Below are 72,089 nucleotides of genomic sequence, written 5' to 3'. Positions count from 1 at the left end.
CGGAGCCTGGAGCCTGCTTCGGATTCTGTGTCTCCCTCTCTCTCTGCCCCTCCCCCCGTTCATGCTCTTTTTCTTTCTCAGGAAAAAAAAAAAAAAAGAAAGAAAGAAAAGAAATGAAACAGCCATACACATCATCAGAGGGAGGGGCACCAAGGTGACATATGGAGGAGGAGGGACAGAAGAAAGAAAGGGCCTATGACCTTAATGAACGGGAGTAAGTCTGGCCATCCAGACTGGCTACACAATTCTCAGAGCTCAGCACAAAAAGAACGCAGGGCCCCGTCTTTCAAAAAGCATCAAGAGTTTCGAGACAGCCACAGCAGAGCAAAAACCAAATGTAGGGCCCCTTACCAAGAGCAGGGCGCTGTGTGACTGCACAGGTCACAGACCCGCGAAGCTTGTCCTTCAGGCTATCGGTGGTAAAGCCCCTGGCTTCTCTACCAAGTAAGTGCCAGATGGACTTCAGAGAACAGAGTAGTGAAATAAATAAATAATCTCACACACAAACCCCTGACAGGTAAAAAGTTCTAAGTCCCAGGTCAGCCTCTTATTTGTAGATAGCTCAAGGAGCTGTTAGGAATGTGTTTTTTGTGTGTTTTGTTTTGTTTTGTTTTGTTTTGTTTTGTTTTGTTTTGTTTTGTTTTGTTTTGGAAAATGGGAAATCAGTAGTGACCAACGTCACAGAAATAGGACTCAAATTTGGCATCTCTGTCCTGTAGGTGGTGAGTATGTTAAATGTACCTTCAACCCGATTAAGGAGAGCAGGGGTTTTCTGTTTTATTTTTTAAAGTTTATTTTTTATATTAAGAGAGAGCGCAAGCAGTGGAGGGGCAGAGAATGAGGGAGAGAGGGAGACAATCCCAAGCAGACTCTGCGCTGTCAGCACAGAGTCCGATGTGGGGCTCAAACTCATGAACTGTGAGATCACGATCTGAGCTGAAATCAAGAGTTGGACACTCAACTGACTGAGCCACCCAGGTGCCCCAAAATTTACCTTACCGGGGCAGCCAAAGACAGCACTAAGAGCCTTCACTTCCTAGAAACCCTTGAACCAGCGGGTTCCCAAGCCCCGACTCCCCACACCCCCCACCAGCCTTCCTGGTATTCTCTGACTTCCCATATTACCACAGCCCTCCCAGGTCTCAGCAGGGAGCGATAAATCGATTTCTATACATATTTTTAAACCAATTCTTTGCTTTTTTTTTTTTTTTAATTTTTTTAACGTTTTTATTTATTTTTGAGAAGAGAGAGACAGAGCATGAATGGGGGAGGGGCAGAGAGAGAGGGAGACACAGAATCGGAAGCAGGCTCCAGGCTCTGAGCCATCAGCCCAGAGCCCGACGCGGGGCTCGAACTCACGGACCGCGAGATCGTGACCTGAGCTGAAGTCGGACGCTTAACCGACTGAGCCACCCAGGCGCCCCCCAATTCTTTGCTTTTTATGCTCAAAAAGTAGTTGGGGCTGAACCTTTTAACAGAATTCACAGGATTCAGGATCTCTCCAAGCGGGATCCTACATCCTTAATAAACTGTTAAAGAAAAAAAAAAAAAATGTCCAGGCCCCAACTCTGCAGCGTGTCAAGGCCAGAAACTGCTTTGCAATGTAAATCACTTTTTTAGGAGAAAAGAGAAAACATCAAAAATTCTAAAACTGGCATTAAAAAAGTCCTGCCGAAGTAGATGAATGGTTTGTGGACCTGTAAAAACATACTCAGGCCTTGTATGAACGTATCTTTGGCTTTCAAACATAGAAGCCACATGGTTATTAATGGTCTGGGCTATGCATTGCATGGTCCTACCTGCTCACACAGCTAACCCACATACACCCACAGTTCCTCCTCGGGGGCACTAAGCAAACATGTGAAATTCCTAGGGCCTACAGCTGAAAGAGGCACTCGTTTACTCTGAGTAGCTATATTTCCTATGGAAAAGGCAGGGAAAGAGAACGCAGTCAACAGCCTACTGCATGCTAAGTTCTATGTCCAGCGCGTCCTTTCACAAAAGTGGGCTCCTCTTTTTGTCTCCGTTAAAAGATGAGTGCCTTCCAGGGTGCCTGCCTGGGTGGCTTGGTTCATCGGCTAAGCGTCCGACTCTTGATTTCAGCTCAGGTCATGATCTCACGGTTTGCGAGTTCGAGTCCCTCGAACTCTGCCCCTCCCCCCTTGCTGTCTCTCAAAATAAATACGCGGTTTTTTTTAAAAATAAAAAGTAAAGATGAATGACTTTCTGGATGTCACACAAGTGATCTTCAGCAGGTACCAACACCTCCTCCTTCCCACTCCATCGGGGTGCAGCCGATCGCCCTGTGAGCCAGAGGCAGGTGCAGTAGCTCGGTGGTAAACACACAGCCAGCAGTAGGGAAAATGCTGACGATGGAGTGCAGGAGTTCAGAATGTGTCCTCCCTTCCCACGGGGAGCAGCCTAACTCTGGAAACAGAATACAGGACCAGGGGCTGTAGCAATCAGAACATTCCAATAAAGCAGCTGGACCGAGCAACAGGGTGTCCGCACTGGTCAGCAGAGGCCAGCCTGGAAGAGGCCAGGAGCAGGCACCATGCAGAAATCCATATCCAGTCAGCCCAGCTGCAAATGGGAAATCTCTACCAAGAAGAAGAGGGTCTCTGTCATCAGCCTAGTGACTGAGTGCCCACGATGAGTGCCCATCCCACAGGTGAAGAGCCTGTTGTGTGCTTCAAAGGCTAGTTCTACTCTTGACGAGCTAAGTGACCTTGAGCAAGTAGCTTAAACCCTCTGATTCAATCGACCAGTATTCAATACCAAACTGAGAGGTTTTGAAGACTTAAATGATTTGATTGGGGTGGCTCAGTCTGTTAGGCGTCAGTTTGAGTTTGAGCCCCGCGTCGGGCTCTGTGCTGACAGCTCAGAGCCTGGAGCCTGATTCCGATTCTGTGTCTCCCTCTCTCTCTGCCCCTCCCCCGTTCATGCTCTGTCTCTCTCTGTCTCAAAAATAACATTAAAAAAAAATTAAAAAAAAAACAAAAAAAAAACCTTCACCATCCCAACCAGAAGCACCCCAAACCAACCAGGAGTCTCTGTCCATAGTACCCAATAGATATATCTAATCTCTCCAACTCATCCTCACAAAGACAGACATGTATAAATGAAACCTATTTCCTGGTATGTTTTCATTCCCCAAATATCCATTGATAACTATTTGTGGAGAAGCAAGTTGCAGGATTTCCCTCTGACCTGACGGCATGCTAAAAAGCATTAGGCCTAAGCCCCGATGATGGGCACATCAGTCACTCAATCGGCCTTTCCATAAACATTGGGATTCTATTCATTTATTCCTCTGGTTGCCATAGAAGTGAAGCCACTTCTTACTTCCCAAGGCCAATTCCTCTACTTTTCTTTTCTTTTTTAAAAAACTTTTTTTCTTAATGTTTATTTATTTTTGAGAGAGAGACAGAGTGAGCAGGGGAGGAGCAGAGAAAGAGGGAGACATAGAATCAGAAGCAGGCTCCAGGCTCTGAGCTGTCAGCGCGGAGCCTGACGTGGGGCTTGAATGCACGAACTGTGAGATCATGACCTGAGCCGAAGTCGGACGCTTAACCAACTGAGCCACCCAGGTGCCCCAGAATTCCTCTACTTTTCAAACACACCTAACATATCTTTCTCATCTTGGGGTCTATGAGCTGCACACTTCTTTCAATATCTTTCAACATTCCCCTATAAGACATGGCTGCGCTAATTGTATAGACACAGAAAATGAAGGCTTTATACCCCAGGCTCAGAGCCTACATTTGCTCCAGACCAAAGCCCCTCAAACCCGAGTGTTTATCAGAATTACGGGGGTGAGGATTAAGTGCAGATTTACGGGTTGCTGGGGATCTTCTCGTGTAACAGACCTGAGTTTTATTAAGATTTTATTTTTTCAAGTAATCTCCACACCCAACATGGGGCTCAAACTTTCAACCCCATGATCAAGAGTCGCATACTCTACCAACTGAGCCAGCCACACGACGCAACCCATGATTTTGAAAAGGGCTCTTTGAGAAACACTGCTATATGTGTCTTAGGTATTTTAATATGCTGTAAATCCCTTGAGGCTAGGGGTCACTCTTTGCTTTGAATCTACCCTAGGCTTTACTACACTTTCCCTCCTACAACAGGCCCATGATAGATTGAAGGACACTGGAAAATGTCATTACATTGACATTTACTACTTAATATCACAAGGAGCATGTTGCATGGACCCTCCAACATTGTTGTGCCTGTTCCAAGAATGAAACACGGGGCTGTCTTAAGAAACAACAAGACTGGCGTGTCTGGAGGGGCTGTGTGTGCAGCAATGATAAATTCATCCCCCCCCCCCCCCGCCCCCACGCCACTGTGTCTTCTTCTAAGTAAAACTGTGTGAGTAGCTTGCTCATTAGCTTCCCTGCAGGAGGTAGTGAAATGTTAACTTTTAGCGAGCCATTAGCTGAGAGATAGCCGATTACTTATCCACTTTCCCACTGTTTAACCTCTGTTCACAAAGATGCACCCCTCACATTCCTTTAGAATGACCTGGCTCTTTAAAGCCCAACTACCCAGCCCTAAATCCAGCCATCCAGCTGAGGGTGTTACAAATGTAAGTACAACCTCAACACCCTACAACAGTAAAAGAGCCCTTGTGAATTCTCTCTCTCTGGGTTTTCCTGGCTACTCTCGGCCCTGGCGTGTGAGGTGCCTGCAGACCCTTTACCCAGGAAAACCACTGTCCATCCTGGGGTCCAGATGACAAGAACAGAGCAGACAACCCAGCCTCAGAGACATCACTGAGGCCTGGAGAAACGTGAATGTTAATGTGTCTGTTTTTGATTTGATTTGGTTCTAACTCTTCAACGTCTAGAATTCTTATTCTCCAGCAGCAGGTACATATTTTCAGGGTATCAAAATGTTTCATTTTTACTTTAAATTTCGGAGAGCACTAGGATATTTCAACTTTTTAGTACCTATAGTTGAATATTTTGCGAAAGAACTCTAATGTTTCCGTTCAACGCTTTACATCATACTCAGGATTAAAGTTATTGTTTCGCTTGAATTAATTGTGCCAGACACTATTGTAAGCATTCTGTGTATACTGACTTATTAAAATAAAACAGCAATAAGAAAGGTGCTGTAATTATTCCCATTTTACCCATAAGGAAAAGGAAGCTTAGAGAAAGTGGTAACGGGATATGTTTCTGCAGGGCCAGATTGCTACGTGGATTATGAAGTCATCTCCCACTATGTTCTAATGAAGGAAGGCTCACCAGACTTCAAGTCTTTCTCTTGAGAGCTCACTTCCATTCAAAATTTCTAGCCTGAACATCACAACGAGTCTTTGGGAAGGCATGTGTGTTTTAAATGAGTGCAGCTTTTTCAAGAGGTACACAGAGGTATGCTGTGTAGAACATTTCTTCATTGTTCAGGAGTATCGGAATATTCGAAGATGTTCAGAATCCTTAGTCCCAACAAGAGCAAAAGAATGCAGCATCGATGAGCAACCTTTTGAACCCAGAGAAGCCAGAGAAAGGCAATACAAGTTTGATCCACCATTTGCACGAATCAGGGTAATGCCTGGCGTCTGTACTGCAGGGTATGGAGGAAACAGGAGTGGGAAACTCCAAAGGACTTGGCTTGGAACCTGTCTGATAAAGGTCTGCAATTTATCAGCACAAATGAATTAACCTCTCCAAAGTCTCAACTCCTTCCTCTGTAAAGTGAGTGGCAAAACCTCTGTGATAGAGTAAAATTAAATGAAAGAGCCGAGCTAACTACAACACAGTGCTGAGCCCAGAGAAGCTCTGAATAAGTCTGAATTCCCTTGCCCTCGCTCTCCCTTTGACACAGAACTAGAGGTCAAAGATGTGGCTTCCAGTCTTTGCCCTGCCATGTGGCCTTGGGCATCTCTTTTCATATCTCCAGACCTTGGGTTCCTTACCAGTAAGAAGAAATGAAATCAAACTATCTCTAAGGGAACCTACAATCTAACAGTATGGTCTGAAGGTTGAAGGGCAAGTGGAGAGACCCATGAGCCAGGACAGGAAGGCAGAGATGAGGAAGGGCTGGAGAAGCCACATGAGTAGACCCACTCGAGGGCACCTGATCTCCAAAGATAAGACAGGCTCCAGGCTCCCCGAAAATTGGCCTAACCATGGACATGTATCACTGTAACATGAGAACAGACACATTCATAGAAAGTCCACTTCCCTGCCCCTGGATCTACTCCCGGTGCACAATCTTCTAACCCTTCCCTCCCCGCTCCCCCAGGCCTCCGTTGCCCCATGGTTTTTCCACCATCAATGCCCTTCCAGTTCAGTGAACCACTTCAAGATGGGAATAAGTGATAACACCACCAGGTGTGACCCGCTCTTTCGGCAGCTACCCCTGAACCCAGTGGCCTGTCACAGACTCTTTCTGTTTGCAGCTCTTGGGACCAGTCAGAAGAGTTTCAGTCCATGGGGACTCCAGGGGCAAAAAGAGAGCTAATGAATCCCCTCCCTCAGAAACACCCTCCACAATCATCCCTGCTCCACCAAGCAGAAGGGGGTGCCACACTAGCACTCCGGACTCGGTGGCTCCGCTCACTCTGAAACAGCTCCTTTATCCACATCATTTTTTGCTTTGTTGATGCAGGGCAAGTCTCAAGCACTGGGGTGGAGACGGGTGACAGTGGGGTAGCCCACAGTCACTTCAGATCCCCAGTGGTGAATGAGGGCACGGCCCTGGGACAGACGAAGTTCCCATCCTAAATACAGGTCTTAATGCTGCTGAAATAGGCTGACGGCCTGCAAGTCTGACACTGAGAAGGTGGTCCTTGTCCTCCACACCCTCACCCCACAGGAAGTTCTCAAATCAGGAGTTATTTAATTATACAAGCCTGTCCCAGGTTCCCAGGGTTTGAATCCCCAGGCTCCCCTGCTGAAAGGATGCGTAAGTTTCAATATGCGCACACCTCTCATTTGCAGGAGAAGGAACAAGTCCCAGGGAGGTAGGATGACTTGCCTAGCCCTCCAGAATTCCAGCAGAGTGAAGACCGGAATCAGGCCAGGGTGCCAGCCCAGTGCTCCTGCCTTCATTCCCTGCCTCAGTGGGCCAGGCTAACCTCATTGGCAGAACCATAGGCAACCAGCCGGCCCTTTGGCTCCTGAGATTGCACGGAAGACCCTGAAGAAAAGCAGGCTGTGAGCCTATAGAGAAATGTTGCACGTTCTACATTATTTCTCTGTCTTCTTTTGGTTATCTGGTTTTCAAGGGATTTTCCCCCGCTCTTTGGAAAATTATGAGCACACCTGAGGCTTGTGTTAAGAACATTTGCGTTCTCAGTGGTCTGTTGACAAGGGAGAGACCTTGTCAAGATAAGAGGGGCAGATAAATGAGGGGAGAGGAGGAGGAGGAGAAAGGCTAACGCAGTGTTCCCTATGTACTTTCTATGCACCACACACTTTCCAGCCACTGACTCCTGTAATGCTCACAGGTCCATGAAGTAGACACTGCCAGGATCCCCGTTTTATTTTTTTTTTTATTTTTTTTATTTTTTTTTTATTTTTTTTTTCAACGTTTTTATTTATTTTTGGGACAGAGAGAGACAGAGCATGAACGGGGGAGGGGCAGAGAGAGAGGGAGACACAGAATCGGAAACAGGCTCCAGGCTCTGAGCCATCAGCCCAGAGCCTGACGCGGGGCTCGAACTCACGGACCGCGAAATCGTGACCTGGCTGAAGTCGGACGCTTAACCGACTGCGCCACCCAGGCGCCCCATGGATCCCCGTTTTACAGAAAAGGACCAGAGAAGTCCAGGGAGCTGGGCCAAGTCCCAGAGCTGGGTAGGTTTGATTACCAATGTGAAGGGCTGCTCAGCACATCAAAGGGCACTTATAATTACTTACTGAAATCCATTTCAGAGAGCTTCAATGTTCCTATGCCTTCAACAAAAGGAAACTTCTAGAATTAGTTTTAATCCAGAAGAGGACAACATCCATGTCAATTTTGCAACCTGTTGGAGAGACTCAATTATAGAATCCCTAAAGCTAGCTACCAGATCAGACAGTATTTCTCACTTGCAGCTCTCATAAGGATAAACACATGACCTGCTCCCCACCAGGGAAGAACCTCACTCCTCAGCCATTATTTTAGTTGAGACAAGGTCTCTGCTTTGAGCCCCTGAATTCCTTCTTGGTGTTCTTCTGACTTGTTTCTTGAATGTTTGTGGAGGATGCTAAATTTCAAGAAAGAGAGGGTAATGCAGAAAGCGCCTGGAGAGAAATGTGTTTTGTTTGCGATTTCTAAAAAGTCTACCATTTACAAAAGTGGGTGATGGGTGTTTAGTCTCTTTTAAGAGGTTGGCAGGTTTACACCTTAAAAAAGACGGCAGAGAGGAATCCACACCTTAACACATACACTAGACCTCAAATTGCACTATGAAGTGAAACAGTGTGTTAATAATTATGCCAATAAATATGCTGGTGTTTTTAAATGGTGTTTAGGGTGAAGCGCCCCGCCCCCCCAGCCTCGGGCACCCTCTCCCTCACTGTCCCCATCAGTGCCAGTGCACAGTGACCCCTTTGTTCTCCCATCAGAGGGAAACTAGCACAATAAAAGCCTTGTTTCTGATAAGAGTATCTGTCACTGACATAGAAGAAGCAATGTGTTTTTTATTGAGTCGACCCCCTTAATGAGCAATACACAAAAGATCGTTAATTATAAGCCATCCTCTGTCCCAAGCCCATATGTACATTTGCATTTCCAAAAGCCCCACTCGGCCCTTTTGAAAAGGTTTGCCTTGGTTTTTGCCAGGCTGGTTAGGAAATGGCTGCACCGGAAGATGCTGCCAACATCAACACTAAGTGCACAAGACATATATGCAAATGGCAGATGCAAATGGTTCAGCCTCCTAGGCAGGCACCTGCTGTGCAGGGGAGGATGTTCAGAGGTAACATCGGTGCCATCCTGGGCTCTCGCCCCTGGAAAAACCAATGTCAACTGGGCAGAGAAGTGAATTTCCTCCTTTCTCTGCATTTGCATCACAGCACGCACACCAGCAAACAGAATTTAACTGGGTTCTGGGACCATGGACAAATGAAAAGGAAAAGGAATTGGCAGGCTTGGCAGAGCTCTGTTCTCCCTGGGAAATATGGATTAACTTGCCAAACTAAACAACTTATTGAAGCTGCTTCTTCGGAAATGCTTTTTGGGCTCAACACACTGGGTCAAGCCTTATGCTTATACTTTACACGACCCAAGGTCTTAGAAGACCATTTGTGTTAGAGGAACAATGTGGGCAGGCCTGTTATCCAGCATGCAGGGGGTGTCAGAATATTCTAAAAGGCTAGAGGACACACTGAACAGGAATCCTAACCACACTAATAATTTGGGAAAGGGTGGGGATTGAAGCAGGTGGAAAGGGATCCCACTGGGTGAGCATCTTACTAGCCTAAAAAAGTGAATGGATGAATCGTATGTCATCAGGGAAATACGAGGGAAAAATAACACTGAGCCACCACTGCGCGTCTATCAGGGTGGTCAGAATCCAGAACACTGACACCGCCAAACATTGGCAAGGATGTAGAGCAACAAGAATTCTCATTCGTTGTTCATGGAAATGCGAAGTGAAGACCGTTTGGCAGTTTCCTGCAAAACTAAACATACTCTTACCATACGATCCAGCAATTGTGTTCCTTGGTATTTACCCAAAGGAGGTGAAAACTTATGTCCACATAAAAACCTGCACGTGGATGTTTCTAACAGCTTTATTCGTAATTGCCACAGCTTGGAAGCAACCAAGATGCCCTTCGCTAGGTGGATGGATCAACAGTGGGGCATCTAGACATGGAACACTCTACAACCCTACAAAGAAATGAGCTATCGATCCATAAAAATGCATGGAGTAACCTTAAATGCAAATTACTGCATGAAAGAAGTCAACCTGAAAAGGCCCCATACCATATGATTCCAACTAAATGGCATTGTGGAAAAGGCAATGGAGTCGGTGAAAAGATGAGTGGCAATCGGAGGTTTGGGCGGGAGCAGGGGGAGGGATGAATCATTGTAGTGCAGAGGATTTTTAGGGCAGTGAAAATGCTCCACGTGATACCATAATGATGGATACATGTCATTGCACATTTGTCCAAACCCACAGAATGCACAACACCAATGTAAACAATGGACTTTGGGTGATTATGATGTGTTGATGTAGGTTCATCAGTTGCAGCAAATGTATCATTCTGGTGGGGCTCTGCATGTGTGGGGCCAGGGTGGGGTACATGGGAAATCTCGGTACCTTCCTCTCGATTTGCTGTGAACCTAAAAGTGCTTTAAAAAATTAAGACTTTTTTTTTCAACGTTTTTTTTTTTATTTATTTTTGGGACAGAGAGAGACAGAGCATGAACGGGGGAGGGGCAGAGAGAGAGGGAGACACAGAATCGGAAACAGGCTCCAGGCTCCGAGCCATCAGCCCAGAGCCTGACGCGGGGCTCGAACTCACGGACCGCGAGATCGTGACCTGGCTGAAGTCGGACGCTTAACCGACTGCGCCACCCAGGCGCCCCTAGACTTTTTTTTTTCAAAGCTTATTTATTTTGAGAGAGAAAAGGAGAGAGATTGGGGGAGGGGCAGAGAGAGGGAGAGGGAGAATCCCAAGCAGGCTACGCACTGTCAGAGCAGAGCTCGACAACAGGGCTCGATCTCACGAACTGTGAGATCATCACCTGAGCCGAAATCAAGAGTCAGATGCTTAACCAACTGAGATACCCAGGTGCCCCCCAAAATTAAGTCTTAATGAAAGTTTTTTTTAAAACTTTAGGAGCTGACACAGGAAAACATCTTCCCTAGGTTTAGCAGGACCATGCCCAATAGACTAAGCAGAATGAGCACTCGAATAGAACCTATATGAACCATATACACATAGCGAGAACGGGGGCACTAGGAGGCAAATAATTACTTAAATGAGCCATATTTCAGGTCTTATAATATGGAAACAGGTTTTCATTTCAAACAGCTTCATGCAAACCATTGTTTATAATTATCATGATCCCAAGATGTTGCATGTACATCAAATTTGGCTACATTAAATTTTTCCTCCAATGACTTACAATCTCTTTCAGCTCTGAAGTTAACGATTCGGGTATGTGCTTTCTAAGGCGCTTGATGTTTTTTGTACATCCTTTTTAAGTCTAATTTCCCTCAACATTCTGTCTTTCCCTTTTATTCTTCTGCCAAATATTTAGTCAGTAAGTATTACGGATCAGGCACAGTTCTTAGCATTGACTTCATGTTTATTTGCCGTTCTGTCCTTTTATTTACAGTCAGTGAAGATTTAGGATGACACTGTAATAGCACACACAAAAGACAGTAAAAGCCACAGTGCTGACTGTTGAAATGGACAGGATACAAAGAGATGCAGCATTTGATAAGATGGCAGGTTAATGGGACAGATGGAGAAACTGATGATCCTTCTCAGTGAGGACAGGTGCATCTGGGAATACTAAGCCAGTTTATCCTTGTGTTTTCCTGCCCTCTTTTTTTCTCCCACTTGTACCCCAGGGATTTTTCTGTCCTCTAGCCTATACCACAGGAGGAAAAAAACTAATTCTTCAAAGAAGCAATTTCCTTTCCAAAATGTCTAATGCATCATTCAATTACATCTGAGGTTCTCAGCTAATGGGCCAAAACATTTGCAGTTTTTCTACACAAGCGAGAAAACACAGAGTCAAAAAGAAGTGAAATTGATTTAGAAGACTAGCCTTTTCACCTAAAGGAAAAGTAATGCTTCCCAGAGCGATACGTAATTGAACCGACTGCAATAACATGGGTTAAGCCATCTTCTTAAAATGACTACAAACTCATAAAGCAACTAGTGATGCTTTGTTTTGGGGTTTTTTTTTTTAAGTTTTTTTAATGTTTATTTATTTTCTTTGAGAGAGGGAGAGAGACAGAGTGTGAGCAGGGGAGGAGCAGAGAGAGAGGGAGACACAGAATCCAAAGCAGGCTCCAGGCCCTGAGCTGTCAGCACAGAGCCTGATGTGGGGCTCGAACCCACAAACTGTGAGATCAAGACCTGAGCTGAAGTCAGGTGCTTAACCGACTGAGCCGCCCAGGCGCCCCTAAGTGGTGATGCTTTGTAGGAAATGAAAGTGATGAAGTCTTCTGTGTAACAGCTCCTTTTTTTTTTTAAGTTTATCTATGTATTTAAATCATCTCTACACCCACCGTGGGTTCGAACTTAGGACCCCTAGAAGAAAGAGTCGCATCCTCTTCTGACTGAGCCAGCCAAGTGCCCCTAACAACTCACTCTTAATGTCATCCTTTTGTCCCTTAACTTTTAAAAACTCTATAGTATGCACTGCAATTATCAATAAAATATGACTCCCATTTATGAATGGCCCTCAGCATAAAGTGAATGTGCACCGACCTGTCCTGCACAGCCCATTATAACTGCTGATGGTGTCCCCAGCCAGAATGGTGATTTAATGTCAGGGCTATGACTACGAGTCCAAGTGCAAATCCCTCTCCGATTCACTTTTCTCTGTCCCTTAATGAGAATAACACCCCAATACAGACATAAACCTCCCCCAAGTTCCGATCACTCCACTTGTATTATTTAGGAGGTAAACTCCAAGTCTCCTAAAACTTCAAAACTCTGGCAGTTTTGACCAACACCTGCTTGAGAAGAGCACTTGTTTGCCCACTAAGATGCGAGCAAAGAGCAGACAGTTCTGCTGTGGCCCCAGCAAGGTGCATGGCATGCTGTAAGTGCTCAATTAACGACGGTTGACACGAAGGAGGAGATTGGCTGTCCTCCAAAGAAAACAATATTATGTTCTTTGCATCTGATGAGATCACTTAACTCTTCGCGTTTCACCTCAGGAAAATATTCCCTGTATTCCCTACAGGTCTGCCAAGAATGTAGGAGGAAAATGACAGCTGGAAATTCAGAAAATAACCTGCCCCGAAAGAAGATGAGGCTCACAAAAACGCATGCAGCTCTACGGGGTCTTAATGACCCCTGGTAAGCCAGGAGGCACCATAGCATTCTGGATAACTGAGATGTGTCAAGAAATCTCAGATTCGAATATAACAGAACACACAAAAAAAGTGAAGGTAATTGGGACTATTTGCTTTGAGCAAATCGCTGAGGGCGAGTACCTAAACCTCACTAAATCTCAGGTTCCTTACCTATAAAATGAAAATAACACAGCTGCCTCCTGAGGTTGTTGGCACAATTATGTGAGATCCTGTGCTAACATACATTCAATAAATGTAAGCTATTAACCATAATGACTTGGTGAAGTGAGATAATCCAAGAAACAAGTGAGCTCACAAAGGAATTGATTCAGATTGGACGTGATGAAGGCACCAAACATCAGAGGCTTTCTTCCTCAGCTTGCCACCGCGCCTTCCCCGCCCCACCGCCAAGGCAGAGATTTTTAACCTCGGATCTAAAGACCCTTCAAACTCTCTGAAATTGAATGCGGGATGGTGTGCCTATGTGCATTCTTCTACAAAGAGTCCAAAGTATTCACTAAGATTCTCAAAGCCGTCTGGCACCTTCCCCAAATTCAGAGTCACTGCCATAGAATTATAGCAAACTCTTACTTCGAGTCTTGTTTTCCAGTCTAAATGGACACAAAACTCTCTTCTTCCTCTTTTGGTTCAGCCAATCCATGGTACACTTTTCAAAAGAATTTTACGACGAATCTAAGGAGAAATTAGAAACGGAAATAAAACCCATACAAAAAAACCAAAAATGTTTGGAAAGATGAGCATCAAAGCACATAGCACAGGTCCCAATTCTGAGACCCCAGGACAGCCACACACGGGCTGGGCCTGCACGCAGGTGTGTGGACCCACATGCCTTCCTTCGTGGCTCCTCTCCTTTGTCCCTTAGGTTAACTGCTTTCTTTCGTTTAAAAGTGGAATTCTTTTAGACAATTTGCCATCTGCTTGGATTTCTTCGTATGGATACAGACCATCGCTTCTCTCTTAAAATAACGTAAAGGAGAGTTTACTGGGGCTCCTGGGTGGCTCAGTCGATTAAAGGTCCAACTCTTAATATCAGCTCAGGTCATGATATCACAGTTTTGTGAGTTCAAGCCCCTCATCGGGCTCAGTGCACGGGCTGCTTGGGATTCTCTCTCTCCTCTCTCTCTGCCCCTCCCCAACTAGCTCACGCGCTCTCTCTCTCAAAATAATAAATATTAAAAAAAAAAAAAAAGAAGGGGCCCCTGGGTGGCCTCTGACTTCAGCTCAGGTCATAGTCTCGCAGTTCTTAGGTTTGAGCCCTGCGTCGGGCTCTCTGCTGTCAGCACAGAGACTCCTTAGGATCCTCTGTCTCCCTCTGTCTCTGCCCCTCCTATGCACGTGCTCTTTCTCTCTCTTTCAAAAATAAACATTAAAATATTTTTTTAAAAAAAGGAGAGTTTACTAATAACCAAAATGGCTGAAAGTTATTCAATCTCTTGATGCCTGGGCGACTCGGGAGAGAGGCAGAGGAGATTAGAGAGAAAGAGAATATGGGGTGAACCAGAAAAGAAAAAAAATTGTTAGAGCCCTATACTATCAACAAAAGGATTTGCTTATTAGCACGTACCCGCTATCAGTAATTAGGTCCTTAATGTCAGTGAGTTTCAGAGGCTTGCCTGAGTAATAGATTCCTTTTCAGAACGAGGGATCAGAGGTAGGTAAGGAATACAATGATGTTAGATCTATTAGAATCCTCGAATATGCTCTCCTTCTCCCCTCTATTATTAAGTCTGAATGGGTGAGGGCCTTCCAGAAAGGAAAGGGCGGGAAAGAAATCATGAAGAATAGAGGAGTTTCTGGAAATTATTCATATCTAATTCACAAACACTGGTTGAGCTTTTATTGAATGCCACTCTCTGGACGAGACTCTAAAGAGGAGGAAAATGAATAAAACTGAGTTCATGTTTTTAAGAAGCTCTTAATCTAAGGAAAGGTATAAATGATAAATATGATTTAAAATGATAAGCATGTTCATTCTGTGACAGGGAGCCGGAAGAGAAATAAGTTTCTTTAAAAAAAAAATTTTTTTTAACATGTATTCACTTTTGAGAGACAGAGAGAGACAGAGCACAAGCAGGGGAGGGGCAGAGAGAGAGGGAGACGCAGGATGAGAAGCAGGGTCCAGGCTCTGAGCTGTCAGCACAGAGCCCAATACGGGGCTTGAACTCAAGAGCTGTGAGATCATGACCTGAGCCGAAGTCGGACGCCTAACCGACTGAGCCACCCAGGCGCCCCAGAAGAGAAGTAAGTTTCAAGAAAACACATCCCACTCTGAAGATCAGATTGCCCGACTTTAAAATTATCTCTGGGATCTGCCCTTTCCTGTCTACAACCACCTCCTGTTCTTCCTAGACTCAAAAGTCAAAGTTGACATGAAAATTTTCCTGGGATCACAGCATTTCATGGTAAAGTCCAGGGATAGGCCCTCCTGAGCATTTTGGCTATAGAGACAGTAATATCTTTCCACTTCCAAGGAAATGAAAAAGAAAAGGAGAGTTGTTCTTTTTTTTCCACAGACAGTCCTTGGAATTGTAATCTTTCCCCCTTGCTTCCAGAATGCCTTTTTCTGCAAAAGTCACCAATTTGCAACACAGAAACTATTTTGCCAGAGTGTAAAGAAATTTCAGGGTGTGAGCTCCATTGAGGTAGACAACATATGGGCATGCAGTCTGGTTCCTTAGACCAACTTGACACCAACTGATCCATTAGTAACTGGATGACTCCTAAGTTCTACTTCCTAGCCCTACATTTGTTCCCCAGGAAGCCAAACCCTTTTTGTGTAGACCCATCCAATCTTAAACCAAAACCATTCTCTTCACCATCACAGGAACCTCTCACAGCAAGTCATTGGGAGATAGAAACCTTGAGTGCCAACAGGTGTGGGCAAGGGAAAGAGAATAAGATAGGCCAACCCTGGGGGGCGCCGGGGTGGCTCAGTCGGTTGAGCTTCCGACGTTGGCTCAGGTCATGATCTCACAGTTCGTGAGTTCGAGCCCCGCATCGGGCTCTGTGCTGACGGCTCAGAGCCTGGAGCCTGCTTCCGATTCTGTGTCCCCCTCTCTCTCTGCCCCACCCCTGCTTGTGCTCTGTCTCTCTCTGTCTTTCAAAAATGAAGAAACATAAAAATTTTTTTTTTTTTAAAAAAAAAGGTAGCTCAACCCTGGGATCCACCAGCGGGGTAAAGAAGAGGAATCCTAGAAAAGTGTATTACATTGGCAGGAGGTCCAGCTTCTTCCACCTGAACTTCCAGGAACTCTTACCAACCCACACCCCACCACACCCACCTCTCTCTCCAATGGGCCCCATGCCCCGCTTTCAGACCTCCACCAGACCTGCCCAGCTGGAATTTCAAACGTGGACCAACTTAGTCAACACCGTGGTTAGCAAATGGATGTTTGCTCCCTGCTGCTGCAGCAGGAGAGAATTTTCTCGTCCAAAGTGAGCACTTAAAACCGTAACTGAGCTCTCTAACTACCACACATATACCTCTCCTACTTCCTCCTATATTCTTGTCTCTGGGATAGCTCCATTATAATGGTTAATTTCATGTGTCAGCTTAAATATCACAGGATGCCCACCCAGGTTAAATGTTATTTCTGGGAGTGTCTGTGAGGATATTTCCAGATAAGATTAGTATTTGAATGTACGGACTCAAGAAAGTCAACTGCCCTCCCAGTGTGGATTGGTATTATGGTCTGAATGTTTGTGTCCCCCCACCAAAATTCCTATGTTGAGATCCTAATCCTCAAGCTGATGGTATTAGAAGGTGAGACTCTTGGGAGGTGATTAGTACCCTTATAGAAGAGGACCCACAGAACTCCCTTGCCCCTTTGCTCCATATGAAGACAAAGCAAGAAGTCAATAGTATGAAACCAAGGAGAGAGCCCTCACCGGAAGTAGACCATTGCTGGCACCCTGATTTCAGACTTCTGGCCTCCAGAACTGTGAGAGATAAATGTCCTCTGTTATAGGCCACCAGATCTGTGGTGCATCATTACAGTCCAAACAGACCAAACAGTGGGCACCATCCAATCTCTTGAGGGCCTAAATAGAACAAAAGGCAGAAGAAGGAAGAATTTGTGCCCTTTCCCTCCTGCCTTGATGATTGAGATGGGGCATCTCATTTCATTTTCTCCAGCCCTAGAGCTTGGATTTATACTACTAGCTCCCCTGGTTCTCAGGGCTTCAGACTCAAACTAAATTACACCACCAGCTTTCTTGGATCTCCAGCTTGCAGATGGAGATCATGGGGCCTCTCGGCCTCTAAAATCTATGAGTCAATTCCTCATAATACATCTTCCATCGATTCTGTTTCCCTGGAAAACCCTGACTTGTACCCTCCTCAAGTCCCCACATCGGACAGTAAGACACGCACCTCTCCCTCACCTCCCACATCTGAATCAGCCAAGTCCTTAGAGACGCAAAGCATCATCACATCACTTCTTACCTCAATTACTGAAATCTTCTGTACCTACCCTCTCCCTGCTTCCAGTCTGTTCCTTCACCCATCCTTTTCCCAATAGGGTACCACGGAGCTGCCACAAAAATGATATAAAGCTGCTCGTGCTTACAATCAAGCCTTCCTGATGCCTCAGGCATAAAGATGAAATGCCTCTGTGTGTCATATAAGACACTTTCTGATCTACTTCTCTCTCTCTCTCTTCCCCCAAAATGGAATAGTTTAACCAGTTAAAACAAAAGGAGATTTCCTGAAAGGATATGGCGGCTGAGGCTTGGGAAGAGGCAGGAACCATGGATACTAAGGAGGAAATAGAAAGGACGGCAGGAGTGTTCCAATGGGAACAATCCACTAGGCATGCCAGTATTGCAGTGAATTACCTCCAAGTCTTCGTTCCAGCCTTGGGTCAAAAGTGAAGTTCAAGGAGAGAGAATCTGAATGGCGTAGCTCAGCTTGCTGTCATTGTACTATTGAGATCACGTAAGGAAGAGTGTTTAATTCAAGTCTCTAGGAGAAAGGGACCTGTGTATTCCCTCCTGTCAATAGTACAACAGTGGGCAATGGGTAAGGAGAGAGTTTAAGTCCCCAGAATAAATCAGTGTGGGGTGCAGCTGCTGGTCATCCGAAAAGTAACAATTGTGTATGTCACGACGCTGTTTTTCTTGAAACACTTCATGCCACCCTACCCACCCACCATTACCACCCTCATCCTGCCTGATGCATTCTTGCTTCTTCTGGGAAGCTTAGCTCTGCATTACCTCATCTAGGATGTCTTCTTTGAACCCCACAGTCTATGTGAGGGGCCCCTCTTCTGCATTTCTTCATTATAGCTCTCATCATACCAAGCTGAAATTATTTCTTTGTCCTCTTCCACGATTATGAGTTAAATGGCCCCTTGTGAACTGCCAAGGAATCCTTAACCACCAAGGGTAACACTGAAAAAAATGCAGATGCGTTTCAAACAACTGATTTAAATATAGTGACCTGCCAAAAATGATTTTTTGGACTGCCTTACGAAACCATTTTTAATGAAAGAAATGGAGGTTTCTCTGGGAAGCCCTAAGAAATCCCTGAATAATTCATGCATCTCTACACTGCTGCAGTGATTTGCATACTGCACACCTAAGGGGATTCTAGAACCAAATCCAGTCTCACCTTTGGTTCCTCGCTGATGTAATTCAGCAGCATATCATGATTTTTCTCTCCAGGCTAAAGCAAATAAGCTCATTGAACGCTTGGTTGGGATGCCTAATCTGTGGGAATTTTCTGTTTGTTTTAATATCTGTGAAGAATCTTAGTTTAATGTGTGGAAAGAGAGAAACATATTAATATATTTCTATAACCATCTTGTGTGCTTTTGAGAATGATTCATTCATTTTTAAACCATGTTCCCTACTAAATTAGTCTGGCTGTCCTCCAGATCCATTTCGTTAGAGGATATTACAAATGTATTACAAAAGGGTTTGCTAAGTGAATCATTGATGGGCTTAATAAAGTCATTTAAAGGAAAACTCAACTACATCAACTGGGCTTTGTCAGGCACTGAGCCATATTCGGAGAGGAATGCATGTTATATGGGAAACAAAGGACATTACAGATAACCTATTTTAAAACAGCAAATTTAGGGGCACCCGCGTGACTCAGTCAGTTAAGCATCCAACTTTGGTTCAGGTCATGATCTCACGGTTTGTGGGTTCGAGCCCTGCATCGGCTCTGTGCTGACCGCTCAGAACCTGGAGGCTGCTTCAGAGTCTGTGTCTCCCTCTCTCTCTCTCTGCCTCTGCCCCACTCATGCGCGCGCGCTCTCTCTCTCTCTCTCTCTCAAAAATAAACATTAAAAAAAAATTTTTTTAAGTAAATTTAAAAGATAGTTGGGGGGGTGCACCTAGGTGGCTCAGTCATTTAAGCATCCATCTCTTGATTTCGACTCAAGTCAGGATCTCCGTTTGTGAGATCAAGCCCCACATCGGGCTCTGTGCTGACAGCATGGAGCCTGTTTGGGATTCTCTCTGTCTTCCAGTCTCTCTCTGCCCTTTCCCTGTTCTCTCTCTCTCTCTCTCTTTCAAAATAAATAAATAAAAATTAAAAAAAAAAAAAAGATAGTTGCGGGGGGAGTAAAGCATGCACACATGCGTACATAAAGAAGAAATCAGTATTTGTGCACTAGCAATTGAACAGAAATCTAACACAACAAGTTCCTAAAGCTGTGAGCTTGGTAGACTCTCAAGGTAAGCCAAGATATGCTAGATCTCCTCCACAGTGGGCACAGTGGGCACCTGGGTGGCTCAGTCCTTTAGCATGTGACTTCTGCTCAGGTCATGATTTCACAGTTTGTGAGTTGAAGTCCCACATCTGGCGAGCCCTACTTTTGGTAAAACACAAACCGTGCATTGGGTGAGCGCTGCTTCTCTCTCTCTCTCTCTCTCTCTCTCTCTCTCTCTCTCTCTCCCCCTCACTCGCGCCCTCTCTTCCTCTCTCTCAAGCGAACAAACAAACAAAAAATACTGGGGATAAAGTACTGTCTTGCATGGATGAAGCCCGATTCCAAGTTTATTGCTTGAATTTGAATGGGGTGGGAGTGCCTGCCCGAAAAAAATATGCAGTTGAGGTGAGGGCTTAGATGAATGTGAATCTAGAAAAGCAGGAATAAACAAGCAAGACCTTGTGGCCAGGACATGGGCCAAACTGCCAGTGACTGAATCCGAAATGTCCCAGCGTCATCATAAGAAAGGAGTCCATAGCCACCAACACAAAACCAGGTTGCGGACAGGGACCCTGAGTCCTAACTGGAAGCAACTGCAAAACTGTGAGACAGGAAAGAGTAAACAGGCAGAAGAGAAAGGGATAGAAAAAGAAAGTAAGAGAAAGTCTGTGTGATACCCCTCCAGATGTATGTCTCGAACATTCAAATGCTAACACACTTAAAAAAAACCAGCCCTAAGAAAGGCAGCCAATAAAATCAATATGGGGAGACTTTCATGCCACATTATGTGAGAGTAATAGCAGAATCTGAAAGTCCATTTATTTATTTTTTATTTACTTAGAGTATGTTCAAGGGAATGAGGGATGGGCAGAGAGAGAGAGAGAGAGAGAGAGAGAGAGAGAGAGAATCCCAAGGAGACTCCCACACTGTCAGGACAGAGCCTGATGCGGGGCTTGAACTCACAAGCTGTGAGATCATGACCTAAGCTGAAATCCAGAGCCAGATGCTTAACTGACCAAGCCACCCAGGTGCCCCTGAAAGTTCATTTAAAATAAGGGTTTTTAGAATCTTCAAAGAGAAAAAGAAAGAATATCCATTAAAATGGTCAGTAAACTGTGGAACGAAACAGGTGTGTATGGAAAAGATCAGATTGGAAATCCTGGTAATGAAACGCATCGTACTTTAATTAAAAGTGCCATAGGCAGGATTAATTCCATCTTGGAAATAGTAATAGAGACAACTGGTGAACTGGAAAATGATATCGAGGAATTTACCCAGAATGCAACATAAAGAATTAAACAGGGGGCTGAACTGCAGCTAAGAGACAGAGAACACATACTGAGAGGTTCTAATATATGTCTAACGGGGGATTTCAAGAATAGAATAGAGGAAAATATCTGTGAATCAGTAGCCCAAGAGACACCGGCTGAGAACTTTTCATAACAAAGGAAATGACATGTGTTCTCAGAAGAAAATAATATATGAAACCTTTTACGTCTGTAAAAGGGAGCACCAGATGTCAAACAGAATACATAATAGTGAATTTAACCAAGAAACATTTGATAGTGACGTTGGTAAACACTGAAGATAAGAGAAAATCTTAAAAGCTCCTGGAGAGGGAACACCTGGCTGGCTCAGTCGGAGGAATGTGCAGCTCTTGGTCTCGGGGTTGTGAGTTTGAGCCCCAAGTTGGGTGTAGAGGTTCCTCAAAAAAAAAAAAAAAACCTCTTAAAAAAAAAATTCCTACCGGCAAGAAAAGACAGATGAGCTGCAAAGAAATGACAGGTAAACTAATTCTCATGCACAACGGATGCCACAAGACAGCAATCTTTTCACAGCCTTGACAAAAAACAACTTTTAACCAAGAATTCTATATCTATATTATTTGCAACAGAGTCAAATAAATCTTTTTCAGACAAAAAGATTAAGTGGGTTACCACTCACATGCTAAGCCCCCAAAAATGGATAAAATATTTGGACAAATATAATTAGCCACTGACTTTAAATAACTAATTTGTGTTCTAAAAAATAAATAAATAAATCTAGGGGTGCCTGGGTGACTCAGGGGGTTAAGTGTCCAGCTCTAGATTTTGGCTCAGGTCATGATCCCAGGGTCATGGGATCAAAACACCAAATCAGTCTCCTCTTAAGATTCTCTCTCTCTCTCTCTCTCTCTCTCTCTCTCTGTCTCCCCACCCCTGTGCCCCTCCTCCACTTGTGCTTGGGCTCTCTCTCACTCACTCCCCAAAGTAAAATAAATAAAAGTCTAAAAATCTAGGCAGAGATACTCTGAAAGAGGGGGGTGATATTCGGTGGGTAGGAAACGCTAAATTCCTTGAATCTTTCAGGAAGAAGGTACAGATATTGGGTAACTCAAGATTTTGTTAGAAATTTTGCAGTAAACACATAAAATACATATAACAAATATATATTATAGATCATAAATATAAGTCATAGATTTGAATATAATCACAGAAAGTAAAATCTAAAATATAAGAGTCAAAGTCTTCTATTGAATGGACTCGAACCCTCTGTGGGGCAGAACTTAAGGTGTGGAGAAGCGGTTCACCAACGACTGCCCAGGGCCTGAGGAAACAAAATTTTGCCACATTTCTTGTTTGCTACTGAAAAGGAATTTAAGCAGTGAAAGAATCACATGCTGTGAAATTGAAGTCAGATAAAAATTAAAATTTTTGCTTCTTCAGTAACTAAAGGATTTAAGAGAAAAACTTGGTCCTCAGTTCGAAGTTGCTATTAATTATGACTCCATTCACTTAAACACTTTTTTGTCTACATTAATCATTGATTGTAAGGTGCCACCTAATTTCAGAAACATTACGCATTTTTTTTTTTCAGCTGAGTTATATTTGACATACAACATTGTGTAAGCTCAAAGCGTACAACACATTGATTTGATACATTCATACTGAAGTAGGATCACCATCGTAGCATGAGCTAAAACCTCTGTTGTGTCACACAAGTATCTTCTAGTGGTGGGAACAATGGAGACGTAGTGTCTTAGTAAGTTTAATGTTTAAACTACAGGATTATGGCCTAAAATCACTGTACTGTGAAATTTTTTTTAGATTCCCCGTATTACAAGAGATATCCTATAGTATTTGGCTTTCTCTGACTTACCTCACTTAGCATAATGTCCTGAAACAGAATTTCCTTTTTTCTCATTCATCTTTATCCATCCATGTCCTTTATCTATTCGTCCATTGACACTTAGCTTGTTTCCTTATCTTGGCTATTGTGAATACTCCTGCAATAAACACAGGCGTGTATATATCTATCCCTTCAATAAACCATTTTCATTTCCTTTGGATACCCAAAAGTGAGATTGCCAGATTCTATGGAAGTTTCATTTTTGATTTTTTGAAGAATCTTCATATCGTTCTCCACAACAGCTGAACAAGTTCACGCTCCCATCAACATGCACAAGGGTTCCCTTTTCTCCACATCCCTGCCAACACTTATGTCTCGTCTTCGTGATGGGGAGCATTCTTACAGATGTGATGTGATTTCTCATCATGGTTTTGATTTCACTTCCCTGATGGTTAATGATGTTGAGCACCTTTGCATGGACCTGTTGGCCATTTGAAGGTCTTCTTTGGAAAAAAATGTCGATTTAGTCCCTCAACCCATTTTTTAATCAGCTTATTTGAGCTCTTTTGTCATTTTTTTTGAGTTATATGAATTGTTTGTAATTGTTGGGTAATAACCCCTTATCCAATACATGGTTTGCAAAAACGTTCTCCCACCCTGTCTGTTCCCTTTTCGTTTTGTTTCTTTTACTGTGCAGAAGCTGTTAAGTTTCATGTAGTCCCACTTGTTGACTTTTTATTTTAAATTAGCATTTTAAATCAATAAAGTTTATTAACTTGATTTGGAGCCAGGTAAAATGGTTCTCAAATGCATAAGAGTCTTCATAGGGAAGCTCCTTAAAATCCAGATTGCAGATACAGTTCTCAGATTCTGATTCTGAAAGTTGGGAAAGTCTAGGGCTCTGCATTTTTAACAGGTAATTCTTACATGGGTGGTAGAAAGACTATAATTTCTGAAATGTTGGCTCAAAGTTTAAACTAGTCAGGCAGCCCTAAGGGAATCAACACCAAACATGAAAATGTGTCATGCATTCTGGGAGAGATCTAGGTTGGAACTCTGACAATTCTAATTAATGAGCTAAATCCTACTCTAGAAGTCAAAAGACCTGGTCCTATCCCAGTTCTGCTAGTAACTAGCTTTAAGACTTTGAGCAAGGGGTGAGGAAGGATTATTTTTCCCTCTCTGGGACTCAGTTTCCTCATCTATAAAATAAGATTGTATTAATCCCCGCCAGCTCTAATGATCTTTGGCACTGAGTTTCAAAAAAAAAATTTTTTTTTTTTAGAATAAAATGTTTTATTAAAATAAAAAACTTTGTGTAAAAGCATTATAGATCAAAACCTCTATTTATGTTTATTGATTTAATGTCCATTTAGGCACCAAACTGGGCACAGCAACAAGATGCCCATACAAAGAAAACGGGCACACACTGAGATTCCTCCTGTACGAAAGGGGGGCTCTATGAGTTTTATGTACCTGGAGTGTGGAGCTGTAATTAATTTCATCATTATGCATTCTTTGAAAGAAGAGTTAGCCCATTTCCCTGGGAGATAGCGGTGGGAATGTGTCACGTCAGTTAATGCCCAGGACGGCTTCTGTTTGGGGACAGTTTCACTAGCATTAGGACTGCAAAGAAGTAGGCTCCGGATGTCACCAAACTGCCCCTCAGACTCCTATCTCCATCCTCCCAGTCCCAGTTACCCCCGGTTAGCAGTTTACCAAACTAATACAGCAAACAGGGAGTGAAGAAAATGCGGGCAAGTGCCTCTAATTGGAAAGTACGTTGGCAATTGTGCAGAGCAGTTTAAAATAAAAACGGTGGCCTCTGAGAACAACAAGGACTCGATTCCCAAGCTAGAATCTCATAGATTCAGCCCAAAGCCAATTGGCACACACAAGCTCCAAGTCCCGGGGGGTGCAGGCCCCTGGAGGAACTGCATGTTAGGGGGCTCTAACCAAACAGCCTTTGGAGAACAAATAGACTGTTAACCAGTTCTAAGAAAAAGAGTTTTTTCCTTGAAAAGCTGTCTTTTGTGAGGCTCAGATTCCTCCAGCAATGAATGTAGTGCCAAGCTGTTAACCCAAAGACTGAAGCCCTCCACACCTCCGCCAGAGTTTCCCGTAGGGTTCCTTATTTGTTCTGGAAGCTCTTTCATCAGCACTTGAGTCACTCCTACAGTGTGGACTCTAAACACGGCTGTTTAAGAAACTATCTGCAAATACTGCAGGGGGTAATCCCCAAAACAAGGTGTTAATTGGTCTCTGGGTGATTCCAGCCCCCCACACAATAACCGGTAGTGGTTTCTTTTCAACTGAAGAGGTTCTGCCCTCAGTGTTAGTCCAGGGTGCTGAGCCTTCTTACCTGGGCTTGTTTTTTCTTTTTCTTCTTCTTTTCAGCTTATGTTTCAGGGAAGGGTAAAAGCAAAAGAAAGTAGTATGAAATACAACAAACGGACCTTTCTCTCCTCATCTAATGCTAATTGTAGACCATTAAAACCAAAGTCAATCAGACCGTACAGTATCTTCGAGAAGAACCAAAAGAGGAGGGAAGTTTGTCATTCCTGAAGTCTTCATTCACCAAGAGCACAGGAATCCTCTAAATGATAAACACCTCTTTGTGCCTCTGGCACAGATGTCCAGTTAACTGTGGCCCAGTTTCCCTGCTGTTGGCTGAGCGGTTTCCAGAGGCAGGGTGCCAATCTGCACATTGCTGACATTAATCCTTTTTACCATCTTTCATCTCATCTCCCACCTCTGACCTCCGACAACTCCACAATGTCAGCTCAGAACGGGCCCCTTCCCTTGCCAGTAAAAATGAATCTTTCTCGTAGGACCGAAGTGAAGCACCCTTATTGGAGTGGTGATACAGCAGGAGGGACCTACCCCGGCACCCACCAGGCAGGGACAGACTGCCTGCCTCTGGGCCCCACCCCCATTTGCTTGGGAGTGGGGCCTGAGCAGTGTCAGGGGAAAGGACTGCACAGAGGGTGGTGATCCTTCCCCCAAAGTTTCCGTGGCAGACACAGGGTTGACCTGTGCTTAGGAGGGCCTCGTGGGGCTGCGTGCACTTCCTCATGGGCCTTGCTGCCCAGTTGCCTCTGGTAGGACTGGCCTGGAGCCGGCAGAGCCCGGGTCAGGAGACAGGATGCAGGGTCTAGCCACTGTCTGAAGTGGGAGCGGGGACCGAGGCGGCCCAGCGCTGGGAACCGAGCGCTCAGACATTACTTCACATCTCAGCGGAATGATGCAACAACGTCCCTGCTGAGGGTTCTGTTAAACAGCTCAACGTTTGCTTCTCTGTCCTCAGTGATATTCTTGTCACCAGGCCAATGGCTTCATCACAGGAATGAAGCCGGGATCCTGTGATAGCCATTTTTTGTTGTTGGTAATGAGAGTAATCATACTGGGCTCCCACTTCCGGTGGATGGTGCAAAAGCCAGGTAGCCATTTTTTGTTGTTGGTAATGAGAGTAATCATACTGGGCTCCCACTTCCGGTGGATGGTGCAAAAGCCAGGTAGCCATTTTTTGTTGTTGGTAATGAGAGTAATCATACTGGGCTCCCACTTCCGGTGGATGGTGCAAAAGCCAGGTAGCCATTTTTTGTTGTTGGTAATGAGAGTAATCATACTGGGCTCCCACTTCCGGTCATGGTGCAAAAGCCAGAAAGAAGAAAAGTGGTACTGCCTTTCTAACTCCTCTTCCTGAAGACTAAATCTTTCTATATGATCCGTTCAACAAATATTCACTGAGTGGTTTTTGTGCCCATGGCAATATGCTGGGTGCTGGCTTTGCTAGAGGATGCTGGGTCCAATAGCACCCTACCCTCAAGGAACTTGTGAGACGTGACAGAGGTTGGAAGTGCCCATAAAAACTAGGTGATCCAAAGTAGCATTCCAGAGACCTGGAGCTAGACGGAAAGAAAGGCTATTTCTACCTGAGGAAGAACAATCAGGGACTGGGCTGTGTTGAGTTGTCCTCGTATGTATGTTAGACTCGAGGGTGAGTGATTTACCTCTACCGTTGTAACTCAGCGAGCGTGTGGGCATGGGTGAGCTTTTCCTCTCTCCATCCCAGGATGTGGTAGAATCTGTATTTTACATCAAATCTCTCCTGGTCTAATCTTTATACCACTTCTTCTACAATAGATGAAAACAGAGAGGGTGGGGGACCTCTCAGTAACTTAGAAGGACACCTGATAATAAACCCCACTGCCCATTCAAGATCCACCAGCCCAACACTGACAGTCCCCCAGGACCCACAGGAAAATTGACGAGGATTCCTGTTGGAGAATCGAGAATGGCCCGTGGATGTCTTCGCTTCTTCACTATAACTCCCATTCTTCCTTCTATCAGCAATGCACTCACAACACACCCCTTCCTCTCCCAGTGCCTAAAACATCACTTTCCAGGGTCTTCCTACCTGAAGACTCTACCCAAAAGAGGTTCTCCCTTCCTCCCCCCCACCCCACCTGCCTGTTCAATTCATGAAATGCATTAACATGTATAACGTTTATTTTCTTAGCATCTACCTCTCTGACCAGACTGCACACTCCTTAAGGGATCCTTTCTGTCTTGCTCATGATGGTATACCCAGTGCTTAACACAGGGCCCGACACATAGTAGATGTGTAAAACTTAGATGCATGAAGAAATTACTAAACGAATAAATGCAGTAGCCAAGACCGTGGTTGCCACACCAATAAGATGAAAGAATTCGAGCCAAGGATCCAGGTTGAATAATCTATGATTGTTGGAAAACTTGGCAAACTCAAAGCTAGCTGCTCACCGGAAAGGGTTGAGTATGCCTGATTTACACAGAGCTTTCCAAGGGCCACCTGGGTGGCTCATTCTGGTAAGCGTCCGACTCCTGATTTTGGCTCAGGTCACGATCTCACTGTTCTTGAGAATGACCCCTGCCATCTGCGCTGTCAGCACAGAACCTACTTGGGATTCTCTCTCCTGCTCACTCTCTCAAAATAAATAAATAAACTTTAAAAAACAAATAGAGTTTTCCTACTAGAGAGAGAAAATAGGCAATCAATGGGAGAATGTTGGGCATTCTGATGTCATTTTTTTTTTTATTTATTTTTTTTTTTCAACGTTTATTTATTTTTGGGACAGAGAGAGACAGAGCATGAACGGGGGAGGGGCAGAGAGAGAGGGAGACACAGAATCGGAAACAGGCTCCAGGCTCTGAGCCATCAGCCCAGAGCGTGACGCGGGGCTCGAACTCACGGACCGCGAGATCGTGACCTGGCTGAAGTCGGACGCTTAACCGACTGCGCCACCCAGGCGCCCCTGATGTCATTTTTTTAAGTTTATTTATTTTGAGAGAGAGAGAGAGAGCAAGTGGGAGAGGAGCAGAGAGAGAGAGAGGGAGAGAAAGAATCCCAAGCAGGGTCCACAATGTCAGGGTGGCGCCTGGGGCGGGGCTCCATCTCAGGAACCGTGCGTTTATGACCTGAGCCGAAATCAAGAGCCAGATGCTTAACTGACTGAGCCACCCAGGTCCCCTGATTTCATTTTTTTTTTTTTTAATGAAAATGCCTAAATAATGTTTGCATTTGCTGACAAGTCAGGAAACTGAAATTATACTTCATATGCAGGTAGATTGATTCACACAGCATGGGTAGGCAGGAGGCCCGGGCTTGGCCCCATCCACTGGGGACATTAATATGAAAATGGCTTCAAAATACTTTCTGACCATTAAAATTGCCTCTGCTCAAACCCACGAGCTTGCATGAAGTACCTCAGTTTCAACTTAGTTCTAGCACTACCTTAGCTATCCTAAAAGTGGGTGGTCTGAACCTCTGCTTCTAAGCCTACTTCAGACTCAAAGAAACCACACGTTAGTTCAAAACACAGAGGCCAGAGGGATTGACTGGATCAGCAATGTTGGTAAACACAGTGGCTTTTTTTTCTGTAATCAGCAGGAAACACAAGCTCCTGTTCAGGACGAGAAGGGAAAAAAGCACCGAAAGTAATTTCTATCTGAAGCTGTTTAGCAGCCCCTGTGAAATGCATCATGGGTGTCATTCTAATTCCCACCAGACCCAGCTCCAAAAAAATTTTTAATCAGTCTTTTCTGTTTCCTGTTAGCAAAGACTTAGAGTTATGAAAAAAAAAAAAAAATCCACTGGGTATTCCCAAGTGTTGCAAGGCTTGGAATCCTGCACATCTTACAAACAGAAGTCAAAATTAAAAGTCTTAATTAAAAGTTTTGTTCTCATAATCGAATCTTGAACATGTGCCCTGTGGCTGCCAGTTCTGACATGGTAACTCATTTCAATCTTCCTCCAAAGGATAAGTCAACGGTATACGGGATGAACCATTAACAGAAGATTATTACTTATTGTTACTTCTGGTTTTGAAGGGAATAGTTTTGAAGGCTCCCCAATCTGGAGCCCATGGTTAGGGCCCGAGGCCTGTAGTCAAACTGAAGTTTTCTTTGCTATACTTGAGCCCTTTCTTCACTTCTCCCATGCACACACGTATGCATGCCATCACAAAATTTCATATTAGTGGGAAGGACAAACACATTTTAGAGACCTTAAGTATTGAAAAAATCAACTGTAAAAATGTTGGATTCATCCAAGAAAACTCCTCTTATTTGAAAATAAGAGTCTTGGGGCACCTGGATGGCTCAGTCAGTTAGGCGGCCGACTTCGGCTCAGGTCATGATCTCACGGTTCCTGGGTTGGAGCCCCATGTTGGGCTCTGTGCTGACAGCTTAGAACCTGGAGCCTGCTTCCGGTTCTGTCTCCCTCTCTTTCTGCCCCTCCATCACTCACACTCTGTCTCTGTCTCTCGAAACCAAATACATGTTAAAAAAAAATAATAATTAACAAAAAGAAAAGAAAAGAAGAGTCATTTCTGAGAGCGTTGGAGACCTCTTAGAAATGTCTGGAAGGGAAATGATGTGAACATCCTTTCTGCTACCAAGACTGTCAGTAGTTAAAGCCTACTATATTATGAAAAGCTCAGTTTTACTTATTAATTTTTTTAACGTTTATTTATTTTTGACAGACAGAGACAGAGCATGAGCGAGGGGAGGGCAGAGAGAGAGGGAGACAGAATCTGAAGCAGGCTTCAGGCTCCGAGCTGTCAGCACAGAGCCCGATAGGGGGCTCGAACCCACAGACCGCGAGATCATGACCTGAGCTGAAGTCGGACGCTCAACCGACTGAGCCACCCAGGCGCCCCTCAGTTTTACTTATTAAACTGTTCATCCATGTTTGGAAAGCTTTGGGTGGAGCTGGAAGTAGGTGGGAAGCCAACCGCTGTGCCCATGTGACAGCAGCCATTGAGGGCCTAGGAGGAATCTGAACTGAAAGTCCCAACCACTGTCCCTGGCCTCCAGAAGACCTCTTCTTGTGACCACCTTGTTAACCAAGATAAGGCCTTGCCTATGGCTTATTATATCTTGGTTATTCAACTGGTGGGTTCCACATGTGCCTGATGTCTCCCCCAGTGTTGGCACACTTTTTGACTATTTCTGGCTGGGGGACATCCAGGAGGTGCAATTCTAATAATTCAATTGTTCCACTCTTTACAACTACAAGATTTGTTGAAGAAGAAACCTTAAAGCTGTGGCACAATCAAGCTTCTTTGGACAATCTATCCATGTAAATCATGCCTGATGGATCTATCCCCTTTGTCCCTGCATGACCGAAATGGAACCAAATTAATCAAATCTTGTTATTCCATTTTGCCATTTTGTATTTCTTAAAAATATAAATGTGGGGGTTTTTAAGATTTTATTTTTAAGCTATCTCTGCACCCAATGTGGGACTCTAACTCACCACCCCAAGATCGAGTCGCACGCTCCACCAAATGAGCCAGGCCGGCACCCCAGAAGTCCCCATATTTTGAGTGCCTGTAGGAGCCCTTTTTACCAAAGAGCAGCACCCTCTCGTAGATATTCTCCCAATGATCCAATAGCGATCCAAGTCATATCCCCTAAGTTTTCTGTAAAGGACTCTCGGGTTCTATGAAAGCCTCGGTAGTTCTCCAGCCTACCATGTAACGATGTAACGGAAAGACCATCTCACTCCAAGAAAAGGCAGCAACATGCGGGGCGTGAATAAGGAATTTCACCTGGTGACAAGAAACACCACCGGGCTCCAGCACCACAGCTACCACTTTCTCCTCCCTCCTCCTCCTCCTCCTCCTCCTCCTCCTCCTCCACCTTCCCACGCCCCCTCCTCTTCTCTCCCTCCACCTCTTCCCCATCTGTGTGAAGACAGAGGAGCCAGCTCATCAGACCCCTTCCAGCACAGAGTTGGAGTAAGCTTTCTCCCCTCAGTGCCTCTGAGTTTTGCACCTCTTTTCTTCCTCAAATTCATCTCTGAGGCTCTGTGGGGCCTGCAGGCAGGCGCATTCCAATCTTGAATATTACCTTGTCACGGAATCCTCATTAGCTGGCTTCTGGAGTCACTCTTTTCTCCAGCTCTCTCCGGAAAGCAGGAGTCGTGTCTTTGTCCCACGCTAATTTGCCCTCTCCACCCCTCGCACCGCAAGCCCACTGTTTCTGAAACAATAGATGGAGGAGAAAATAGTTCTGGGATTCGTCTCATAAATCTTCCACTGACTTTCCTGGAAATTCTCTACCCTTGAGCGAGTTTGGTGTGGAAGAGCCTTAGAAGATCATTCCTGACTCATTAGCCCATTTCTACAATGTGCCAGCTGGATCATCTGAAAATTATTCAGCTACCCAGGAGGGAAGGCTTTTTGCCAAACTATAGGCTAACTCGAAGAAGTTAGTGCAATCCTGTCCGAGGCAAAGCCAAGAGAAGGCCCTTCAGAGAACCATTTCCTGGCCCTCAGAGCATCAGTGCCCCCCCTGGAGTGGATTTTTTCAGAGATTCAGTCCCTGCCTGCAAACCTTCCTAAAGAAGGCTGGAGGTTATCCACTGTGCTGCTGCCTTTCTGTGTATCTGGGAAGAAAGAAGTCCTATAGCTTACTATTCCTGATGGGGTGGGTCCTGGGAAATATCATTACCCTGCCCTTTCAGACCCCCATGAACTCAATCAGGCTGACAACACAAGCCTTTAAATTTCCATGTATGCACTCACCATTTATTTTCTGAATAACTTTTATCTCTTCTACTTTGGCCTCTTCCACGTCTAAGATTCTATCATCACTTTCTCATCGTATTTGTGTCTGTTTTTCTATCCCTTGTTAATGCTCTACTGGGCATGCCATTTTATCAATAATGACAGATCGGTAAATCAAGAAGAAATTCCACCGTTTATTGAACCCTTACCTGTGTCGGGCACTGTGCTGGGGGCTTACATACGTTAGCTCACGTAGGCCTCCACAGCACTGCTAAGTAGGTGTGTAATAGCCTATTTACAGTGGAGGAAACCGAGGTTTAGGAAAACAAGCACTGTCAGTCACGTCACACAGTTAGAAAGTGGCCGTCAGCATTCGAACCTTGCTCTATCTGGCTCATGAGCACTCTGGCCATAGCCATTGCCCTAAAACACAGAGAGCCCAGGAAACGTAGAGTTTCTCTGATTACCAGCCACATCCGAGCACCTGCCATAGAGCTGGAGCAAGGTCCACTGTCACCAACTCTCTGAAGTCTGGTGGTGTAGACCCGGGCGGCCGCAACAATTTCTGCAGAAAGGCACAATATAAGAGGAATTTAAGAACTGTCAGAAACCTGGAGGCCAGAAACATGTCTAGCTCCTAACACAGAGCAGGGTGCTAAATAGGTGCCTGATGAAATGCTTTTGATGATGAAAGAGAATTCCTCAGGCAAGGGAGACAGGAGATCAGTGAAGAGTATTAAATGAAGGCCCCCAGGGAACAAAAACAGGGGTGCCATCAAAGACAAAGAGACAAGTCAGACAAACATAAAACCAGCGCAAGTATGAATAGAAAAGGTGAGGCTTTAGAAGTCAGAGCCATGGGAGAAGGTCAGAGAACGTACCTGAAGTCCCTCTGCTGTCGAATCCTGTTCTTCAAATCTCTACATTTCCCTCCACCTCACTGCTAACGCTTCAGCAACATGGGCCAGTAAAGTGCCGAAACCCAATGAGGTTTGAGTTTAGCAAAATCGTTGGTGTGAATGAGGACTTGGTTTTAACATATGTAGTCTCTCTGTCTTTAGTTTTCTCATCAAATATATCCATTCACCCTAACGTATCGAAAGCCCAGGGCAGCACTTGCGCAGGGGACTCGAAGCTGAGGTGGCCGAGCTGTCGGGAGGGGCCTGAGTGGGTGCTTCGAGGACCCAAGATTGTCTAAAGCCACAGGGGAGATGGTGGAACATTCACCATCACCATTGCCAGAAAGAGCGATGTATGGCTTTGCTCTTTGCTTAAGCTCCCAATGTGGCTTCATACTATATCTTGTAGGAGCTTTTATTTCTGAATCTTGGCTAAACTCCTTAGGCTTAACCTACTGGCCTCAAAAGTATTGGGCGTTTGCATTGTCCGTCTACCTCCTCATTACTATAGTAATCGGTTACGTACTCTTGTTGGGAATAAACATGATGAGTACCTCTCAGCTCAACTCCACTCATGCCATCACAGATAACTAGGCTAAAAATCAACAGCAGAAGAAATACGAAGAAGAGGCCATCCCAACATTAAGAGATATTCCTATTAGTGAAGTAAGCCAAAAATTCTTTCTTGCAGTCAAAGAACTTTGCACCAAAAACGAAATTGTATGTAGACTAACAACATGCATTTATTATAAAAGTTTTTGATGTAATGATTTCGACCATAATGATTTTGAATATCTCTCTTATTAAAACCTGATATCGAAATGTAAAAAAATAAGTTGAACCTCTCTTAGATTAAGTTCCATGATGATCGTTCAAGGCTCAGCTTGTCCCCTTCCGAGGAGCCAACCTGCCCTCTCGCCCATAGGGACTTCTCTCTCCTCTAAAACACTTACCCTCTGCCCGCCTCACAGAGGGGAGCCCTGTCATCCTCACCTCAGTAAAAAGCAACTCTTACCGCGAACTGCTCAAGCTGAGACCCCAACATCCTTGGTTTGTCATTTCCCATCCACGGTCACATCAATCTGTCAGCAAGCCGTGCCAACCACACCTTCAAAACATATCCCAGTGTGCACCCTTCCCCCATCCCGTGCCGTTCCCACCACCAACACTCTCTGGGACTCTTGCAGTGGCCTCACAGCCAGCCTCCCTGCCTCCACTTGGATGTTCCTCTGCTATTTCTCCACACAGCAGCCAGAGTGAGATTCTCAAAATAAATCGGGCCGTATCATTCTTCTGCTTCACCACATCTAAACTTAAATCTAAAACTTCCTACCTGAGGCTACAAGGCTGTATCTGATCTGGGGCTCCCATACGCCCATGGCAACCTCTCTGACTTATCTGCCTCCTCCTATATATACCCTGCAGGTAAATGGACCTTCTTTGTGTTTCTCCAGTCACTAGGCTTGGTCCATCCTTGGGGCACTGAACTTGCTAGTCTCTTCACTTAGACACTTCTGGTCCCAGATCGTCCCAGGGTTAACTCTTCTGTGATTCAGATCTCAGTTTCGCTGTTCCCTCCTCAGAAAATCAACACATTCTCTTTGTCTATACCACCAATCCAAAATAGCTGATGAAACACTTTCAGATCCATCGCCATTTAATTTCTGTCATAGTACTTATTACTGGGTTGTTCTTGATTGCTGACTTGTTTACATAATTGCCAACCACATATTCCATACCTGCATAATTAGGATGTAGGCTTCATTATATACCCTCTGCCACACTATTTCCCCAGTGCCTAGGAAAGCGCTCTGTAAATATTTACTGGATACATTCATGTAGTACGATGTAAGTTTTCCTAACTAGGAAATGGTGCTACTAATACATAAAGGCTAGTGTGTTTCAGAGGAGAAAGAAAGCAGTGTGCAACGGCTGTGTCACGGGGGCCACATGGAGGTGAGACAAGCTGAGCCATGCAGCGGGAGTAGAAGCTGAGCAGTGAGAGGGAACAGGTCATGCATATCTGGCCAGGGATACGGCACAAGGACAATGTCCTCAATGCACAGTAAGAAGCAGTAAGGTCTGGACACAAACCTAGGCAGCCCAACTCCAAATACTCCAAGCTCCAACTCCTGGTAAGCTGAGGAATTCTGTATTCATTCAGACCTGAGATGATGACCTACACAAAAGTGAGGCTGGAATGGAAATTGAGTGGAAATGTAAAGGAGGGAAAATGAGAGGGATGTTATAGAGAAGAGGGGAAGAGGCAGTAAGTTATTTTACTATAATTAAACAGAGCAGAAGTAAGTTAGAAGTAGCAGAAAGAATCAGAGATGAATTTGAAAATGAAAAATAAACTTTAAAAACTGGAGAAAATGGTCGTGCTATTGACTGTAAAGAGGGAGATCCAGATTATGTGGGAAGGTGGGTCAGATTTTAATAGAGTTGAGGCTGAGAAGGTGGCAGGGGCTTCTAATAGAAGTATCTAGGAAGCCATGGGAAATGTGGACTGATGTCTGGTGACATGACAGCCAGAGAAATGTGTCCCTGAGTCATCTAAACAGGAATCACAGACGATGTTGTGATATATTCCAAGAGAGGGGAAGTCTGAAGAGACCGTCCCTATGTCCCTCTGTTCAGCTGCTGCCTTCCAGTTTCAGGAAGGGGAGACCTGCCCCAAGGTAGAGGTGGAGGTGGATCCCAAGCATCCTCCCAGAAGCACAGAGCAGCATGTTAGAGCACTAGGGAATTGGAGAGTCTATGACGTGGGAAAATATGATCCAGGTGCTGGTGCCCAAAGCAGGCAGGGCACATGTATCAGGAAGTTGAAAAGGTAGAAACCATTGGAGACTCATTGAGGAGGGAATGAGAATTTGGTCCAGAAATGGGGACAGATAGAAGAAGGGAGGGAAGCCAAGGGGGATATACATTATTTATGGTAAAAGACCCCGGGGGGTAGAGTCCAGTGGCCAAAGGATAAAGTGGCCAAATATGACCAGAGTGTCCTGTGTTTCAAGGAGGTCAAGAATAAAGTCTAAGAAAAGGTAATCAGGCTTTCCAATCGGTGAATTTACATTGACTATTTGGGAACAATTTCAGTCGAGTGTCGGGACAGAAACCAGATCACTTGGGTTTATGGGTAGGAAATAGAAATCCCAGATGCACAGAATTGGCTCAAGAGGAAGAATTGCAATAACTTTTTTTTTTAAATACTCTTCTTTAGTGGATGAAGTCATGAGCTCAAAGAGAAGAAATGGAGGTGGGGGGTCAGAGGAACAGAGAAACGTTGGCATAGGTGCTATGAAGACAGTGTAGACGATAAACTTTCAGGTGTGGTGGTTATTCAAAAAGTGAAAAATGCTGAATGCAGTCATTTGTTCAGTAAATACTTTCTGGGCATTGTCTTAGGCAAAGAGATAAGGCCATGAATAAGACAGTAGCCCATGCCCTTAAGTAGCTTGCGGTGGTGGGTGGTCAGGGCAGCCATGATCATGCTCACAATTGCTCTTGTGTAAGACTTCATATTTGGAAAAGTACTTTCACGTTCCCTTATTTCATTCAAACCAGACATGCTTCCTTTGAGGTCAATGTAGGGAAATTCACTTTGCAAAAAAAGTCAAACTAAGGCTGAGACATTAGAAGGCATGTTAAAGGCTCCAGAGCTAGTTACTAGGAATGTAAAAATGACAGCTCTTGTTTCTGGACTTAGAAACGACAAACAGAGGACTGGATGGACAGAAATACCTATTTTGGGCATCTCTTTTCTGCACTCTCTCCTCCCTCCCCTCTTTAAGTCAGATGAAGTCTTCTTATATCTAATTTCTCCATCCGGGCTTAGCTCCAGCTTTGAAATGCAATTCAAGTCTAATACTCAACATTGGATTTGCATGTGGCCAAAGATAGCAGCCATTGTTTTTATTTTTTTATTAAAGTTTACTTATTTCTTTTGAGAGAGAGAGAGAAAGAAATTGGGAGAGGGGCAGAAAGAGAGGGAGAGAGAGAATCTCGAACAGGATCCTCACTGTCAGTGCAGAGCCTGAGACAGGACTTGAACTCACAGACTGGGAGAACATGACCTGAGTCAAAATCAAGAGTCAGATGCTCAATGGACGGAGCCACTCAGGCACTCCAGTAGCCATCAGTTTTTAGATGAACAATGCGTAGTAGACAATTTTAGGTACATTAACTCAAATCCGCAAGAATCCAGCCATCCCCTAGGATTTCCTTGTTCCTTGACCTCTAGTGAACTTGGCTTGAGCCTCAATTCCAAAAACCATGGAAGTTCCAAGCCCTTCCCTCAATTTCCATGAATTCCCAGAGCATTAGCCTAATCCATTCACATGTGCTATCTCCTCTCTGATCCCAAACTGAAATCCAGCCCCATTCACGTGTTTCTAGAACCAATCTGGTGAGTTTAATCAAATTTATAGACTTGCTAGGGGGCAAGAAAATGGCTTGAGGAAATGCCTAACTGAACAATATAGAGCCCTCCACCATCACCCTATCTCCACTCTCTCCTCCTTTCCCTTTCCCTTTTTCCTTATAAGCTAAGTCAAATCCTCCTCGTATTGCCTGCAATTGAGTGTATTAATCACATCGGGTGTCTTGAGCTTGCCCTTAGGGGTCTTACCCTCGCCCCGGTATTCCTTCCAGACAAATACAGTGTTCTCTACAAGAGAAGCTAAGGCAAATAAAATGTCTACATCTGGTGACATCTGTAATAACCCTCTGAAACACACGTTATTATTATTTTCATTTTGTAGAAGAAGAACCTGATGTACAATAAATCCAAAGCCTCTGCCCACGTTTTCGTAGTTGGCAAGTAGTACGTCCAGATCGCAACTGAGATCTGTCCGACTTTGAAGTCCATGTGTTTTGCAAGACACTGTGATCTGGAGGTTATCTCAGGAGGGTCTAGATGAAGGACCAAATCTTGAAGAAAGGGAGATGGGGAAAGGCCATTTTCTTCCATATTCAGGAAGAAAGTGTCAAGCAGAAATCATGCCTGCAGAAGAATTTCCCTGCGCATACTCCAGTGAGAATAATGCCTAGAACACCCAAATTATTATATGAGTCTGCTACAGATCCGTCTGTAACTTTAAAATCTGACAGAGGAGTTTATCTTGATGTGATGGTTATCCCAAGCACCCAAAGTACTTAGACCTTAACATTATCCACTTTAGAAAATTGCAGTGTGACAACATGGATGGACCTTGAGGACATTATGCTAAGCGAGATGTCAGATGGAGAATGACAAATATCGCATATCACTTATATGTGGAATCTTAAAAAAAGAAAAAAAACCAACTTGTAATAACAGAGTAAAATTATGGTTACCAGGGGATGGAGGGTGGCGGGACGGGACGGATGCTGATCAAGGGTACCAATTTGCAATGTGCTAGAGATCTAATGTACAATATAGTGAATGCAGACGACAACGATGTATTGTAATCATCAAACTTGCTTAAGAAACTGTCTTAATTATTCGAACCACTAACAAGAGATGATAATTATGTGACCTGAGAGTCGCTTATAATTGCTTCAGTGGCAACCATGCTGTAATCTACAAATGTATCCGATCAGCATGTTGTGCGCTTTGCGTTTACATGATGGATGTGGTACGTCAAATATATTTCAATTATAGAAAAAAGGAAAGAAAATTACCGCGGAGACTAACCCCAAGAAAAATGAAGTCATGACTGAGAAAGCATCATTTAAAAGATCCAGATGGGGCGCCTGGGTGGCGCAGTCGGTTAAGCGTCCGACTTCAGCCAGGTCACGATCTCGCAGTCCGTGAGTTCGAGCCCCGCGTCAGGCTCTGGGCTGATGGCCCGGAGCCTGGAGCCTGCTTCCGATTCTGTGTCTCCCTCTCTCTCTGCCCCTCCCCCGTTCATGCTCTGTCTCTCTCTATCCCAAAAATAAATAAACGTTGAAAAGAAAAAATTAAAAAAAAAAAAAAAAAAAAAAAAAAGATCCAGAGGCTGACCATACTGGATTTAACATGGGGAATGAATTACCTTGCCTCAGGACTCTCTTCCTACTGATGCCGTGAACCTAATTGTTTATGAGCATCGGCCTCACCTAACTGATGTGTTTGCAATACGTTGCCTGGCAGAATAGAGCCCCGAAATTAGGTCTATACAAATAGGGTGAGCTATTGCATCTGACTTCTTGGTTTAACAAAAATTGTAGAAACACATCCTAAGGGGATTCCCCCTTCTCATCACCCCGTACGCTTTACAAAAGATCTATCATCATCACCACTGTTTAACAGAATCCGTGCGTGGGCTGGGCACTATCCATCCACCTAAGGACAAGGAAAAGCAGGGCTGTTACCTTCACAGAACTTCTAATGTAGTGGGAAAGATTTTGTTTTTAAAAATCACAGAAATAGGGGCGCCTGGGTGGCGCAGTCGGTTAAGCGTCCGACTTCAGCCAGGTCACGATCTCGCGGTCGGGGAGTTCGAGCCCCGCGTCAGGCTCTGGGCTGATGGCTCGGAGCCTGGAGCCTGTTTCCGATTCTGTGTCTCCCTCTCTCTCTGCCCCTCCCCCGTTCATGCTCTGTCTCTCTCTGTCCCAAAAATAAATAAACATTGAAAAAAAAAATTTAAAAAAAATCACAGAAATAAATGTATAATTGCACTAGCAAATTCTAAATACTTTCATTGCTTTATTTGATTCTCATAACCCTAAAAAGTAGGAAGTATTACCTTCATTTTATGGAAGAGTAAATTGGGGTTCAGAGACATTAAGTGATCAGTGTAAGGTTACATGGAATTGCTATTTGATCTACATCAGTCCAAGTTCAAAGCTATCCCTCTGCCTTCTTGAAACACTAAAAATAGAAGGACCTCACTTGAGCGTTTTGACATTGAATCATGACACATTAGGTCATGTTACTCTGGGGTGTTTTTAAGTTTTTATTTTAATTTCCGTTAGCTAACATACAGTGTTATATTAGTTTCACGTGCACAATATAGAGATTCAGCACTTCCATACATCACCCAGTGATCATCACAAGTGCCCTCCTTAGTCCCCATTGCCTGTTTAACCCAACCCCCTCCCCCCAGTAACGATCAGTTCTCTATAATTAAGAGTCTATTTCTTGATTCCTCTCTCTCTCTCTCTCTCTTTCTCTCTCTCTCTCCCTCTCTCCCTCTCTCCCTCTCTCCCTCTCTCCCTCTCTCTGTTCAGTAATTTCTACACCCAACATGGGTCTTGAACTCATAACCCCAAGATCAAGAGTTGCATGTTCCAATGACTGATCCAGATAGCCACCCCTGTTTTGTTTCTTAAATTCCACATGTGAGCAGTATACTCTCTAGCTCCATGAAGAAAATGTGGTACAGGGACGCCTGGGTGGCTCAGTCGGTTAAGCATCTGACTTGGGCTCAGGTCATGATCTCACGGTCTGTGAGTTCGAGCCCAGCGTTGGGCTCTGTGCTGACAGCTCAGAACCTGAACCTGCTTTGAATTCTGTGTCTCCCTCTCTCTCTGCTCCTCCCCTGCTCATGCTTGCGCTCTCTCTCTCTCTCTCCTTCAAAAATAAGTAAAAACATTTAAAAAAAATTTTTTAAAGAAAATGTGGTACATATATACGGTAGAATATTACTCAGCCATGAAAAAGAATGAAATCTTGCCATTTGCGGGTCATGTTACTCTGTTAAAGTGATAATATGAGGCAGGGGGGATGATTACCTCTTGAGTTTTGTGGAACCTTCCTGGGGACATCCTTACAGTTTCGGCTGTCACATTCCACGAGATTATGGATATGAACAACTCCTTGGATTTTTCTTATCCTGAGCTCTCAGAGATGATGTTAGCACCTGACTGGCTCAGTCAGCAGAGCATGCAACTCTTGATCTTGGGGTTATCGGTTTGAGCCCCACATTCAGTGTAGAGATTACTTAAAAATAAAATCTTTTCTTAAAAAGGGGAGTGGGATGCTTTTAGAACCTACTTTTGATTATTTCCTTGTTTGTTCATTATGTGCTTGTTATCCTAGTTTATTTGATTATTTAATAATTGTCCTTGATTATTCTCAACCAGAAAATGACCAAAATTCTTAGCATGATAGGTCCCTATGACCTCACCCCTTTCATTCCCTCTCTAGCTCCCAAGCTGGAGCATTCCACTCTTTTTAAGATCCTGTCTTCTCATTTAATGGCTTTAGAAACTTTTTTTTGTCCTGCATAATACCTGCATAAACATATTGCAGGTATTTCCTCCTTTGCAATGTCACCTTTGTTAAAGCTCTTAAGGTGTTTGTGCCTCGGCAGGTGAACCCTGAGTTTCTCTAGGTAAGAACCATGTCATATCCATCAAGACAATTCTAGCGGCTAAGAACAGGCACACAGTATGACCTTGATAAATGCTCGGTGGATGAAAGTATGGATGAGTAAATGTGTGACTGGATATCCCGTAATTTAGGGCTCTAGCAGTCCAGGAGAGACATAATTTCAAATTCCTCACAAGCCGTTTCATTTAAGTAGCTCAATAACTAGCATCACAGAATATCAGCTCTGGAAGGTTCCTGAAATAACCTCTTCCAACACTTGTATTTTATAGATGAGGAGCGGGGTTTTGCAGAGAAGACTTGCCCAAGGTCATGTCTTCATTACTCTCCACCTGCCCCACAATCACTCTTGGTTGCAGGGGCTTCATTCTTCTTTTGAGCTCAAATGCAATCCCAAGACCTTTTTTTTTTTTTTTAATTAAAATTAATGGCTGATCTACAAAGAAGCCTGTTAGTGTCACAATTACCCAGGGACCTTGAGAGACACTCTGGCGAGTGGAAGGGGGCAGAGGCAATGAGGTCATCCGGTGTCTGTATTTATCAATAGGGATCTTAGTTCCTTCCTTCCATGAGAACTCTCTGCATTTAATGGGGAATTTTAAAAGCTTGTGGTTTGCAATAAGATCCATCACTGTGGCTTCAGTCAGGTCTATTGTTCCTTGCTGCTCACTACATGTACAAAGTGGGACTCAAACAAATGTGGGTTGATATTGAATAAATATACATAGGGCATCGGTAACCTACAATTAGCTCAATCATAGATAGTGCAACTAATACTCAACCGTGAGTTGTAGCCAAGAACCTGGCAGTCTCACCCCTAAAATTATGATAGTGTTGAATTCTTTACCAAGAGGTTTTACCTTTAAAGAAACATGCAAAAAATGTAATTCTCCTGCTTATCGCTCAAGAAGCACCCAGACCTCACTGGCCTGCCCGTGGTTCTTTGTTTGTCGGCTCTTCCCTTTAGAAAGCAACACCACATTTTGTTTATCCATGCATGTCAGTAGACATTTGGGTTGTTTCCCCTTTTTGGCTGTGGTGAATAGCACTCCTTAGGAGCTCAGGTATATCAGGTAGGTCCCTTCTGAAGAGCTGGGCAGGAAGTCCCAACCAACTCCCACTTATTTTTACTGGCCACCCTTAACTGCAAGGGAGATTGGTGAGCACATTTTGTCTGAACTTTCCTCCAAGATAGTTTATCTGGAGGCTAAAGGACTGTATCCCCAGAAAGCCCATTCCTGTAGAAGATGGACGTGTTCAGGCCTGAACTTATATTTTTCTGAGCATTTTCACGTATCTACCCTCTCATCTCCAGAGCTACATTTGCAATGACCTGTTTAACATCCCCGCTCGGAAAGTCGCTGGCATTTTAACTCAACAGATCAGAAAAGGTAATTACCCTCTAACTCCTCCCCACCCACCAAATAGCTCTTCCTCATTTCAAGTCAAATAGGCTTTGTTTAAGTAACCTTAAAGTATCAGGTACAAATATGATCATTCGTATTGTGAAGCTCCAAAAAAGAGATATGGGTGAGGATACTTTTCAAAAGTATTTGTCCGTGGACCCCTTTTTTTCTTTTAGGGGACGCTTCTTGGGATAAGTGCGCTGAGCAATGTATTCTGGGAAATAGCCATCAAGTGTGGGAATCCATAAACGTCAAGGCTCTCTTACCTTTGGTGCTTTTCGAGTCACCTCGACTCTGTCTCCCAAAGTCTCTCATCTCTGCTTTCCTTCCCTTCTCTCCTGCTAAATTAGTTAATCAAGGTGGTCATTAGACTGAAGTGGTCCTAATAGCTTAGCAGCCACCAACATCAACAAACCAAAACTGAAGCCTGTAAAGCCTCAACGTTACTCAGTGGGAACCTAAGGACAATCAATCACAAATGGCCACCTAGGCTTTTCCAAGTAAGGCAAACGTTTGAGCTATGGCTAATCAATAACTTCGTTGCTTTGCATTCACCTTAGGTCTATGAGAGTCTCTTTGTGCTCTGGTCAGAAGAGCGCCCTTAACCCCTTCTGTTTCCTGCTGCCCTCTTCAAACCAGTCTTTAAAAGTTTTTTTTAATGTTTATTTCTTTTTGACAGAGAGAGAGAGAAAGAGAGAGAGAGAGAGAGAGAGACCAAGCATGAGTGGGGGAGGGGCAAAGAGTGTGGGAGACACAGAATCCGAAGCAGGCTCCAGGCTCCGAGCTGTCAGCACAGAGCCCGATGCGGGGCTCGAACTCACGGACCGCGAGATCATGACCTGAGCCGAAGTCAGACACTCAACCGCCTGAGCTGCCGAGGCACCCCCAGATCAATTTCTGTTCAAACAAGCTCTTAAAAGTTTTAATGTACCTCAGTTTATCTTTTAGCACTGCCTTTCATTTCTAAGGCTACCAGACCACCTTTCCCAGTGTGACTTGTCTCCCTGACCTAGGGCATTTGCCTTGTTCGTTCGTTCCACACCAGCGGTTGTGCTGGGCACTAGGGACACAACAGTGAATAAAGGAGCCGTGGTCCCTGTCTTCTTCACGGATCATGTTGCTTATGGTCCAAAAGGCATGGAGAGACAGGCCTACATCAAGTAATCACACAACAAGAGGAAGATGACAACTGTGAGGGGCACTGCAGAGAAGAACATGATGCTATGTGGCTCTCTGGGAAAGTCCCTAAGGAGAGATGTTTGAGCCTAGAGCTCCTGGCTGCTTGGGAACTCATTAGGCAAATGGAAGGAAGTTTATCAGGGAGAGCTGGGGCAGGAGGAAGTCTCGTGAGGACAGGACCTGCAGGTCACAGTGAACGGCAGTGAGGGAGATGAGACAAAGGGGGCAAAAGAGACGGTTGGGGGGTGGGGGACAGGGGGGCCTTGAAGGCCTTGTTAAGAATTTGTACCTTTAGCCTTCAAGCCGAGGGGTGATTTATCGTTGTGTCTGTTTTGAAAAGTTGGTTTCATGTGCTGTGTGGGTTGACATGGGACTGTAGAGAGGCAAAGGTGGATGCACAAAGACCAGATAGAAGTCCCTGCAAGCAGCCACGCAGATGATGGTGGTGGTGGTGGCCGTGGCTTGGGCCAGATGGCCATGGAGAAATGTTGACAGATTCGATGGTATTTCAGAGGGTGGGTCAACAGGACATTGGTTTGTATTGGATGAGGCTACCTGGGGGTAGATCTTTCTTCCCTGAGGACAAAAATCTGTGTCTCCAGTATTTCTTGCTTCCCTGAGCCTAACTACAGACCCTGCATTTAGTAGGAGAGGGCCAGCAGGTTTGCTGAACTGATTGGCTTTGGATATTTGCATAAAAGAGCAAAGGTTTGAGGAAAGCCAGTCTAACAGGTGCAGTTGTGATGCAAAAAGGAAGGGACAAATCCCACCCTCCTTTACCTTCCCAGAGTGAGTGAATAGGATTGCAGGGAGGAACACGCCTGGGCCCAGCGTGGGAACTGAAAAGGCAACTGTAACTCTCCCCTGTCTCTACCTGAGGGCACAGGCACAGAACCTTCCCGTGGCCGAAATGGAACTGTATAATCAACACTGTCCTCATGCACTGGAGAGCTGGACGGGCCTCTGTCGAGCCATGTGGCTCTACCAGGAAGAGAAAGGTTTGAAGGCCTATTCCAAATTAACATTTTGCAACGAAAAGCCCTTGCTGGGCCACCTCAATTAACTCGATGAATTGGTGCTCTTAGATGTGAGTGGCTGTGCCTGCAAATTGGAAAAAATTACCAAACCCAAAACACAGTGATCCAAAGAGCTTTTAGATTCGTTGTAGTTCAAAACGCTCAACGTGAGACCGCCAGACAATATTCGTCGTGATCCACAACTCTTGAGAAGACTGGGAGTAAAGGATCGTCTCACCACAGTCGTAAACAGAGTGACATTCTGTCAGAGATGCTGAAGAAAGTTCCAGACTCAGAGGTCAAGGATTGCCATTTTTTTTAATGCTAAAGCAATTCTATGCCAGAAACAGAGGGCGCCTTGTCCTCAGTGGTCCCCTTCTTCGCTCTAAGGAGCCCTGGTGTTTTCCCCAAATCTTTGTCCCTGACCCCACACCATAATTACAGCTAACCTGACAGTTTTCCAGAGTTCAACGGCTCTCGCCTCAGTGACAGACTTAGAAATAGAGAAGTATTTTCTCGGAAACACAACAATGTTACCAACATCTATGGTGCTCTGTAAGTGATTAGATAATACAAGAATGGGGGTGGTTTGGGGAAATTACAAAATGGTAACTGGTTGTGGGATAACAACCAGGAGGAAAAGAGAGCGCCTGAGGGGAATTGCTAAATCAGAGCTTTTTTTTTTTTTTTTTCTTTTAGCTGTTGCCCTGCATTTTCGTTAGTGGCTGCCTGGGGCTGAGACGGCCACAGGCCTAATTATACCTGTGGACATCACACCACATAATAGAAGCATTAACATGGTGCCCAGTGACCTGCCTGAGAGCCCCTTCCCACCAGCCAGAAGGTTCTCAAACCAATCAAATGCAAAAGGTCATGAAATTTGGATGACATTCAAGAATTATTGTTAGGATTTTTTAGGTGTGATAATGATATTGCGGTTACGTTTAAGAAAGAGAGGAAGAGTCCATAGCTCTCAGAGATAAGGTTCGAAGTAGTTACCAGTGAAAAAATATGACGCCTGGGATCTTGGTCAAGAAAGTCCTGTTGGGGGCAGGGGAAAGGGTGGAGAATTAAGGAAGCACACTCAGGCTTGAATTGATAATTGCTGATGCCTCGTGATGGGAGGATGGGGCCAGTAGACAATGCTCTCTTTATGCGTGTATGTTTTTGGAACTTTCCATGATAAAAGTTTCAAAACACCACAAGCATTTTCTCTTTGTTGGTTTTTTTTTTTTTTCAGAGACCCCTAAGAAAGCCAAGCTCTTGATAGCAAGAAACCCTTTTCTCGAAGCCAAGAAATCAATATAAACATGCGAGTGTTATCACATGTTCTTTGTGCTTCTAACACATGAAACATTGAACTCTTTGCCTACAGAGGAAGGGAAAGCTAGGAATGAGGTTGAGACCCTCTCTTCACTCCATAAAACCATGAGTCACATCAACACATTTTCCTCACTTCTAGTCACATGTGCCCATGACCTGCCAGATGTTAGCCAACTGATTAGTTTCAGAAGAATCTTTAAAATTCTACTATTGTCATCATCAGGCACAAGGCCCTGTGGGTAATATACTCTAAACAGGAACAAAACTGAGATCTGGTTATAAATTCTGTGTTCAGGGGTGCCTGGATGGCTCAGTCGGTTAAGCGGCCAACTTTGGCTCAGGTCATGATCGCATGGTTGAAGAGTCGAGCCCCGCCTGAGGCTCTGTGCTATTCTGTCAGCACAGAGCCTGCTTTGGACTCTACGTCTCCCTCTCTCTCTGTCCCTCCCCTGCTCATGCTCTGCCTCTCTCTCAAAAATAAGTAAACAATAAGAAATTTTTTTAATAAATTCTGTGTTCAAAAATAGCTTCTCCTCAGAGGCCATGTCCATAATCTCCCTTCGAAACTTCCCATTTGGGGCGTAAGGACTTCTCTGCCCAGGAATCTGGCTTTTGAGGTTCCCCTTTGATAGCTCATTTCTCAGCTGCTTTTGACTCCCTCCATTCATGGCAAGAAGCTAAGACTGTTCTTTGGGAATCTTCCTCCCACCCTCTGGTTTCTTCTTCTTGTGCAGAGAACACGGGGTAACATCCTTTAGAGCCTCCTGCTATAGCTTCTATTCAAGTAGGGCACTCGTCCCCTGTTGACTCTGGTGTTCTCAACAATCAAACCAAGCAAGATCACAAAGTATCCATGTCATAACTTCTGTGAGCCCAGAACTATCTTAAGTCCTGAAATAGAAGAATGAGAGAGACAGAGACAAAGAGAGGGGGGAGGGAGAGAGGAAAGAAGGAAGGAGGGAGGAAGGAAGGAAGGAAGGAAGGAAGGAAGGAAGGAAGGAAGGAGAGAAGGGAGGGGAGGAGAGGAGGGAGGGAGAAGAAAGGGAGGGAAGGAAGGAGGGAGGGAAAGGGGAAAAGAGAGAACAAAGGGAAGGGGAGGAGGGAGAAAAGGAAGGAAAGAGCGAAAGAAAGAAAAGCAATGACTTCCTGATTAACTATCTTCCATGACTTTCAGACATGAGAATATGTTTCTCCAGAACATACTCTCCTTGGATTGACTAATGGAGAACTTCAAGAGAGAAAGAACGGAGACTGAGTTTCAAAGTTTGTCTTTTCTTTTTCTCTTTTCATCTTCAATCGCCTTGGGTTCAGAAGGCTATTTCTATAAGCTGCAGCATCTGGACCTGGACCATCTGGTGGAGGCAGCATCCATGCTTGATGATTCAATTTGCTCAGTGGGTGACTAGATAGTCTTAAAAGCCCTCTGTGTCAGCACAGGTCGTTTGTCTATATCAGATGCAGAAGGAAGCCCTTCAGCCTCCCCGAATCACCCTAGAATGCTCTCCCAGATGGACTGGATGCTGTGATTCGTCATGAGAAATTGAACATCACCTGGTAAAGTTCTTCCTGAACAATGGGTCCAGATGTCAGGTTGAAAAATGTCCCTTGTGCTTGTTTCATTTTAAAGCGTGTGGTTAAAAGAACTTGGCGTGATTTATTTGTTGGTTGGGGGCATGGCAGAGTAGAGGGAAGGGGCAAAAATTATAGGACAATTTAAAACATAACCGATTTTGTTTGGCACTCCTTGGTGGGAACTTGAAATCAAATACAGTAGCAGAGACATCTGTCAAGGGCAACTTGCTCTGATGTCCAAGAGAACCTCCTTAAAAACCCATAAGTCATCAATGTAAGAAATACATGACATTTTTGTTCTTTCTGTTCTTCATGTCTTGGGGATAGAAGAGGCAAGGAATGGTACCTTGGATTTTAAATCGTGGCAAATGGCTGTTAAATCTGAGACGAGGTGCATAGGTCGCTCACGTGTTCAGCATTGTTCATTTCCAGCTCTCTCTCCTCCCAGACCACTCACCCCATAGGCTTGTTTTCACCTTCATTTATCTTGGTAAAGATGAGTTAATGGAAAATTGTTACGGCTTAAAAGAATTGCAAAGAAATGGTCAACTGAAAGATCAAATGTGGCCCTGCCCCCCCCCCCACCTTTATGGTTTCGTGATAAAACTAAGTCATAAATGAGAGAGAAGGAAAGGAATTAAATCAGACCAGCACATTTTTGGTCTCATACGGAAAAAAAAAAATACATAATTTCTGTGAACGTGACTTGACCTAGGCGTCTGTTAGGGAGATCTTTAATAACTCAATAGCTCAGCTAAGAAGATGAACTCCAGCCTATGTCTATTCCCTGAACCTAGAAGAAGTCAGGATTATAAAAGCTTAGCTAGGTTATAGAAGGGAAATTGCAAAGTTGCTTTATTTTGTAAGACACCAACCTAAATGGGGGCTTGAGTCCTATTTAGAGAAGAGTGTGTGTGTGTGAGTTTGTGTGTGTGTGTGAGTTTGTGTGTGTGTGTGTGTGTGTGTGTGTGTGTGTGTGTGTGTTTGCATGTTAGGGGAATGTATGGAGTGTGGTATAAGGAATTGGATCACCCGGGGCGCCTGGGGTGGCTCAGTGAGTGAAGTGTCTGACTTCAGCTCAAGTTATGATCGCATGGTCTGTGAGTTCAAGCCCCGCATCAGGCTCTGTGCTGACAGCTCAGAGCCTGGAGCCTGCTTTGGATTCTGTGTCTCCCTCTCTCTCTGCACCTCCCCCATTCGCGCACGCTCTCTCTCTCTCTCTCTCTCTCTCAAAAATAAAATAAACGTTAAAAAATGTTTTAAAAAGAAGTTGGATCACTCCTGGGGCACCTGGGTGGCTCAGTTAGTTAAGCACCCAACTCTTGGCATCGACTCAGGTTGTGACCTCTCAGGCTCAGGCTCTACATAGAGCATGGAATCTGCTTGGGATTCTCTCTCCCTCTCTCTCTGCCCCTCTCACACTCGTTCTGTATCTCAAAAATAAATGAATAAAATAAAATAAAAAAGGAAGCTGGATCACCCTGGCCAGGCCCTGGCCTTTTCCACTATGTGTAGCCGGAGCCCTTCTACCTGGATGCAAAAGTTTCCACGCAGTTCTGGAAAGTGTGCTCCCAGAGGCTGTCAGCTCTGGCTACCTGGGTCCCCACTGCACTCAGTCCCGGACCCGGTGAAGCCTGGAATCCAGGAGGAGCTGTGGCTGGGTGCAGGAGCACACTCTTTCTGCAGTGTCAGAGGGCACAGAGCTATTACACCTCCCCAGGGGCACAGTGAGGGTCAGCCTAACTCTATCTGAAAACCTGTTTTCGCAGAGGGGGAAAGAAGTTATTTTAGTCCAGACACTGACACATTGATTTACATCAGTTCTGGCAGGAAACTGTCAGGAGAGTAAGTTTTTACAAATGAACAGTGGATGCTGTGGCCCTTAAAATGGCCTATAGCCATCCGTCATTCACAGCCTCTGCGTCTAAATGTGGCGTCCCCACGGGCAGGAACCTTGCAGAGATTTCGTTTTTACATGTGATTATTCAGGTTCTCTGAGAGTGGCAAGAGGTCAAAGGGAGTCACAACGGTGGGTGGAAAGGAATGGAAATAAATTCAAGAAACAGATGAAACCAGAGCACGAGCTGGTCGGTGAATGCTGGGTCGCCCTCTGAGTCCAGGGCGTAGAATCACAGTGGCCAGCGGCCCTCCCGGGAGCAGAGCAGCCAGCAGCCCCACTGATGGCCTAGTCTTCTCCTCAAGACCAGGAAGACTCCAGTCATGGAGTCTTCTATGCTTGAGGTCAAGGAGAAAAGCACAGTCATCTAAAACTTATTCTTCCTTCCCTCCTTTGTTCTGGATGCTCTCCATGTCCTATTTAGCAAGATCCCAAGAAATTAGCCAGAAATCCAAAATTCTGGTCTCTTCATTTAGGGATAAATAGAACGGTCAAGATGACCAGACTTCGCATGTCAACCTCTTAGAACCTTTTGCCCTCATCAGGGAAAACAAAATAATAGCAGATGCTTACTTGGTAAGCATAATCATTGCCAAGAGAGTTGGACTGGAAGAATATTTTATCAAGATATTATAGCGCATGAAGCAGGGGGTGGCTCAGTTGGGTGAGCATCCGACTCTTAATTTCAGCTCAGGTCATGATCTCACGGTTGGTGAGTTCAAGCCCCATGTCAGGCTCTGTGCTGACCGTGTGGAATCTGCTTGGGATCCTCTGTTTCTGCCCTTACCCCACTTACGTGCTCTCTCTGTCTCCGTCTTTCTCTCTCTCTCTCAAAATAAATAAACTTAAAAAAAAAAAAAAAAAGAGAGATATTATAGCTCAAAAAAAATCACCTTTTTTCTCCAAAGGAATTCATCTGCTACTTGGACCAGAATTAGTCTCTCCTTCCCTTGAGTTTATAGCATGGAGACCTTCAGGTTTTCCTAGGGTTAATACACCCCAGATCATCATGCTAAAGAAAGAGTCAGGGATTTGGGGCAGATATTCTATGCGGGCAAAAAAAAATTCTCTCTCAGAAGACCAAGTGAGGCCAGAGTGTACAGGAGTATAATTATGATCATTGTTAAGAGTTCATGAGCGTTAAGGAGGGCACTTGCTGGGATGAGCCCTGGCTGTTGCATGTAAGTGATGAATCACTGAATTCCACTCCTGAAACGAATACTACACTGTATGTTAACTAACTTGAATTTAAAACAAACAAACAAACAAAAACCAGTTCACACTCTGAGTGTAAATCCAGATTTCTCTCTGTTATGTAATGATCCCTCTATTTAAAAAGATGGATGGGGCTGAGCCTGAGTGGCTCAGTCGGTTGAGAACCCAACTCTTGATTTCGGCTCAGGTCATGATCCCAGGGTTGTGGGATGGAGCCCTGCATCAGGCTCTGTGCTGAGTCTGGAGCCTGTTAAGAATTCTCCCTCTTTCTCTGTCTCTGTCACTGTCTCTCTCCCTCTTCCTGTGCCCCTTTCTGCCACTCACCCACGCTCTCTTTCTCTCTAAAAACAAAAAAACCAAAAACAAAAAACCTATCAGGGAGATTGTACTTCTTATCAGAAGTACAAATAAGTTCAGGAGTCAATTGGAAAGGGGAGGAGGAGGGACATTCCTTAGCATAGGATTCCTTTCTTCGTAGAGAGGATGCCTGTGACCGTGTTGCCCACCGCTTGGCTGTTGCTCAGGAGACTTTGGTGTCATTCCCACTGGCACACAGGCCATTGAAAAGGCCCCCTCTCACATGTGGAATCTTAAAAAACAAACAAACAAACAAACCATAAACTGCACTCATGGATGTAGAGAATGGATCAGCAGTCGCCCATCTGGGGATGGGGAGAGGACAAAAGGGGTGAAGAGGGTCATAAGGTACAAGCTTCCAGTTATTAAAATAAACAAGCCTTAGGGATGTAATCACAGCATGGTGGCCCTAGTTAATAAATCTCTATTGCAATTTTGAAAGTTGCTACGACAGTAGATCTTAAAAGTTCCCGTCGAGAGAATAAAGGAAGTTTGTAACTATGTGTGGTGTTGGATGTGGACTGAACTACACTTACCGTGATCATTTCACAATATGTACAAACATCGAATCCTTATGGTGCACACCTGAAACTAACATAATGTTACATGTCGATTATAACTTAATTTAAAAAGAAAAAAACAAAAACAAAACAAAACAAGGACCTGTGCTCTGAGTAGAGTCTCCATGCCTCCCAGGAGCCAGGAAGTAGAGCCCTGCCTGCCATCACTTAGGCCTCATTGGCTCCTGGGAGGAATAACCCCTGACCTGGTCCCACCCCTGCCTTGGCCCCAGCCACCTCTGCCAACTCAGAACAGAGAGAGCAAAGCCCTCTCCAAGCTGTTCGTTTGGTAGCTCTGTTGTTGGGTGTCTTTACTGTTAAGGGTGTCCAAGCTCCTGTAACCCATATGCTCCTGGAATTGACTTTGAGTAGTGACCTATCCTTCAGGGGCGGATGAACACAAGTATAGCCCCAAAGGGGGTGCAGAAGGAGAGGATTATGAAAACAGAAACGAAAGCCAGAATCTCTGGCATCAGAAACAAAATAAATAGACAGTCACCAGCCCAGCAAACATGTAACTTACTACTACCTTTCCCTTGGTCTCTTTATATCCTTCATATCCTTCTGTCCAAAGATTCTACTTCTAAATTCGGCATGTATTAGAATATTCACTGTAGCATTGTGGGTTTTTTCCCAAGTTTTTATTTAAACGCGCGTTAGCTGGCGTACGGCGTACTCTTAGTTTCAGGCGTAGAATTTAGTGATTCAACACTTCCAATACCGCACCAGGTCCTTCTCAAAAGTGCCCTCCTTAATTCCCATCATCTCTGTAACCCATTCCCCTACCCACCTTCCCTCCACTCACCATCAGTTTGTTTTCTGTAGTTAAGAGTCTGTTTCTTGGTTTGCCTCCCTTTTTTTTTTTTATCTTCCCCCTACGTTTGTTTTGTTTCTTAAATTCCACATATGAGTGAAATCGTATGGTGTTTGTCTTCTCTGACTTATTTCCCTTAGCATAATACCTTCTAGCTCCATCCGTGTCGTCGCAAACGGCAAGATGTAGTATTGTTTTCTAATGTTTGAAAAATCGCAAGTAGTCTAACTACAATAAACTGTTATACACCCATATTTTAGAATACTATCCAGTAGTTTAAAAGAACAATGTAGATTTTCATGTAGTGACTTGGGACGATGTCTAAAACGTATTAAGGTGGGGGGGGGAGCAAGTTACTGAACAAATGTAACCCCATTTGTGTATGTACACACATATACCAAACAAAAACAAAATGATTTTTCTATGGGAACATATAAATGTAACTGTGTAAAGAAAAAGGGGAAAAGCAGTCTGGTTCATTGGAGAGAGGGCAATGGCACAAATTGGCCGGAGGGTTTGATTTTCCTGTATTATTTGGGGGTTTTGCAAGAGTGTATTTACAACTAGAGTGTATTCGTGCATCATTGGTATATTTAAATATGAATTTATTTTAAGGGGTTATTAGGAAATTTAATGAAATATGTAACCTCAATTGGAATATATATATATACATATATATATATATATATATATATATATGTATGTATATATATATATATATGGCCGCAATGTCATTTACATCACTTACCAGCCCTTTCAACAACAAAGGGACCATTTTGTTTGGCATAGGAGGGAAGCCCGAGGCAAAGAGTTAAGGGAATCCAAGGATCCCGTTCTGTAATGAAATCAGGTTTAACCATCTGGTCAAATTAAAGATAACCCATCACCTGTTGAGAGCCACAAATCATTGACTAAATTTGAATCTACCTACCACGCAGGCCAGGATTCATTTGCCAAGCCCAGCCGTGATTCAAGTCAAATCACCGCTCTGCCACTCACAGTGTCCTTGCTGAATAATTTTCCAGTGCTGTTATGTTTATAAAATGGAAGCGAGGAGCATTAAGTCACATCTCGCACAGCAGGACAGCCAGGATGCGGTAGGGAAGATGAACAATTCACCTCGGGTTTTCATAAAATCTCAACCGTTCATTCCATATCCTGTCGTGGAATACAATAAAGGGTGATCGGAGCTGTAAACACAGAGCTAACTGCTGTTAGATTATAACGTTTACACTGATGCGCTTATTTTTCGGTCATTCAGCTGCACACTCTCCTACATTTTCAAAGGTAACGGTTCTCGGTAAATAAAATGTTAAAGAGACGTTCTGTATCGAGTGCATACTTAAGTTTGAAAGACACAAGCTTAAACCCCGCCACGTCTCCTCCAAAAAAAAGCAAACTGGTGAAGAGGCACCACTTCTATGGTGAGTGGCCTTCCTTTGAGACTCATTTCCCCAGGATGTCGTCAAGAAAAATTTGAATAAATTCTAAGGCCATGATGGGCACAGTTGCTTTTGTTATTTCCAAGGCATTTCACATCTATTGTTGTTGGTACAACAACCCTATGGAATAGACGCGCAGATGCCAGCAGGTGATAGTGTTCCCATTGCACAGGTACAGAAATTGTGACAGAAATTTCTGAGTGCAAGATCAGACGGCTGATCTGATCTACCGATGGGGCCTGGGCTAGAATTCAGGAATGTTGACTCCCAATCAAGGTCTTGGAAATTGCTAACGTAGAATATCAACTTCCTGATTGCAAAAAGATACGAACTCTCTAGAAATGACATGCCCGGTCATTTTAGTCAAGTCTCCTAGAAATGACCTCCCACTTACGATAGGCCTTCAGTGCCCAGTCCCCCCCCCCCCCCCCCCCCCCCGCTCTGGGCCATATTGTTGCTTTACAGGCCAGACCTGTGCTGAAGCTTCCAGATGTTGCAAATATGTCATACAATCTCAAACAACCGTCATAGCCCCTGAGGTTTCCATCCAAATACTTTCAAGGTCCGAACACGTGGGCATCAGAAGCACATGTGAACATGGGTACCGCCTGCTTTATTTCAAGACCCATTTTGCCCACAGGTTCTTCAGCAAGCGTCTGAGTAAGCAGCAACGCCCCATATCGATTAGTCTTTCAAACTTCTCCGCCATGAGAACAGTCCACATCCCTGTTCCTAATGCTTATCTGAGTCTCCCTGACCTTAGAAATGACAGCTTCCTGGCTTTGGGGAGGACTACAGCTGTCTAATGACATCATCCTCCCCCTGTCGAGCAGGCGCTGCCCTCCCCTCGAGGAAGGATTGGCACAAATGACTTGAGGCTGTTATTCCAGGATCAATGACCTGAGCAGACGGGGTAAACTCCCCTAGAGAATTGGATTCAAGAGACTTGAAGCTTCCCAGGAACCTGAAAGAAATGGCATTTAGGTTTTCATGGCCCACTAGCGCTGGTTAAAAGGTCAGAAATAAAAGGTTATTGACCTGGGAGATTTTCTTGAGAGAAGGAGGGCAGCGTGACTGCAGCCCCCGGGGTCCCTCCAACTCAGGGATCAGAAAGGCACTTGCCGGTCGCTGACTGTGGAAAAAATTAAAGTAGGGAAATGATGGGAAAATGTACTCTACGTTTTATTTGATTTGTACTGAAGTAAGTTAGGAGGTGATGCTCTGCTTTCAGAAAGGCTATGCTAACTCTGGAATAAGTTGTGTTGGTTTGTCTTGGGTTTTATGTTCAAATTCATATTCCTTTAATAATTTCCACATTGGGACCTCCTGAGGTCCACAGAGTTCGGTTCCTGATCTCCAAGTAAGGAAAGACTTGTATTTCTGGCCACTTCTCTATTATCTCCTAAGAAATTACCCCATTGACTTGCAACCAGGAAAACAGCAAACATAAAATTCTCCTTAGCTTTGATCAAGACAAAATGCCAGTCATCTGAAACTGCATTTGACAGCGTGGATGTACAATAGGAAGTGAACTAGTAAACTGGGTCATGAAATTGGAGAAAAGGAAACAGAAAAAGTTCACTGATCAAAAAGCCATCACAGCAGCTAAGATTAAACGTCTCCAGACATGACACTGGACACCCTTCTGGAAAGGTTAGCCTTGCGGAAAGTGCAGTTGTATATTTCCTTAGCATGTTTGAAAAGTTCTCCAGCTCAGAATAACCAGGAGCCTATGAAAATGCCACTTTCCCTCAGAATCGACAACAACCTGGCAAGGCCCCAGTCGTGGCAATTTATTACACTCAGCCTGAGCCATTAACATGCAGCTTCACACACTTGTTGGAGTTTGACACTGGTTGAGCTTGTTTTTCTGGTCCCCTGGGGCAAAAAACAAGCGATAGCCAACAGTAATTTCACCTTTCGAAATGTCCTTTCCTCTCCCGAACTTCTCCCCTGCCCCGACCCCAACACCCTGTAATACCTGAGCTCATATTCAGAAGAGGAATACAAAAGGAGATCTGACACAGCTCAACAGACAGCACTTCCCGGTCAAACAATGGGGCCGTTGGTCATGGACAGCTGGCCACCAGTGACTAGATTGAGACCAACAAACAACCATGCACAGGCCTCTGAGCAATCATTAAGTGGGAATGACTTGAGGATGAGCTAGGCTTGAATCAAATGACTTGTTAAGGCATCTCAGTCTACCATCCGTCTCAAACCTTATACTTGCCCGGGTCTTTTGATGGTTTCTGATCAGTAGTGCAAGATACCCAAACTGGAGCTCTCCCCTCGGGTATGAGGCAAGTGCCACGGGGCAGAAGGTAACTATATTGTTTGCATAGCACTATATCAAATATAATAGGCCCTTAGGTGTCGTTCTGATAGCAGCGCCCCTAGGAAGCCTTATGAGACAAAGCCATTTATGTGTATGTTCACAGCATTTCCTCCTTCCCTCCAGGCTTAAGAGGAAGTGGTCTTTGCTCATCCAGCTCTGTGCATTTGTGATGCAGAAAGAGGGACATGGATAGAGGACGGGAGAGAGGTCATGGAAAAGCCAGGGAACAAACGGAGAAGAAAAGGGCTGGACCAGCTGGGTGGGCAAGAGTTTTTGCTTCCTGGTGATAAGGGCTTTGTTTTGTTTGGTTTTGTTTCTTTTTGGTTAGGAGTAAGAGTGAGGAGAGACAGAGAGAGAGAGAGGAAGGAACCGCTCCTGTCTGCAAAGCACCCAGGTGACTGAAATGAGAGCATTAGACTTTGAAGATCATTTGGCCTACATAGAGCGTGTGTTTTCTTCTGTCCTTTTGTAGTTTCTCCAGGCATCCGTTCAAAAGGAACGCGTTGTTAGGTTTATCTTTCTGTGAAACAACTATTTCTTTAAACCACCCCAAGACTGGGCCACATGGGGCGCCAGTTATAATCAAGTCACCCTTGAAACCGCGCAGGGTGGCAAAACAAAATGGAAATAGGATGCTGTGGTCATGGCAGACGAGAGGCCCATCCAGCGCAGAGACTCATTTTTGCCAACAATGCCTAGCCATATCCACCAATGACCATGACACCTGCCTGACTGCTGCCCCGGATAGATTTGAAAGATGGAAGTGTCCCGTGCTGACGGTGACCATGTCATTACACTGGTAAAAGTGTTCAATCAACCAGACGCCTGCCTTCAAGGAAACAAAAGATCTGGATGATTAACTGGAATTTTCTTTTCACCTGGACGTTTGCTACAAGGGAGATGTGGTCGTCTGACGTTTCAGGTGTCAAAACCCTGGTGGGTCTGATGCAAGGCGTGCTGGTATCTCAGCAGAGACACAAACTAGGAATAGGAAGACCAAGTAAGATAGATGACAGGAGGGGTCCTCTGGGTGGAAAGAATGGCCTATAAATCAAATCATAGTGTCCAAGAAGCACAGTGAACTCAGACTCCGTGCTGTAGGTAGAGTATCTGACACAGCGAGGAGATCATTTTTGACACCCTTGCTCCCCTCAACACCAAAAAAATTATTTTTATTAATTTTTTATTTTTTTAATGTTTATTTATTTTTGAGGGAGAGCCCGAGCAGGGGAGGGGCAGAGAGAGAAGGAGACCCTAAATCCAAAGCAAGTTCCATGTCGTCATGGCAGAGTTCGATGTGGGGCTCAAACTCATGAAACTCGAGATGATGACCAGAGCCAAAATCAAGAGTTGAACCCTTAACCGACCCAGGCACCCCTAAAAAGCTCTTTTTAGTAGTAATCACGAAATAAACCTAAAAATAACAATGGCCAGAAAAGGAATAAAGGTAGTGGAAGTGTTCTTTTATTGAACTTCCTGTGTATAATTGTGCCTGTAAAAAGTCATCATAATATAATACGCTAAAGTATATAAAAGGGAAACATGAATATTAATACTTTCTAATTTACATTAGCATATTTTCTGGAAACAGAGTAACTCATAAGTACATATTGGTCTATTACAGTCTATTACAGTAATGAATCTCACAGTTCGCACTCGGCTTCGCTGTTTAAAATTATAAACACTGGGGCGCCTGGGTGGCTCAGTCGGTTAAGCATCCGACTTCGGCTCAGGTCACAATCTCGCGGTATGTGAGTTCGAGCCCCACGTCGGGCTCTGTGCTGACTGCTCAGAGCCTGGAGCCTGTTTCAGATTCTGTGTCTCCCTCTCTCTCTGACCCTCTCCCGTTCATGCTCTGTCTCTCTCTGTCTCAAAAATAAATAAACGTTAAAAAAAAAATTTTTATAAATTATAAACACAGAAGCTCCAAGTGATCTTGTTCCTTCACGTTTGCAATCATTATGCCATCATTTTTTATTTTGAATCTACTGTTTAAATGCAGCGACATCTGAAAAAAAAATAAATAAATGCAGCAATGGCTGTTATCACAGGGGTTGGACCCTCTAACTTATGCCCTACACCCAGCTCAAAGGATTTTGAATTGCTGTGAATTTAGGAAACAAACATCTGTTTCCACCTGGGTTGAGGTCCAACTGTATAATGAGAGGTGTCCTCAGAACTAAAGTCCATGTTTTTGTGAAATGTGTAATTAAAAGACAATAATATCAGGGGCGCCTGGGTGGCTCAGTCGGTTGAGCATCTGACTTCAGCTCAGGTCATGATCTCATGGCTCGTGGGTTCAAGCCCCACGTGGGGCTCTGTGCTGAGAGCTCGGAGCCTGGAGCCTGCTTCGGATTCTGTGTCTCCCACTCTCTCTGCCCCTAACCCTCTCTCTCAAAGATAAATAAACATTAAAAAAAATTTTTTTTCAAGACAATAATATTGAAATGTGTATTACACAACTGTGTCAAACCATAATGTGTATTAAAGGACAATAATAAACATATGCTCATCTGACATAAATTATTAAAAAATCAGTTGTTTAGAACTTGGAAAAGGCACCCCTTATTTTTTGTACCCTTGGGGGAGTGATCCCACTGACCTGCACTTAAAATGCAACTGTGCCGATCATTGTCTACTCTGATGAAAGAGGTACAGCTACAGGAATCTCCAGGTAGTGACAGGATGCAGGAAATGGAGCCTCACTCAGAAACTGGACACACACAGTGGGAGTTGGAAGCTTACAGCTTATTAGGCACTCAAGACTGACTCTATTCCTTCACCTGCACATAGGAATCAGATGTTTGACTTTCTGTCAAGTTTGGTCCTGATGGCTCAGGACCAAGAGGGTGGAGCAGGTCTCTGGGAAATGTTCTCTGAACTGAAGTTGAGAGGAGCTAAAGTGAGCAGAGCCATCCTGGAATGGTCCTTCAGGACGTGTTTTTTTTTTGTTTTTTTTTTTTTAATATATTTTTTAACGTTTATTTATTTTTGAGACAGAGAGAGACAGAGCATGAATGGGGGAGGGTCAGAGAGAGAGGGAGACACAGAATCCGAAACAGGTTCCAGGCTCTGAGCGGTCAGCACAGAGCCCAACGCGGGGCTCGAGCTCACGGACCGCGAGATCATGACCTGAGCCAAAGTTGGCCGCTTAACCGACTGAGCCACCCAGGTGCCCCAGGACGTGTTTTATAAACATGGGATGATGAGTGGAAGACTGTCAAAGCTCTTCCAATCAAGCAAGAATGTTCACATTGTTATTGCAACGTGTGGTTATGTATCAAGTGCCTGTGAATTTGGGGAAGTCCTCATCTGTCTTTTTCACCGAAGAGTTGAAAACATGAAAGGGACCAACAAAAAGATGGTCTGGCAAAGCATTGGTTTGACTGCTTTTCCTTGGATTTCTCATGTAGCCACTTTGGAAAAACTTACCAGATTTCCCAAGTTCTGTGACTGTTGGGCTTCAAAAATCACCCGCTCAGCAGGTTCCTGAGCAAACCTTGATTTTTTTCATTATCATAACCACCGTGTATTGGGCGCTATGTCCCAGGTACTGCGTTAAGCTGCATTTATAAAAGTGATAACAATAATTGGTCTTTTTGGTACAGATTTACAAAGAGATAGTTCCCCATTACAAATAAGAACAAGCAGACAGAAAATAGCTCAGAGGAATTAGTCATCATCCCAGCTGATAGATAGAATCACACCAAGAATGTCAGAGTTAGGAAATACCACAAGGTTAAGAAGCTTACAAAGGACAAAGATGACTATAATTACTGACGTTTAACTGAATAGTATAATTGAATCACTTAATTCACTTCCATTATTCAAGTTCCTGGCTTACGAGTGGGATGTTACTATGAGTCGAGAACTACTTCTACTCCAATTTTTGCTAGCCAAAGACTACTGGGGAGTGGGTGGGGGGGGACGGGGGGGTGGTGGAGGACGGCGGGGGGGGGCGGGGGACGGTGGTTAGCGTTCAATGTGGCAAATAAAGCTCTCCTGCTCAGCCAACCCCCCCCCCCCCCACCGAAAATTCTATGACAAGAGAAGCCTCTGACACTGTAAACTACAATAGGACAGGTCTTTGACTTCTCTGGGGTGTAAAGAATTTTAGGAAGCAGCTAGAAAAACACCCCCTGTATGACAGTGCGCTTCATCAAGGCTCTATGTAGGGAAGATCAGGCTACTACAGCAATGGATCTGAATTTGAGGCTCCATTTACAGGTTTTGGACCCTAGTAAGGTCACAGCCTCTGAGATTTCTGTCTGTGAAATGGTGATCATAGTGAACGATAGCCGGTGGAATAGTGATGAGTCCTACCTACCTCGCAGGTCACTTGTGAGGATTACATGAGACGATGCATGAGAACACGCTCGTTAGGTCATAGAGTCTACAAAAGGAAGAGATCATCATCCTTAAATGTATGTATTTCACCTTCTATCCCAAGTGCATACTCATAACTGCGGTTTTTCCGAGCAACAGTCAATACTAAATTCAAAATACATTTTAATGTAACAATTATTTCAAGCAATGCAGTCTTCATTTTTTTTTTTTTTTTGAAATTGTCCTTTGTGAGAAATGGTTTCGTCATTTTGCTGTCACACAATCTGCTTCTAATCTTGCTATGGTATTCTACTGGGAGTGAAGGGAGGTGAGGAAGAGTTGGGGGCGGGGGGGACAGGAGGTGGGGGGAAGAGTGGGGTGGAGTTGGTTTCTGGCTCTGTGGAAATATCCCTGGCCAGGATCAAAAGTCTCAGAACTTCCCTCGGATTCCAGAAAAACATCAAGTCAGTGTCAGCCTGAGTCCCCCACCAATTCAGTCCTCAGCTCTACTGTGCTTTGACAAGAGTCCAGTTGGAAAGCCCACCCTTTGGGCCGTAGGGCTTGGTGCATTCTGCTGCCACTCACCACCTGGAGGGCCATCTCAACGTCAGAAGAGCAGGCTTATTTAGGTTGTGGCAAGGCTGGCTTCGCCACAGGGTGGGCATTTGCTTAAGCCTCAAAGCTTATTAGATAGATTAATGGGGGATTTGGGCTAGCTCCTTGTTTCAGTGTCCATGTGCCTTCATGCCTGTTGTGCTCATTTGTTTGTGTGGAAAAGGGTCAGCATGGGCACGGGAGGAGTCTTTCCACAAATCATATCAAATAGTGTTTCATCTCAGGTAAATCTATTTTTAATAGAAAATGAAATTCCAATTCTACCAAATTTTGCTTGTCAGACTTTGACCACGTTCACATTTTCTGATTTCCATTTTGCCTTCATACCATAAACATCATCTTGCCCTGGGAATATTCCTTATAGGACAAGGGAAAATAAGATCACTAGACATTGATTCTCTGTCCTTACTCACCCAACACTAGGTGCCCAACACAGATGCCCTAGGATTTAAATAGAGGCGTGCACACATTGGGAAGAAGACCCTGGTTTCTCTCCACTCTCCCCATTTGCTCATCAGGATACAAAAGAGAGCCCACTCACCTAGCAGTGACAGAACTGACCAAGACCAAAATTGTCGTTACAACATTCTAGAGGGTCTTATTGGAAGGCTGAATACTTTGAAGAGAAACACAGCATGAGTAAGGCAACTGATTGCCTGTGTTTGAATCCTAGCTTTGCTCCTCACTAGCTGTTACCTCAGGCAAGGTCTTAATTTCTTGGCACCTCAGTTTCTCCATCTGTAAATCGGGGATAATCACGATATTTTTTTATGTGGTGGTGAGGAGTCACTGATTTAATAAATGTAAAGCAATTAAAACAGTACCAAAGTTATAATAAATGTTCAATAACCATTTCTTAATCTTGTTATTATTAGAAAAATATGCTACTCGATAATTATACCAGAAAAAAAAAAATTCCTCCCTCCTATCTCTCTAACCAAAGGGACTAAAACTCAAAGAGGTAGTAATAGAGAAAAAGGAGAGTTGAGCTCACCGAAACATTCAACACAATAGCCATGATCTTAAAACTCTGGGCTAACTCTGCATTAGCCCAATGTGAATTCTGATGTTGGTTTTCCTCATCCTGGAAGATGGACCAAATCCGACACAAGGTAATATTACCTCAGAGTTCTTTATTAGCTCATGACTTTAGGAGGACAGCCAAATATTTTGCTGGGAACAAAAGAACCCACTCTCTATGAGAATTATGTATAGTTTGGGTAGGGTAGATTTGGGCGTATTTGATATAAACAAAAAGGATATGCAATGGCTCGGTTTTAGGATTTCAGTTTTAATTTCCCTTTAGTGCAAAAGCAGTAGCAAACTCTTTCCTCGTGTTAACCAGGGTGGTTTCCCTAGTGTTAAGCTGTGCTAAATAGGAATGGTCCAATGTGGAGCCTCTTCTGTATTTCCCAAGTTGACCGTGACAGTGACGCCTGGTGCACACCACCTGCTTAGGGGCTCTAGTTTCCACTCACATGCATTTCTTAGTTTTTGTTGCTTGTTAACCCCAGGAGTAGCTGTATAATGTTATAGTTCCGGCTCCCCAACTAAGCACTTTCTGTCTTAATGTGTTAAGCAGCAAAGGGAAGGGGGCGGCAGCTCAATCCCTCTTCAGCAAGAAAGGATTTCTGGCTCAAAGTGGAAGTTAAAAGCAGATCTCTCGTTGTGCAAAGATAGGGTGCTGTGAAATCTAGAGAACTCCGTTTAAGAGCCTTCCGGCCACAGGATTGGGATGTTACTATCTAATGTTTCTGAGCCTAATATTGTATGAGTCGCTTGCCTTTCAGGCAAGGTTTCTCCCAGCTTTTTCTTTTCCAGGCTTACTTTAAGGAGAAAAGCTTTCCTAGATCTTTGTTCCAGGTTCACTGCCGGAACCAGACTGTGCCCAAGTTCTCGAAACCCCAGGGCTTCCAGTTTGAAAGACGCTTAACCTTAAGGCAGGCTTCCTACCCTCAGTTTACCTAATGTGGGGGTGGGAGACAAACTGATGAAGTAGATTCATCATCACTATTCATCTTGCATAGTGTTGCGACCTCAACTCCATGCAAGAACAAGTATGCCCCTAAAAAGATCAAAAGTAAAAACAACAAAATGGAGAAAAAATAGGAACAACTAGACACCTACATGCCAAAAATATGAATCAGACACAGACCTTATATCCTTCACAAAAAGCAACTCAAAATGGATCATAGACATAGACGTTAAATGCAAAACTATAAAACTCCTAGAAAATAACATAGGAGAAAATAGAGACAACCTTGAGTTTGATGGTGACGTTTTAGGTACGTCACCAAAAGCATGATCTATGAGAGAGCTGCTAATCTGAACTTCATTAAAATTAACAATTTCTGCTCTGAGAAAGACACGATCAAGAGAACGAAAAGACAAGCCACAGACTGGGAGAAATTGCTTCCAAAAGGTCCACCTGATAAAGATCTGCTAGGGGCGCCTGGGTGGCTCGGTCAGTTAAGTGTCCGACTTCGGCTCAGGTCATGATCTCACGGTCCGTGAGTTTGAGCCCCGCGTCGGGCTCTGTGCTGACAGCTCAGGGCCTGGAGCCTGTTTCAGATTCTGTGTCTCCCTCTCTCTCTGCCCCTCCCCTGTTCACGCTCTGTCTCTCTCGGTCTCAAAAATAAATAAACGTTAAAAAAATAAAAATAAAAAAAAAAAGATCTGCTACACAACATATACAAGGAACACTTAGGATTCAACAATAAGAAAACAAACAACCTGATTTAAAAACGGGCCAAAGACCTTAACAGACACCTCACCAAAGAACATACACAGATGGCGAGTAAGCACATGAAAAGATGGTCTCCATCACATGTCATCAGAGAAATGCAAATAAAAATGACAGTGAGCTGCCACTACACATGTATTAGAATGACCAAAATGCAGAACACTGACAACACCAAACGCTGGTGAGGGTGTGGAGCCACAGGAACTCTCGTTCATCGCTGGCAGGAATGCAAAATGGTACAGCCACCCTGGCACACCATTTGGCAGTTTCTTACAAAACTAAAAATTCTCTTATCCTATGATGCAGCGATCACGATCTTTGGTTTCTATACAAAGGAATCAAAAGCTTATGGCTGGGGGCGCCTGGGTGGCTCAGTCAGTTAAGCGGCCGACTTCAGCTCAGGTCACGATCTCGCGGTCCGTGAGTTCGAGCCCCGCGTCGGGCTCTGGGCTGATGGCTCGGAGCCTGGAGCCTGTTTCCGATTCTGTGTCTCCCTCTCTCTCTGCCCCTCCCCCGTTCATGCTCTGTCTCTCTCTGTCCCAAAAATAATAAATAAACGTTAAAAAAAAAAAAAAAAAAAAGCTTATGGCTGCGCGGAAAACTGGCATAGACATTTGTGGCGGTTTGGTTCATAATTGTCAAAACTTGGAAGCAACTAAGCTCTCCTTTGGGGGGCGAAGAGATAAATAAAGAGCAGTATAAACGGACAATGGAATCTTATTCAGTGATAAAAAGAAATGAGCTACCTGGCCATGGAAAGATACGTAAAGGAAACTTAAATGCCTATTACCAGGTGAAAGAGGGCAATCTGAAAATGCTGCAAACAATATGACCCCAACCGGAATCATTCTGGAAAAGGAAAAACAAAACAAAACAAAGCCTTGGAGACAGTAAAGAGATGAACGGTTGCCAGGAGTCAATGGAAAGGGGGGTGAATAGGCAGAGCACAAAGGACATTTAGGGCAGTGAAAATACTCTGTATGGTACCAGAGTGGGGGACACATACATTTGTCCAAACCCATAGAATGTACAACTCTAAGGATGAACCCTAATGTACTATGGGCTTTGGGTGATAATGATGTGTCACTGTAGGTTCATCATCTCTAACAAATGCACCACTCTGGTGAGGGGTGTTGATAATGGGAGAGGTTATGCATGTGTGCGGGAGCAGGAGAATCTCTCTACCTTCCTCTCACTTTTGCTGTGAACCTAAAACTGCTCTTTAAAAAAAAAATTAAGTCTTTTTGTTTTAAATCAAAGTGTGACCTCCCCTTTTGAGCCTCAGGCCCTAGGCCAAATGGCCTGCTCACCCCCACCCTCTCTTGTAAGATCTGTGCATGTTCCCATACAAATCATCCCCCAGAAAGCCTGTGTAGCAGAAATGTGGATAAAGTACTGTTTCTCAGTAATTTCAAGAACATAAAGCAATGGGATTACACATCACTCATTGGCACGACATTTTGGAAAGCTAGGCTTCCATTACTCCTGTGGCCATCCTTGGACCCAAGAGTTCACAGGACCTGAACCAAGAGGTAGCAATCAGTGTTGGGGACATGAAGTATTTGCTGCCCTGGGAGAGTGGGAAGCTAGCCTCCACTAGTACTCCAAAGAAAGTCTGTCATCATCTTCTGTCCTTGGTTTATTCTTCATGGAAACCAACCACGAAAGACCTCAGTTCACTGTGGCAATGGATTTGGTGGTCCACAAGTTTTGGGAAAAGCTACACTGTGATCACCTAACTCTAGCACCCCAGTTATCTGTAAGAATTTTCTCGGGGACCTGTACTGAGGAGAGAGGGCCTTGAGCATTCCTTGCCCGCCCAACACAGAAGGCTTAAGTTAAAATCCTTGGAAACTTTCACACAATCAATCAAGTTCCTTTGAAGCCCAAACTGTGTGTCTAACATGGGCTAGGTACTAGGAGAGAAGGGGCATTTCCCAAAAATGCGTAAGACATGGTCCCTAACCTCAAATACACTGGGCGTTACAAACCAAATACATATCATTTTATGAAACAGGTGATGGGGGAAGAGAAAAGGAAGGAGAGAGAGGGGGAGGGAGGAGAGAGAGAGAAACCATTATGTCAGAGGTTCTTCAGAGTCTAAGTGCAGAGTATTTTGTAAAGGCCTGTGTAGCTACTTAAGCTCAAGGTTCGTAGAGTATAAAAACTCTTCCAGGAAAAAGTGGGGCTTAAGCCAGATTTATTTTTGTGTCCCTGTAACCACCGTTCTCCTCAAAATATACTTGCTTCCACCCACCTCCACATTAATCCAGTAGAATCTACCTCTCAAACATTGTCTTAGCAACCTGCTTCCTGATTAACGCTAACAAGCCAAACAGGCCAGCATGAATAGTGAGGCTGAGACTCAGACCTCTGGCTCTGGGCTGTTTTTATACCACCACAGAGCTTCAAGGTCAAAAGGGACTGTAGATCTCACCTAGTCCAAACTCTCTTCCGCTGCTTAGGAAAGAGACATCTGAAGACACGTTCTCCAAACTTCCTAGCATGGTAAACCCGGTAGCTGTGGAAGCCCGGCCAATAAAATCAGCCTTGTGCCCATGAAGAAGCAGGAGATGTTAGGACACAAAGCACACCTGAACAATCTCACTGGCATGAGCAGAAGACAATCACCTCAAAGATTCAAGCCGCCATAGCTCCAAGTTTTGTAACAGGGGGCCACATAGTGAATTACCCTTTCAACCAACCTTCAAGGGTCACCAGACCAGCCATATTGCAGTCATCAAGGCTAAATTTCCAAGTCAGTTTGGAGTTTAGGTAGTTCATACCCAAACTAGCTCCAGCCCAACCAAGAAATCCTTGAGGGTAAGGATTGAGCCTCATTCATTTGTGCATCTCGAGGCCTGGTACGATGCCTCACGCTCCGTGGACAGCTCAGCGTGGTTTTGCTGAATCGAACTGAAATGCCCACGTTCAATTATTATACTGAATAATACAGAATGAGTTATCATGAGTGAGAGCAATATCTGGTACAGAAAACGTGACCATAGCTGGAAAGGAATGATGAGTAAACCAGCTGCCCACCTCAACTCCCCAGCCACCTTGGGAATCCCTCAGTCCCGAGACAAATAGCCATTCATAAATACAATGAGATAAAGATACTGATTCCATCTGGAAATAATATTATCATAATATTAACACAGAATAGTCGTAATATTAGAACAATTAAGTTACGATCACAAAGTATAGAAATGGGATTTGGTTTTTTTGGAATAAGTAGAAATTGAGCTGGGTTTCAAAGAATGGGTGAGATTTTGTATCAATATTTAGATAGGGTGAAAAAGGGAGGAAATGTGAGAAGATACTGTCCAAAGGGTAGGAAGAGAACAAGGACAGAGTGATGTCACGGCGGCCAAGAGGAGGTAGGGCTTCAGAGAGGGAATTGAAAGAGTTTTGATGGCAACAGATGCAGTAAAATTGATAAGGGCCGAACTTCCCATTGAATTCACCCAACAGGAGGCCAGAGTTGACTTTAGCAGGAGTCGTATGAATAGCTAGGACAGCAGCCAGACTGCAGTGGCCAGAACAGGAATGATATGCAGAGGCCCCAAGAGAAGACCTGCTCTTAGGTCACTTAGTGAAAATAGCCCGAGTGCGTGCAGAGCAGAATTAAGGAGGGTTCTGTACAACAAGAGAACCTTGAACTTCTGCAGAGGGGACGTGGCAGGAGCAACGTCTTGCACTGGGGATGCAAGAGAAAGAGAAACAGTGTGGAGGGAGAGGGGTTTGCCTGAGGAAGAGGAAAGAACATACACACAAAACATCCTGCACGCTGGCAACCGTCGTCTTCCCATAGCCTATGCACAGATTTTCAAGAAAAAAAAATTAGTTTCATATTTTTTGCCTTTTAAAAAATGGCAAGACAACAAAACTCACAGCGAGGACATACTCTGTATCAGGCTTTGTACTAGATGATTTGACACTTACTCGATCATTATAAAAAACGTCTCAGATGCTCAGCTGACTATGGAGGTGAGATGCCAGCCGGGTGATATCTGGTCACGGTTCTGAGACTGGAGCTCAGGCCATCATTTATGCCCGTGTGGAAGGGCCCTGGCCGACCTGACAGGCCGCTGCCATCTGCACGCTGACCATTCCGGGATGGCAAAGGAGAGAACGACTGAGCCCCTGGTATTTCCCCAGTGACCTCCTTCTCCATTAGTGAGCTTCTAAGGGAGGCAACTCAGTCACAAAATATTATCTTCTTTCATCTTGTAGAGGAAAATAAAATACCCTCGGGTAGGCATTCATAACCGGCTTATTCGCTGAACCTTTGTGAAGCACCTGTTATGTGCTAGGCGGTACCACTTTGCTTTTGCCGCATGACAGTTCACCCCCAAACGGAAAGCACGTATTACTTCTCATGAGATTCACGCCCAGGGAAAAATCAGGGATTTTGATGAAAGAATGAGTGAGTACTGCTACAAAGGTAAGAGTGGCCGTTTCTGCTTGGGGAGCTCCGGGAAGGCTCTGCAAAAAGAAGCATTTGATGGAGGTCGCAGACCTCAGATCTGGGGTATGAGCTCATCGGGCAAAGAAGGAAACGGGGTGGCACGTTTGAAGAAACACAACAGCAGGCAAAGTGCAGAGCAATGGAAACCACAGGGGGAGTCCGGGTAACTGTCCAGGAACATGGGAGGAGGACGCAGGGTCGCAGAGGACACAGGCGAAGTTGGAAAAGTCCCATCTTGAGGGATGGTAAGCAATGCCAGGGTCATCTTTGAACGAAGGGACAGATGGTGGAGAAGAGGCAACATTTTTGAGAACCGTTTTGAAGTTGATTGACATTTGGATGCAGAAAGTCAGTGGGTGGGGTGCGGGGGGGACAAATCCCAGGTTTCGTTCCGTGTTAGTAGACGGACAGTAGGGCTGTTCATCAGGAGAGAGATACAGGAAGAGGCGAACAGGAATAACAGTGAATTTGTGGTGTCTCTGGGACATCCTAGAATGGCTGCTCACTGGCTGGTTGTAGAGATTGGTTGGGAGTCCAGAAAAGAAAGTTCTGGGCTGAGAATTTGATTTGCAAGCTGTCAGCGTAGGTAGTGCTTTAGGGCTATTCAAAAGAACGGAGATCTTAATCATGGATCATCCCAGCTGGCCAAAAAAAAAAAAGAAGAAGAGGAGGAAGAAAGTAATTTCTTCTTTAAAAAACGAACAATCATTTTCAAATTCATTCTCTCCCAACAAAGGAATTAGCCAAGGGTCTGTTTCGAGACCAAACAAAAAGGGGGAAGGGATCATCTTTCTACATGAACGCAATGGGTAATTCATGAGGCTCTGAAAAATACAGCTGCAGCTTTGCCAATAATTTCCTGTGCCTGTGTAAACAGTGCCATGTTCTCTGAAGCTTTCTCCTTCTTTAAAAAGGTAAACTTTGCTTTGCCAATAATAGAGGCAGAACAATGTACTCAGTCTCCAAGTTCTTTTAGAAGAGTCTTCAGATATTAAACGCTGTCGTCCTTTGGTTACTTCTTCACTGGAGAGCTGGATTAGGAACACGTTAAGTACAAGTGGCCAGAGCTGTCATTACTGTGTAGCCGGTTAAGAGTGAGAAGGGGGAGGAAGATGAATCCCCGCAGCAGATTCTCCCCCATCCCACCCCCAAGCATTTCCCTGCATTGTAGTAACCGTTTGCTACTGTTGAGGAATATTTCGCCACTCCACCAAAAAAGAAAAACAGAAGCAGTTAAGTTTGCCATCAAGTCCATTTGGGGGACCCTGGACACTAAATCCTCTCTTAGAAAATCGCAAGAGTGGAGAAACCTGTTGAGGTAAGGGGGTGCTTCCCCAAGGAAACTTCATTTCGCAGAGCTCTAATTAGGATCTTAGGGTCTTACCCAACACCTACACGCATTTTGGGAAACACCGTCTCTGGGGCATTCAGCCCCTGGCTCTGCAGAATCACCTGGGCTTCCCTCCTGGCATTTCTGTCAGGGCTGACGTGGGTTTGTAAAACCAGGCGGCACATTTTCCCATCTCCACAGGCCTGGGGACAGGATCTCAGCTCTGGGCAGTCTCTCCCAATTTAAATTCTGAATTTGAGTGGTCAAAACAGCTGCCTCCCCTCCCCCAAACCTGCCGGGCTCTGGGAGGGATTCCTATTGAAGAGGAAATCCACCATTTCCTGCCCTAGCAGCGCCTCTGCTCAAGTGGGCCTTTGACCTGCTGAATTGGGGGTCTGTCTCTGGGATTTTTCCAGGACACAGGGAAAAACTCCTCTTAGAAAAGTCTCTTTGTCCTTAAGCAGCGCACCTCTAGGGGAAAACAAAAAATGAACACAGTCAGATTTTTGTAGCCTTATTTTCCATTTTATTCCATATATCGAGTCAATGAGAAGCGCTCTTAAAAAAAAAAAAAAAAAAAAAAAGGCAAAATCCAGCTCAGGAAAAGTAAAAATGTTTATGACAGCTTTTTTTTTTTTTTTTTTTTTTTAGATATTATATCCTCTTCCACATCAGGAAATGCAACATCTGCGTGTGCTCTTAAGGGTTCTCTTTTTTATTTCCTCATCGCCACAGATTTTCATTTCTGGCTAAAATGTCAGACACTATAAACTTGCACGTACCTCTGAACTAACTTTGTGTAAGATGAGACCAGGGGAGCTGAGGGGAAGTGCTTTTAAAAAACGGAAAGGTGGGAGGAATTGAGAAGGGGATGTAGACTAGTATCAAAGTTTAGCCATGACAAATAAACACGGAGATAAATAAGCAAATATGTCAAGGCTCTGACTTCCTGAGAAGATTCCAGGTGCTGGGGAAGGTCGTGGGAAGAGAGAAATGCAGCGAATCAGTGAATGAGGGTGGGGGGTAGAGGGGGGGCACCTGCAAATACTTGTATGGAGTTCTGACTTTTCATCTCACTTACATCGTGCAAAATCATTAGACGGCAACATTTGCTTGCATCTTTTCCTCATGTGCAAAGTGGAGACTGGGGAATCATCTCTCGTCTTTCTTCTTGGGTCTTTGACTTCTTCCTTCAACCCACACTATATCATTGGCTCTGTGCTCAGGCCCGGATGCTACCTTCCAGGCTCACCTAGACATCCCAAGCCATTGGAGGCCCCAGTGGAGGAGGGAAGGTTGGCTGAGTCACTCAGTTTAGGAAGACCTTTCTCAAGGCACATGCAAGTATGTAGGATTTATATTGATGGCACTCAGCTTCAAGTCATCAACAAGGTGGATTAAATACAAAGAAATCTAGAGGGAAGCGGCTGCTGGTTTTGGTTTTGTGTCTTGACAAAATCTGTTTGATGTCTGCAATGTTTATAGACTTCCTCTTATGGTCGTAAAATGATCGCCTCTACTGTAGACATCGCGTCTGCATTCAGTCTTTTTGGGTCTAAGAAAGAGAAGGCGGTAGGTCTGATATATCTTTCCCTTTTACCAGGAAAGCAATATTTCCCAGAAGCCCCCAACAAGTTTTGACTTATAATCCATTGACCAAATCCATGTGACATAGACATTCCTAGCTTCAAGGGCTCTGGAAAAGAGGGTGTTAAGATTTGCAACCTTCCAAGTGGGCCACAAGAAGCCTGAGTAGGTCTATTGACTTAGCCAATTGTTATGCCCAGAATTCGTGATCCCCAAAGACCACTAGGGAGCCGAGTCCGATGCAAAAGCAAAGAGCCTTTATTCGAGCTAGCTCGAGCTCAATCCCCTACCTGCACCGACGCAGCGGTGAGATACCAGGGAAAGAGAGCGAGTTTCAAAAGGACAAAGGTTTTATTGGGGCCTGGGGGCAGTTGGTGAGGTAATGGCTATGGCCTCAGCCGATTGGCTGGGGAAGGGTCCTGGGGAAGGGTCGAGTCCTGTTAGGCAGGTGAGAGGGGGTTACTCAAGGGGAGGAGGTGTGGTCAAGGTGAAGGACACAGAACAAGATGGAGTCGGCTGGCGTAGGCCCGCCCTTTCACCAATTATCCATTAATTTTATTATTGCTGGATGTTCCTTCCGAAAATTCGATCAAGGGGCCCATCATGAAACTAGTAAGACCACATTTGGCACATCACTTCACATGACCACTGGTAGTTGAGCTGTGGTATGAGTGAGCTAATAACTTTATTCCCATTTAAAATAAAAGCTTTTAAAGTGGTTTAATTTTTTTCAGGACCACTCATGTCTTCCCAAAACCCTCAAGTGTCTTTGGTTTACATCAAAGTCCTATCTAATTTTCTCCCAAGAGGAAACCTACCACAATAGTAAAGTTGTATATTTCCACCGGGATTTTCCCTAAACTGTTAA

At 44.4% G+C, this 72,089-nt stretch overlaps 1 pseudogene; it reads left to right on the top strand.

The window, feature by feature from the left end:
- Positions 1 to 32,945: 32,945 nt before the first annotated feature.
- LOC112860584 (phosphatidylinositol N-acetylglucosaminyltransferase subunit P pseudogene) lies at positions 32,946 to 68,471 on the top strand (annotated as a pseudogene).
- The last annotated feature ends 3,618 nt before the right edge of the window (positions 68,472 to 72,089 follow it).

The sequence above is a fragment of the Puma concolor genome, chromosome A1 (assembly GCF_028749965.1).
Source record: "Puma concolor isolate L17-30 chromosome A1, mPumCon1.1.hap2, whole genome shotgun sequence".
Classification (NCBI taxonomy): domain Eukaryota; kingdom Metazoa; phylum Chordata; class Mammalia; order Carnivora; family Felidae; genus Puma; species Puma concolor.
This window is presented reverse-complemented; position numbering and strand designations above follow the sequence as displayed.